The following is a 72,089-nucleotide window of genomic DNA, read 5'->3' on the forward strand; positions in this document are numbered from 1 at the left end:
ATGACAGACTTTTATGATATTTTACAGAAGATTGTTAAAACAGAGTTATACAAAATTAATATATTTAAAAGGATAAAAAATAAATCAAAGGTTTTCTCTCAGGAACACTGTTAGTAAATAAGAATAGTCAGATCTTTAATGATTAAATAATTTGTTACGCATAATGAAATTGGCTGTCTTAGTCCTTTATATAACCAGCCACAATAATTATGATTAATTGTAGGTCCAAGTGCGTTAACAAGATGCATATCTGCCGTTTTTGGCTTACTGACAAACTACATAATTATATAAAAACATTGGCAACCTAACCCGTCGTCTTATTCACTTCGTATATTCATCTTTGTTGTCCTGTTTCCAATAAACAGAAAAAATGTTTTAAATGATTTAAAAACAGAAAAACAACATACTCGTACTGAATTGAATAATTCTTGAAACATATACATCATCATTAACAACGATTTCTATCGCCTGAAAATATATGAGGCACAAATACTAAATGTAAAACACAAAACATTCAGCATTAACCCCATTTTTCTATCGTTAATAATTATTGAAATAATATGAAGCGCAAATACTAAATTGGCAACACAAACACTTATCATTAATCACTGTTTTCTATCGTCTAAAGTTATGAAAATACAAAGAAGCACACATACTAAACAGGCAAACCTAAGCATCATGTTCGGTTCATACGGTAAAATCCCTATATGCGACCACCCCGTTTTCACGACCAACCCGCTAATGAGACCGATTTTTTCAGACCCGATTTTTTACCCCAATAATTCAATGGTCGTAAACCCAAAAAAACGTCACCCAGTAATACGACCAGTTAATCCAGTCCTGTTTAATTAATCGGTTTGTTCCTACTTTCCCAACCGCTAATTTTCTCACTAACAAATTTTCACCAATTATCTCTTCGCACCTGAAACTTATCTGTATTTTCTATACTGTTCAACAGAAAAATGAAATACACAAAAATCTTATTTTCTCTGTTTGATTAGTATTTCCTATAACCCCATACTACCTAAACACCATGTTCGCTGCATTCAAGTATATGAAACACAAACAAACTGTATATTTTACATGTAATAAATTCTGTTCTATTCTGTATATTCATTTTATAACTATCTTCAACATAACTGTTATGCAGAGTGACAGCAACATTATTATAAAGGACGTTAGAAACAGAAGAACTTAGAACTCTCTAGCATTGACCTTTCCATTTAGTCCCTCATTTTTGTTTTATCTCCAGAACACAGAAATAGGGTCAATATAAATAGATATATTCATTATGCATGTATAAAGGATATAATTTGCTCGAATATGCTTTGTACATTTTTGTCAGAGCAATGTTAGTTTTTAAAATCATATATCCATGTTCATAATTTGAGCGTAATACCATGTATTTGAAGTGCTTGTAAGGATGAGGAATAAACTAATTTGTCAGCTTTCAGGTCCATGAATGTAACCAGTATTCCGTTAATTTTCACTGTTTCTTTATGATCAACACCGTAGTAGGACAATTGCCCTTTGAGTGTTTGACGCACAGAGTAGGTTACTCCTTGGCGAATGGTAATCTCCTTTACAAGATTGATGTTTTCATACGTTTCGTTGTCCTTAAACATAATAGTGACATTCTGCGTCAACACTATTTCTCGATCTTCCAGGATTTCCAGAGTGCCTGATAAGTTACCAGGTTTACAAGGACGATACAGAGCTACGCTACATAAAATCACGTCATTTGGCGTTCTGAAACTGATACCATCTGCTAAATTGCCATGGCTCCACGGTGATTTAATGTCTCCGAATCTTGCTATGAAAGAAGGCCGCTCTTTTCTTCGTTTTCTTATTCCTCTAATGCATTCGATTTTTTCCACATTGGACAAGATATCGTCCTCATCGACGTGGTCCATATATGAGTCAAAAGTCATTCGAGCAAAATCGACAAGAAGTATCATGTCTCCAAGTTGTTGTCTAAGGTCCCCACCAGTAAAATTCTCTTTACCTGCCTTTGTGAAAGATTGCTTCGCCCATTCCGTACACGTTGCATACACTTTTTCTGGTTGTAGTTTTTGTTTTTCCTTTTCCCCCTGAAGTATCAATCTAAGAGCTTCTGGAGAAATACTCATGATTTCGTTCGACCGAAAGACTTGGTCACTGTTATCTGTTACAAAGGTTAGACACTGCTGAATCAAGACTTTTTCGTCGAACATCACAGCTTGTTCAAGAATGATACAAACATTGTCAACTGCAATGATCTTTTCAAGAAATGTCCTGCAGCGGTCTGTCAATGCTTGGATGTCGTATTTCTTAGCAACGTACAACAAGGCCATTGCAGATTCGGGCATTACCTGTATTTCTCCACTGTATACAAACCTGAAATAATACAAAAATGTAGCAATCTCTTTTTACACAATTCGTTTTTAAGACATCGGCAGTATTACATTGATATTTATTTCGTCTTATTGTTGGTATTGTTATAAAAGTGGTATCTAAAAGAACCTTGTTATTTTCATATTAAAGAGTCTAGAGCATAAACAATATGACATATGCTAATTTGTAAAAAGTTAAGCATAAATCGAAAGTAAATTGAAAGTTATTTATTTATACCTTTTTGTGTTTGGGTTATTTCTGTGAGAATAACTATCTAAGTTATCTAAAACGTTGTTTAAAAATGCATGATACAGCTTTCAAAATACGCTAGATCATGTATGAATACATGTATTCATTAGTAAGTAGGAATATACAGGGACAATTTAAGAAGCTTAAATTCCAACTATGCCATTGTTTAAAGACAGAAGGCACATTGCTTTCGATATCATGGACACACGTGAGTGTCGTCTTTTATGTTTGTATTTTACCTGACGACCTGCCTAAAGACGCTTGCTTCCACATCCGGCACCTGGACGACACCGGTTTCCGGAAGTGAACCACAGAACATCGTGTAGAATACCGGGGAGCGACTGGCTAACATGAACCTGTGACACTTCACTTCCTGTTCGTCCTTCCCAGCCAGGATTGTGACGTCACAGAGCACTTCAGCATCTAGCATATACGTGTTCGTGACAGCGAACGATTCAGCGTGTTGCCAGGACTCAGACATTTGTGAACCTTTTGATCTGTAAGTATATAAATTCACACTGTGATAAATGCAAATGTCTATGATTTAAGAAGCCATACGAAGTGGCCCAAATTTGTACAAATTACAACATTGATACACACAATATCGCTACGGTCGTAAAATTAAGATTAACATGTTCTTTAACACTGTTTAGTGTATTTAATAATACAATGAAAACTACAGGGACAAGCAAATTTAAGAAGCCCAAAACTTTGATCTTGTCAAACGCACAAACAAAAGTCAAGCAGACAATCGTCAATAATAGCATACGAATCTACAAAGTAATAAGGACATTATCAGTGAACCTAACTTATACATAAATCTTAGGTTAAAAATAAAACAACTGCTGTTTTTATAGAGGGAGCTACATTCCTATTTACTAATTAATACAATCATTCATACATGATCTGGCGTATTTTGTAAGTTGTACCATGCATTTTTAACAACGTTTTAGATAAAATAAAACAATCATACTCACAGAAATAACCTAAACACAAAAAAATGTAATAAATAACCTTCAATTTACTTTTGATTTACGTTAACTTTACTAGAAATTTTCATATACGAGGGCATACTCTTTATGTTCTAGACTTTTTAACATGAAAACAATTAGGTTATATAAGATATCCCTTTTACAACGATACCAACATTCTAATATTGTACAAAGTAATGTGTTCAGAATCGTGTTCATTTACGTTGTATGTCATTTATCGGTAGATTAACTTTTGTAAGTGTGTGGTTCGTCTGTGGTGTTTGCATGTGTGTTTGTGATGTTTATACGTTTGTGCCTCTAGTTTATTGTTAATTGGGCCCTTTCCTGTTGTCTCTTAACAGGGTTTATTTTCAATAATCGACTTTGGTAACTCGGCATTGGAAAAAATCCTACTGCTCATTAGTTCAAAATCAGACAGAAAAAAGTACATTTTGCCGTACAAAGAGAGAAATAATAGTTGATACATAAATCATTTAAACAACTGGCAGTGAACTAAAGTTTTAATGAATTATATAAACTATTGACTCCATCGCTTTAAAGTGCATTACAAACTAAATGTTACCATTCCATAAGTCGATTATAACCCAACTATACTTGCTCTAAGATGATACCCTGCATATACAAAAATTAACACAACAGCATAAACAACTAACCCACCACCAACAACAGCAACTACTACTTTTACTACTACTCGATTTCAACCACTATCTGTTATACCATTATTACTAGTCTAACAGCAACAACAAGAGGGCTATGATGGCTCTAAAACGCTCATCTAAGCAACGGACCACAACTCTGTGATAAAGCATTATGAAATATGTTGCAATTTAAACATATCTTTACTGTTCACGATGCCTTGTTTTATATTTGTAATGCAATGCAGCTATCTGTTAAGTTTCATTGAATTTGGCCTCGATATCTTTTTAAAGCAAAACAGTAAGTCGGCCATTTTGTTGTTGTTGTTGTTGTTGTTGCTGTTGACCAATCTCAATGCATTGTTGTATTTTTGTAGAGGGTCATGCAATGAAGCTTCCTGTAAGATTCAGTGAATTTGGCCTGGTAGTTCCAGAGGAGTTGTTTTAAAGCAAAACAAGAATTTGGCCAGGAAGTTGGCCAGACTTTTGTTGTTGTTGATCAATCGCGACACCTTGTTGTATTTTTGTAGAAGGTTATCCAATAAAGCTTCCTGTAAAGTTTAATTGAATTTGGACTGGTAGTTTTAGAGGTGATGTTTTTTTAAAGCAAAACACGAAGTTGGCCATTTTGTTGTTGTTGTTGTTGTTGTTGATCAATCGTGATTCTTTGTTGTATTTTTGTAGAGGGTCACCCAAGTAAACTTCCTGTAAAGTTTCATATAATTTGGACTGGTAGTTTCAGAGGAGATGTTTTTAAAGCAAAACAGGAAGTCAGCGATTTTGTTGTTGTTGTTGTTGATCAATCGTGACCCTTTGTTGTATTTTTGTAGAGGGTCATCCAAGAAAACTTCCTGTAAAGTTTCATTTAATTTGGACTGGTAGTTTCAGAGGAGATGTGTTTTTTTAAAATCAAAACAGGAAGTTCGACATTTTGTCGTTGTTGATCAATCGTGACCGCTTGTTGTATTTTTGTAGATGGTCACCAAAGGAAGCTTCCTGTAAAGTTTATTTGAATTTGGAGTGGTAGTTTTAGAGGAGTTGTTGTTTAAAGCAAAACAAGAAGTCAGCCATTTTGTTGTTGCTGTTGATATTGTAATTAATCAAACGTGCCTCCTTGTATTTTTGTAGAGGGTTATCCAAGGAAGCTTCCTGTAAAGTTTCATTGACTTTGGAGTGGTAGTTTCAGAGAAGATGCTTTTTAAAGCAAAACAGGAAGCCAGCCATTTTGTTGTTCTTGTTGTTAATCAATCGTGACCCCTTATTGTATTTTTGTAGAGGGACACCCAAGGAAGCTTCCTGTAAAGTTTCATTGAATTTGGCCAAGTAGTTTCAGAGGAGGTGTTTTTTAAGCAATTGTTGACGGACGGATGGACGGACGGACGGACGGACGACGGACAAAGACCGATCACAATAGCTCACATTGAGCACGTGCTCTGGTGACCTAAAAACAACAACAACAAGAACACCAACAACTACTTGCTATTTTACTACTACTACTACTACTACTACTACTACTACTACTACTACTACTACTACTACTACTACTACTACTACTACTACTATTATTACTACTCCTACTACTACAACAACTATTACGGTTGCTACTGCTGGTAGGGTGCTGCTGCTCCTGCTGAAGCTGCTACTGCTACTGCTACTACTGCTACTACTGCTCATACTACTACTACCAATGCTGCTGCTGCTTAAATGTATCTGCCGTTAAATTATTCTTGTTTGGTTGTTATTGTATTTTACTAAACAACAACCGTAAACATTTTTTCTTCTAATTGATTAAATTTTAACAATGAATCTTTTATATTTTTACAGACCAATGCTGATGAAATTTTATCTATTTACATTTCCTTTCCTCACTGACTCCAAAGTCATTAAATCCTGGGCTTATCAGCAAATTGGTCATCAGGCAAATGAAATGTTCGCCATGTAGAAAATTTTACTTCATTATTTAGTGTTCCTATTTTTTAAAGGTAAGAATAGTTTCAAAATGTATCTTAAGATATATGGCACAGTACTAGGTTTATGAATACAGAGTAATGATAATAAGATTATCAAAATATAAGGTTTACACAGTCAATAATGCATTGTCTTTGACTGGGATGAATTGGTACGTAGAAAACACAAACTAATAATTGTATTTTCATTACATGAAATATGATAATATGTTTTCTTTATTTACTTTTTGCAAAATATAAAAAACAAACATTTTAGCTACCGTCTTCTCACTAATGGTACTTTATTAAGCTACAGTTTGATGTTCGTGATGTTTTGTATTATGCATATTATTCAATACTAAGATTGCCATAAGGTTAATTCAAACTGCACCGTAATAGTGGGAAAGCTAGAACAATGGCAGATCTTCACCCAAACAACAGTCCCTCACTCACATGGAAGTTTATGAATGGTTCTCACCAGTTTTGACTAATTTTTGTCTAAAATTGTGCATTTTGGTGTAATTTAAGTATATCTTATTGGTACTACCATATTAGCTTACTAAAGTACAATACTCAGCTATATTTAATAGTTTGAGCACTATATATTCATATTTTTTATTTTTTTTTAAAAAATCGGTATTTCATTCCCTGTCAACTAGACATAAAAAGCCTTTTTCAAATTTGTTCTCAATTTTCAAGTTTATTTATACTCCTTGCCCACATAGGCATCAGAGGAAACAAACGGATTATCCAACATATATTCAAAGAAAACAAAGTGTACCAAATAACTGCAAAAACAGATGCAAAAATAAACATCTTACTATAAAAAAGATGGTAACCACACAAACAGCTTTTAAAAACCATATTGAGATTTCGATTAAAGGAAGATGACTCAATCAACATTAACATTTGTATTATGATTTAAACAAAATAAGCAAGCTTCACATAAATACCATTATCAGTACTACACATTAGATGTTTATGTTCAAAATGTTCGGATAACAATATAAGTTTTAATTTACATTTTTACGTCTTTCATTTATAATGCGACTGCAATTAAAAAGGTAGTGATATACATACTCATCATCTAATTCTTGACTATTACACAATGTGTAATAACTACACTATTCTGTTTGTAAATTAGAATTCAGACACCTTAACTTACAACAGCCATAGATAAATGGTTTGGTAAACATGATAAATAATTTTCCAATTTCAATTTAGTCTCCAAAATTCTGTAATTCAAACATTTTAAAGATTCATACACATTGCTACTCCAAGTTTGAATATACTGATCATTCAATGATGATTTCATTTTTTTCTCAAAATAATTAAAGAAAGGTATACAGTAATACTCTGCATTAGCCGAATCTCAGAGCAACCACAGCTATTAAGGGTATTCTTTATCTTCGCAGCCCATTCGCATTGTAAAATACCTTTGTCATGTAGGATAAACATAGTTCTGTATAAAACTGTATATTTTTTTGTTTACAACTACCATTTTACCCCCCCCCCCCCCACATCCCCCTCAAAAAAATAATATAAAAAAAATACATAAATCTGGAGTAGTTTAATATGACTGGCTTCTAACTCGACTATCTCCATAATGGTTGGAGTAGACATTTTTAATTTTAACAAGTACTTGTTAAAGCATTTAGATTTACGCGCTTGATCTGTTAAATATTTCTTGATCTTGCCAAATTTACCAAAGGTACTTTAAGTCATTTAAAGCTGACAGCATCTAATATATGTCAAACTAACAAAGCCCGGTTAATTTCACAATTTACACCTTGGAATGTTACAACTTTAGTTTTATAAGTATTTACAGATAAAGGCCATAATTTGCAATACTCATGCAAACAATTAAGTGATGCATGATAATTAGTTGACTTTGTGAAAATATGACATTAGTATGTGCATGTAAAAGTAAGTAAAGTTTCAGAATTAAATCAACATCACCATCACTCGAATTAATGGTGTAATGTTCAAGCGTTCGAACTTACCCTTCAAATATGAAAACGTTAGTTTCGATTTTGAAACGAAAGTACAGGTAGTGGAATTTAAGGTTAAGTACAACTAAATCAGTTGGATGAGCCGAGGAACAGAATAGATCTTAATTCTTCAGTTGGCATTGCTTTATCAAACTGTATTGTTGAAATATATATAATTTAGTTGTTCCATTTTTTACCGTTATTGTCAAAATGTGGGAAGTGATTCAAATGTTGTTTACTGTTTGATTTGCTTTTGCTTATACATATGTGTTTCCCTGTTTAACGATTTTACATTTGTATGTGAATTGAATGGAATTGACAATAAAGACATGGCACTTGACAAACAAATATATCATTACAGGGCTGAACATAAAAGAAGTACAGCGTTTTTAAGAAGTCAAATTTTGCGCATTGAGCCGTGAATGCACTTTGTATTTATAGGTTTTGGATAAGTAATTGGTATAGTTAAATACAGCGGCGGATCCAGGAATTGACGTTCAAGGAGGCGTTACTTTGGGGAACAACCTTTTGATATTCGCCCCTCCCTCAGAACCGAAATTTAGATTGTTTCAACATGTTGGCAGGGTGTAAGGGGGGATTCCCAAAAGAAAATTCCGAAATAGGGCATTTTGAGCATATTCTTTATTTCTTCTTTCTCTCTGATATTGACATTAATGTTATATTGGATGATTTAATCCCCCCCCCCCTTGAATCCGCTAGTGAAATCACATATGCTATACAAATACTAGCGTATTTCACTTAATAATGAAATATGTTGTAACTAACAGTAAGCATAAGTGGGTAAAGGTATTATTTAAAGCTAACCATGTATATTTAAGTTTTTTACCAATTTAAGGATTGATCGCATATTTTCTTGTGTTTATGCTTTACGAACGCAGTAGGGCACCCGAGCCAACTCCATGAGGCGCGCTCGCGAATTTTAATTGATTCTTCATTACGATTAAATATTAGCAATATCTTCTGCAATTGAGCATTTGTTCTTAATGAAATCAAACCGACAGCACATGTTTGTATAAAACGCAAACTGACAAAATTGAAATTATATCCAACTAATTTTTTTTCCGAATTTTGGAATTAAAATTCGTAGCATAAGTTCAAAATGCATATAATCGTTTAAACAGAGTGGACAACATATCCCATACTGAACATTATTCCCACAACCATGATATGCTTCATTAAATGTAAGTACATATTAAATGTTTATGGGTTTTGAGTGGATTTAGTTTAGCGGTTTACATCTGTGTTATTATAATGTATGTGTGAAATAATTGCAATTATTAAATAACACGTGGATGACTCACTGTATATGTAAAAAGGAAGCTATTTTTAAGCTATCAAAAAAGACATCTATGCGACGAAACTGTATAAAGAATTACAATAATACAAAAAATCAAATCCGAAATAGGTCAAATTCCCACATGAAGATAAACTTTTCAAAATGTGTATCATTTTCGTCGCTTTAATTTGCAATTTCCTTTTAACATGTTGTATGTTGTGATGTCTTACTTTAATGTTCTAGAGTTATAATGTGTCATTTACATGTATGTTTACTGATGAAATAAAAACAATGATATTTGAAAGAGACGAGTACCATAGAAATGGTGAACTTGACAAATATAAGATATTAAGAAATAAAATTACAGCCTTAATTAAAAAAGTAGGAAGGCATTTTTTAATCACACCATGCATTGCGTCTATTATAAATAACAGTATCATGAACGGAATATTTCCAGAAACTGCACGTGTATTACCATTGTTTAAATTAGGATGTAAAGATGATCCAAGTAATTATCGTCTAATTTCGATATTACAAACAATATCAAAATATTTGAAAGGCACATTGCAAACCAAGTTCAAGATTACTTCCATTTTACAAACATTATACACACTAAACAGTCTGGATTTAGGAAAAACCATTCCTGTTGTACAGCGTTAACAAGTTTAATAGATGCATGGGTAAAAGATACTGAAAGTGGCAAAATTGTTGGTGCTGTCTTTCTAGACCTACGAAAGGCATTTGATTTGGCGGATCATGAAATTCTACTACATAAATTAAACTTGTATCATTTTTTCTGAAAATTCGATAAAGTTTTTTAAATCCTACTTATCTAATAGAAAACAATTAGTTAAAGTCGGAAACATACAGTCTGGCTTGCTTCCAATATCATCAGGAGTACCTCAGGGATCCATTCTTGGTCCACTGCTGTTTCTTATATATATCAATGACATTGCGCTTTGTAAAACGAATATGAACATCGATTTATTTGCAGATGACTTAACATTGCATGAAACCGGTAGTAATATAAAACCATTGAAAGTAAACTACAACGACATCTTAATCTCGTTGTCGTTTGGTGCCCAATTAATAACATGTCATTGCATCCATCTAAATCCAAGTCTATGGTTATCGGAACTATATATAAACCAAAACAAGTTAGTAAATTAAATCTTACAATCGATGGAACAGCATTAGAACATGTGACTGTGCAAAAACTACTTGGAATCTATATAGATAATAACCTAAAATGGCGTCCGTAAGTAGAAATTGTTTGCAAACAATTCAACTGTAAAATCTCACTTTTGAAACGTCTATTGTTCTACCTCAATGATGAGATGAAACGTTTGTTTTACAATGCATATATACTTCCAATTTTAGATTATTGTTGTCATATTTGAGGCAAAGGAAACTCAAGTTACTTACATAAAGGTAAATCCTTGCAAAATAGGGCTGCAAAAATCATTCTTAAAATTCCTAAACGACCATCTTCAAACAGATTGTTACAAGAACTTCAGTGGCTAACGTTTACAGACAGGTGTAAATATCACTGTGCAACCCTTGTCTTTAATACCCTTAATGGAAAGGCCCCGAGGTATATGTCTGAATTGCTAATCTTTGCAAATAATGAACATTATTCTCTAAGATCAACTTCAAAACAAGATTTAGTTTTGATACAAACACCGCGAACTAACTATTTCATGGATTCTTTTTCGTACTACAGTATGAAGGTTTGGAATACTATTCCGGATGAAATACGAAATGCTTAAAAGTTAAACACATTTAAGCATAATTACAAAGTGCACCTTTAAAATGTGCATATCATTAGTTTCAAAAAGGTTTATTATCTTTTCATTATCTTAAAGATTGAAATAACTGTTCTTTTATAAATGGTTGTGTTTTATTGAGTGTACATGATGTATATTAAAATAATTGTTATGTTAATTAAACATGATTTGTATAGAATAATTATATTCAAAACATCAAAAGTTCTTGTATAGGAATATATAAGTGCGATGCAGATGTTTTATGATTTACCAAATGCATTTTTTTTCATAGAAGGCCGCATTGTAATATAATGTTGTTATGGTTGAACCTGTAATTATGTCATAATGTGTTTATACCTTCTCTAAATAAAGATATTATTATTATTATTATTATTATTATTATTATTATTATTATTATTATTATTATTATTATTATTATGCTTGAGGTGCAATAATAAACTTTCATGGATTTTCACTAGTGTCTATCTTACAAATGCAAATGAGCCTAAATCCTAACCAGTACATATGATAATATGCAGCTGCATAAACGGTGTTGTCTAGAGAAATCAAACATAAAACAACTTAATGAAAGATGGCTGATTTCAACATTAAAATAAATACGCGTAAACTTTATCTTTAGTTTCTCTAAAATGATTGCATCATGAAAGTTACAATATTGCCTGTATAATGACATTCATACAGAATTTATATTTCTTCCTTCATATAGTTTATTGTCTTCATGCTTTTGTTTTTTACTACTACAACAGTCGCCAATGCCATTTTATGTCTCCTTCGATGACAAATCATGCTCCAAATATAAATCAGTCTGATATTTCCCACGGTGTTTAGAACACATCTCTGTTTTGCTGTTCCCTGAGAATTATAACCTATTATTTGCATAAACCTTCCATTCCCATATATCAAAGTAGATCAAGTTTAAAGATGTTAATGTCAAAAGAGCCAAAGTCCTCCCAAAGCATTTTGAAACCCTCCAGCTGGTGTCACTGCTGTTAGGCGAAATGTTTCCTGTCCGGAAATGTGTTTTGTTTTTGAATACAAAAAAGAAAAACCCATGTCGGTCATACTTAGCCACACTCCTGATGGGCTAACAAATAAATTTTGGCATAATAGTTGAACTAATTAGATTGCGTTATTATATTGAGCTCATTTAACAGTAACGATCAGAACAAAAAAATGTGTGCGGATAAATACCAAATAGAGATATTTTGGTACTTATTGAACTGTGGCATATGTAACTAATAAAAAACAACAAACAACGCCAATAAGTTTTGAACTGTACACAGATCATTTGCATTTCATGTTTTAAACATTGTAGTAAATTGATTTAAACATAGTATCGCATTAAAGCTGCACTCTCAAAGATTGAACATTTTGACAACTTTTTTTATCTTTTGTCTTGGAACGAGCCAATTTTTGCGAAAATCCATGGAACCAGTTATATAAAACAACTGACAAAAATCAGATGGCAGATTTTTGTATTAAAGTTCAAAAATTGATGTTTTATGCTTTTTTCTTAAACCGTTAGTAACGGTTTAAGACATTAAACATTAATTTTCGAACGAAAATATAAAAATCTACCATCTGATTTTATGTCAGTAATCTTATATCGTTGGTTTGCAGATAATTACGCAAAAATTTGCTCTTTCCAAGACAAAAAATAAAAAAGTTGTTAAAATGGTATATTCTGCAGCTTTAAAACGATATTTTTGCATCAACCTTACGCCCCTTTAAATCCCGTTTACAGTTTTTAAAATTAAAGGCTATGTTGTGGACATTTATGGATCTTTTAAAAGGTTAAAATTATTCGTTATTCCAGCGACTGTTAGCGTTTAAATTGCTTGAAAATGATTTCTTAATGTCTGTATTCTATTTTTTTAAACATTTTAACGTTTATTCATCGAGTAGATTTTATGTTTTAACATGAAATTGGTGGCATTGTTATCTTCTTTACAGAAAGCGTATGATAAACATTTAACATGTAATACCAAGCGTATGATAAACATTTAAAATGTAATACCTATCCCTTTTACTGGGCTTACCTTAGTATCATATTTTGTTATACTTGTATTTATTTGTAACCACTGAACTTTAGGTAGAATTTAAATTAGAAAAAACACACAAGTTGAAACAAAATCAGTTATCATGTTAAGAACTATGAAGTTCCTACATACATTTATTTTTAAAGTGTACGACTAAAATACCTTATTGAAACATTTCAATAATTGTCTTTAAGTCACAACCTTACGCTGCTTAAAAAGGTTAGGTACACCCGTGAAGTTATGGACATAATCTATGCAATGAATGACTATATGGACATTTTAAGCTTTATGATCTTGATTGAAACGGGGCCCCATATTTCAGCGTAAAATGTTGGAAACGGTGATGCCTATGATTTATGTCTTTGCACCTGCATAAAAAAGAAAATTCATCTTTTAAACAGCAATAAAACTATGCATTGCAGTGTGTCACATGTTATGGTCTACTTGGCCCCTGTTTCTATCTAAAGTCACTTAGAACAGGATCCTGCTATGCAGGCTTGGTTTGTTTTGGTATAAATTGCCTAATCTTATCCCTTTGAAGAGTTTTGAGACATATAAAGGAAATTGTTTGAAAAAACAAGTTTAAGTATGAAATTCGTATAGATTAAATACTTACGCTAGTAACGATTAAGATTTTTCTAAAAAACGAGGCTAAGACAGAGGATGGTTAATTTTATACATGTTAAACTGTCTGAAAACGTAATATTATATACTTTGTAACTTTCTTAAATATCCGACAATTTATGTGTGGTGTTGTTCGTTTATTTTCATGAAAATAAGAGTAAGATTTTCTTCTAGAAATGGAGAAAACCTATTAATCTTTATTTGTGTCCAAATCAACCATTGTGCGTTCTTATTAGGTAAAAATATATTAAAACTAGCTTCCTTTTATTATTGAAAAGCTGTTATATTGTAATTCGATTTCTTTTTCTGGTTAACAAATAATCAAAATACGTTCTGTTTGGGATCAAAGAATAAATTTATGTCAATTGATATTTGTGTTATTTTAGATGTATTTTTAACTATTCACCGTCTACCTTAAATGTCGCATGTAAGAACAACAATAATGTAATCACGGGATATATAATTCAACATTTTGTTACATTTAGTCGATGCTTGACTCCAATGGTACTAAAAACAACGCAAATAAACATTGTGTCAACCTTTTTTTACCTATTTGCCTAGCCTCTCTGGTAACTGGGCCATTTTGACTCGATACTGTAGCCATACTCGTTGAGCTGAACATTGCACGTTCGTATATGGTTGATAAGGCAGCTTTATCTTGTCATAAGAGATATTTCTATGTCATGATATGATCGTAATTTAAGGGACTATTTCTTTTGACTTACTAACCTGGCATTTCTGGAAACTTGCGGTTTTGACTCGATACCGTAGCATTACGTGTAGAGCTTTAAACATAATGAACAATCGTATATAGTTCTTGACGCAGCTTTTTCTGTCATTAGAGTTAGTTCTATGTCATAATATGTGACTCATATTTTAACTTTTTAAAGACATCGAAAAAATGTATTTATTGATCGACAATTGAAAATTAGAACTTAAATACCTGAAAACTTGCAAAATACCATATTATGACCTTTTACTGAAATGGGTCAAGCAAATTTAACATACTTGTTATATATAGGTAGAAGGCGCCTACTTAAAGAAATTTCTAGCTTGTTTTTCCCTAGCTATGCACCCCCTGTCTATTGCCCTGTTGTTAAAGTAGGGTGCCAAATTTCCTGTGTTTTGTTATCTGTCAGATTACCAATTAAGAATGTGTCAAAGAAAATCGGCTGCACCGGTTATGCTTTGAATCATCAATGATCTGCTCGATGCTAGAACACCTGTTGAAAATAAATATAAGAACCAATCAATAATTTTGATGTAATACCCGAGAGATTTTTGCAGGTGGTTGGTGGAAGATAAACATATACAAGGGATAAACTGGGCCTTTAGATTACTTTAAAGCATTTGTGACAGGTGCGTAGCTAAGCTAAACATTCAATTCATTTTAATCCGATCCAAAATATCAAAACGACGATACGCATGTACACAAGGTAATGAAGTGAATGTCATCATATGATTCTATTGAGATTGCTTATTATTAAAAAAATACATTTAATCAAGTTAATATAGGCATATGCATAATTCAAAAACATTATGTATATTGGAACATTTGTAAGCACAAACTACACCCAACTTATCAACAAAGAAGGTTTGGCAAGTCCGAGACCATTAATTGATACATGGAAAGTTCAACATTTGCAACGCCACTAGAACCCGCTCAAAAGGATATTCTTTTAAATTTTTCAATAGTTTTCGTAGTTTAACTAACGTCCAAATCATACAATCATACTTGTTGATCCCGCTATTTGTCCGAGCAACGCTCACATAATGCAAACAAAGTTACCAGCAGAGGACAAGGCATTGCTTTTGACGTCGACCAGTACAGACAATACTTATCCCAGGCGGACAAGCTTATTCTAAAATTGCATACTTGTAAATCACCTGTCAGACACAATCAGTGGTCAAAATATATCGAGGCTTCTCTCGTAATCCTTTCAAAATTATATTTGTCTCATCTTTACCTTAGGCTGCGTTTATGATTGTCATATTGATTGTACAACATATAAAATGAAGTACAAACTTCTGTCAAATCTGAATGTAAGATTTTCGACATCTGTCACCAGTTTGTATGATATTTGACCACACGGGTCTATGTCTTCTGGTAAGTAAATGTTCTGTTTTGATCTTTTTATTAACGCCCAAACGTATACAAACAGGACAATAAAGTCATGAACATAGAATTGCAGTGCTGATAACGGAAAATATTTCTCAATAACTACTGGTCCTTCAATGCTCCAGACGCTTTTGTAACAGAAGTGTTGATGGTAGATAGCTAAACGATGCACACTTAAAAATATATATTAGAAAAAGAATTTAATTTATTTTCATTTAAAAAAAATGGAAGACGTGTCAATCGAGGCAGAAATAAGATAAAACATAGATATTGGATTCATTGTTCAAAGGTAAGACCATGTATTTGACCTTGTTGTAAAGGTTTGCCACTAATTGATTTTCCAGCTTTTATGTCAATGAATTTTAATTGAACACCATTAAATGTAACTGTTTCTTTACGACTGGTACCATAATATGACTTTTCTCCTTTAAGACTTTGGCGTACCGAGTAGATTACTCCTTTGCGAATGTACACTGTTTTTGCCAACCTAATGTCCTCGTATTTTTCGTTGTCTTTATATGAAAGGGTGACATACTGGGACATCACTGCTTTTTGGTTCTTCAAGATTTCCAATGTGCCAGTCAAGATACCAAGCTAAAAAGGCCGATAGAGAGCTACGCTAGAAAGCATCACATGTTTTGACGTTTTGAAACTGAAACCATCTTGAGATCCGTAATGACCCCAACCTGTCTCAATCTCTTTATATCTTTCTATGAAAAAAGGCCATTTGCGTCTGTTTCTAATTTCTTTAAGAAATTGGATTTTTTTATCTTTGGACAAGATATCGTCTTGAACAACAATGTTTGTATAATCATCATAAGACATTTGAGCAAAATCAACAAGAAGTATCAACTCCCCAAGATGTTGTCTAAAGTCCTCATCAGTCACATTTTTTTTACCTGCTTTGGTCAAATAGTGTTTTGCCCATTTCTTACAAGTGTCATACACTTTTTCTGGTTGTAGACTCTTTGCTTCTTTTTCCTGCTGCAGTACTAATCTAAGTGATTCAGGGGAAATACTCAAAATGTCATCTGATTTAAACACTTGGTCACTTCGTTCTGATATTAAGGTCCTTTTCGAGAAATGACTTGCAGCGGTCTGTCAATGGTTTGATGTCGTATTTCTTTGCAGCGTTCAATAGAGCCATGACGGATTCGGGCATAACCTGTGTTTCTCCACTGTATACAAACCTAAAATGATAAGAAATGTAGAAATTAGTTTTTCCCGAAATTTATAATATTTATTACATCGGTAGTATTGTATTGATATAAATTTCAGAAGGTTACAGGTGCATTACTACCGTTATCAAAGACACATGTTCGTGTAGATCTTCTTTTATCATACCTGACGACCTGCCTTAAGACGCTTGCTTCCACATCCGGTATCTCGACGACACCAGTTTCCGGAAGTGAACCACAGAACATTGTGTAGAAGACCGGGGAACGGCTGGCCAATATGAATCAATGACACTTCATTTCCTGTTTTTCCTCCCCTACCAGGATTGTGACGTCACAAAGCACTTCGGCATCAAGCATATGCGCGTTCGTGACGGCGAACGATTCAGAGTTTTGCCATGACTCAGACATTATGCGAAGCTGTGGATCCGAAAATGTATAAAATCATACTGTAAGAAATGGAAAGGTCTGTGACTTAACAAGGAATAAAAATTGGCCCAATTTATACAAATTACAACATTGATACACAAAAAATCGCTACGGTCGCTAAAGGTAGATTATTATGTAATTTAGTACTGTTTAATGTTGTTGTTTTTTTAAAATACAATCAACACTACAAGGACAAGCCAAAAAGCAAAACCTTTTGATTTGAACTTGTTGCAGACAATCTTCAATAATAGCAAACGAATTAACAAAGTAATAAGGACTTAATAATATATTGAACATAGCTTATGCATTAATATATGACATAGTTTGAATTTTAAAATTGAATAACTGCTGTATTTTATTAAGGTAGCCACATACTTATATTCTATTTTTTAAATGCATTTATTCATACATGATCAAGCGTATTTTGAAAGTTCATGCATTTTTAAACAACATTTTAGATAAAATAAAATGTCATTAACACAGAAATTACCCAAACACGACCACGTTAAAAATAATCTTAAATTTATTTTCGATTTACACTCAATTTACTAGAAATTGAATTGTTAAAGTAACAGTATTCAACATCATATATATCATATGTTTATTGACTTTTTGATATGAAATAAACTAGGTTTTATGCGATATCACTTTTATAACAATATATATAACAACATTCGAATACTGTACAAAGTAATGTGGTGAGAATGGTTTTCATTTACTTTGTAAGTCATTTATCGGTTAATTTATTTTTGTAAGTGTGTGGTTTGTATGTGGTGTTTGTATTTGTGCATGTGGTGTTTGTATTTGTGTATGTGGTGTTTGTATTTGTGTATGTGGTGTTTGTATTTGTGTATGTGGTATTTATATGTTTGTGTCTCTAGTTCCTTGTCGTTTGGGCCCTTGCATTTTGCCTCTAAACAATGTTTCCTTTTGAAGTTTCGACCATGGTAAGTTTAAGTAGGAAACCTACTGCTCATTATTTAAAAATCAGACAGGAAAAAGTCCATTTTGCCGAACAAAGACTTAATACATAAATACTTTAAACAACTGGCAGTGAACTTAACTTTTTAATGAAGCATAACAGTTATTGACTCCATCGCCTAAAAGTGCATTACGAACTAAAATTACCATTCCATTAGTTGAATATAAAAAATCCAACTATTCTTTCTTTGCTATGATACTCCATTTGCAACGTTTAGAGCGTGTACTTTTACTACAAGTACTATTACAACTGCAACTACAAGAACTATAAGAACTGCATCAAGAACTAATAATACGACAATATCAACAACTACTACTTTACTACCACTCAACTGCTATTACTACTACTACTGATTCTGTTGCTGCTACTACTTCTACAACTTTTACTACAACTTCTACTACTACCACTACCTCTATCACTACAACTACCACTACCTCTTCCACTACCCTACTACTACTACTACTACTACTACCACCACCACCACCACCACCACCACCACCACCACCACTACTACTACTACTACTACTACTACAACATCTTCTTCTACTTCTTTTGTTGCTGCTGCTACTTCTACATTTACTACTACTTCTACCACTGCCACTGCCACTACCTCTATCACTACAACTACTACTACTACTACTACTACTACTACTACTACTACTACTACTACTACTACTACTACTACTACTACTACTACTACTACTACTACGACTACTTCCTCTTCTTTTGCTTCTAATTCTACTACATACACGAGTGTAACATCAACTAAATAAAGTCAAATAGTCCATGTCCACTACAATATACACGTAATATATCACAAAAGGGAATTATAACTCCTTTATTTCCATTGTGGGTCTTGTGTTTAAACACATTTATAATAGACGCGTAGTAGTTCATTGTTGATGTTGATTTATAATCAGATTTGTATGATGTTCAGATAAGGTCTGTTTATTACATTTAGTTTGAATTTTATTTCATTTAAGTCTGACAAATTTTCTTAGAAAATTATGTTCGAGCGTTTGTATTCAGATCGAATTAGATTAAATTAATTTCTAATATTCGTTTCTCAGAAAAATATGTACGTACATTTTATACAACATTGGAGACAACACATTGTTTGATGTCAAACTATGTCGGTGTGTTAAAATTTTGCACAGTTTTACAAAATAAATATAAAAAACTACACACTTTGAAAGGGAGGTAAATTTGCTTTTAAGCGTTTTCAGTATGGCTCAACAGGATACGTGCAAAGTTTTCATGAAACGTTGAAAAAACAGAATAGACGGAAAGCGGCAGTTTCACAAAACAAACCACTGAACAATATTTGATAATAGCATTGTTTTATTAAATTGACCCGTGACGATAATGTCATATGTAACAAGCTAGAATATTACCAAATTTGCAAGACCCAATGACCGTGGAAACGCCACCGAAGTGAAAAAGATGTACAATTAAAAGCTAAGAAAATTGTGGCAGGTTCGAACATGTTTATCAGTGTTTGGATTTAAAAATTATTTGCGATAAAGGTCATTATTGGCAAATGTTGCAACCAAGGTTGTAATTTTTAAAAAGCTGATTTTTTGAATTATGTTATACATAATTCATATCTTATATTATTTCTTGGCTGTTAAATAATTCAAATGATAATTGCTATCATAACCTGTTCTTTGAAAGTTGCTATAAGGTCCTAATTATTTCGTACTGTTTTTAACCCAACATTATATTTTTGAATATACGAGTCTTGTCTGTTATCCTTGAAAAAAACTTATCATATATATTTGCATGATGAAACACTTATTAACATGTATAAGGATGGTCGTATTTGCTACGTTTTGCAATAGAATGAGTGTTTCACCGCTTTGAACCTTAATCCGTACAGAAAACCACTGTTTTGGTTTTCTTTCAACAATATTGATTTCAACAAAACATTTCTCAATTAAACAAAGTGTATAAATAGAAAAAGGATTGTCTATTTTTATACTAGACGAGTGATTTATGTACAAAAAAATATATATAACACGATATAATAAAACAGTAAAGCTTCGCGAAGGAAAACATTCCACAAAAAGTGAGTTTTACGTAATATTTCGAGGGTTAATATGACACTCTCATTTAAAATCAATTCAAACATATGTATAACAAAACATAAATTTTGAGTGATACACCTTTAACTACTTACTAAATACTGCATTTATGGAAAATATTAAAGATGCACTATTACACCCAAAGAAGGTTTACATCAATTAAAAATTATTTTAATATTCCAAAAAGGATGAATAAATATCGAAAACAATGGTTCTTATGAAGGAGTTTAATTTGAAAGAAATGAGCATAAAACATGATATTTCTACCTTTTGAAACACAGTTACAATCTTGTTATCAGTAATTAAATTTTTCCACGAATGCATTATTTAGTAAGTATTCAAAAGTTTATCAGTAAAAAGTGATGTTTGTTATACATGTGTATGTATTGATTTTGAATAAGATTGTCACTTTAATTACAGATTACAAGATTGTAACTATGAAATTAATAGCTGAAAATGCTGAAAATGATTAGTGAGTGCTAAAGTATTTAGTGCGATCTACTATCTCTCATAAGGTGAATGAATACCGTGTTTACTGCTCTTTTCTTTTAAATTATTCTCGGTACCTTCATAAGAACTATTGTTTTCGACATTCATTCATCCAATTTGGTACATTAAAACAATTGTATTAATTGTGGTTAATCTTATTTGGGAGTAAGAGTGCATCTTTATAAGAACTCCAAATATCAAACGATGTTGTATCACCAACACAGGATCGAAAAAGCGTAGAGAAAATGTCTTTTAAAAGAGAATAAAACATTTTGTAGAATAGCGTACGTTTATGGTTACGCTTTCTTTCTGTTAAAGAATCAATTTCTGTTTCAATATACAGATTGGACATGGAAACAAGTCGTGTTGTTTGGGAGATGATTCGCGCTGCCTCTTGCTGAACTTTCTCCAGTTGCTCTTCGTCTGCTCCAAACCACATATTAGCATTCCAACAGAGGCCCAATAAACGTTGTATTTTAATGGCTAGGGATTCACGACCTAAAATTATTTGTACAACATCATCCATCATTTCTGTTGTCTAAAACCATTGTGGTAACATGAAGTAATGTACTGTATATTGCAGATATTCGCTTCAAACACTCATCTTGTTTGGCCATTTGCTACATAATTGTTTTGGAGAGCGACAGCACATTTTTACAGTCATTTTACAAAATAAAAATCTAAGATAAATATCACATCATGGATTAATATAAAAAAACGTCGTGAAGGGTAAAAGGAATACTGATAAAATTAAACACTAAAAAACACTTGAAAATCGAACACTTGAAAATTTAGTCTGAGTCGTAAACGCATTAAGGTGGTCAGTGTTTCTCCAGCCTGAAAATTTGTTTATCGGAACTCAATATTTGCGTTTTTATAAAAAAGATTACAAGACTTAACGTCATGAACGCTTGATATATACCGTCTACGAACCTGAAAAAAAAACACAAATGAAAATTTCCAGGTTGTATTTGAAAGTATTTTTGCTACCATGTAAAAACACTAAATACATATTGTTTTTCCTCAAAATGATGAAATTAAAAAAAATCTGGCAACTCTGATACATTTTGTTGTCAACGATCCAACAAGCTCCTCAAAACGTATTCTATTATCACCATGAATAATCACTAAGTCATGTTCGTCGATACCAAACGACCAAATCTTCACTTACTAAATGATAGAATATCTTTCTTTGTTTATGTAACGTTTGAATCATACTTGTGAACCCCGGAAATTGTTCGAGCGAAGCTCACAAAATGCAAACGAAGCTACTAGCTAAGGACTTGCCATTTAATTGACATCAACCAGTTCGTACCTATCCTAAACGGACAACCGTATTCTCAAATTGCATTCATGTTACGTGTAAATAACCTATCAGACAAAGTCAGTGTTTCAAATACATCAAAGATGCTTCCGTACTCGTCTAAAATATATGTTGTATTTTGTTTACTATAGAAATAGTAGGCTGCATGACTGTCGCAATATATCAATAATATATCTCAGAAAGCACAACATTCTGTCAAATCTCAATGTAACATTTTCGAAATTGTCAAAAGTTGTTTTGGACTATACTGTCTAGTTTAGACGTATAGGCATCGCATTTACAATTAAGAATTTGTTTAACATATTAGTAACCGTTTAATTAAAGTATATCTTACTTGAGGGTCTATTTTACTGACTTGATTTTGAATTTATCTTTCAACATTCCTTTTCATTTCTAAGCGTTTTAAACAGTCTACTTCTCAAATCAAGCGTTTGGGAGTGTTGTTGTTAGTCAGAGTATTACGTTCAGCAAATATGTTTGGTATTTTAACAGCGCATTTGGTAATAGGCAGATCTTTTTAACTGTAAAATATTTGGTATATACATTCTTGAATATAATATGATAATCATTTACGACGTCATATTTGCCGGACTGACAAACAGGACAGTTGTACTACACCATTCATCATGTATCATTATTTTCTAATCGTCTCCAATTATAGATGTACAATGAAGCAAAATACTAAATTGGCATCGCAAACATCCATCATATTCGTTTCATATATTCATCTTCTTTCTACTTTTAACATAACTGATTCGAAGGCAGACAGCAAAACAATATAAAATGGTGTTAATATAGAAGACCTTAGAACTCTCTAGCTTTTACTCCTTGATTTATTCCTCTCATTTTTGTTTTATATCCATATATAATGGGTCTGTTTCCTTTAATCGTAGCGAAATAGGGACAATCATGATTGCTACATTATTTGAAGTCAGTTATAAGACAAACAGGACTAATGTGAGCTGATTTTATTTATTCCACACAAACTCAAATCCGTGCGATTTGAGTCTACAAGTGACCGAATATCCGTAAAGGTATATATTGTACTAGATATATCGTGACCTTGACCTTTGACCTAATGATCACAAAATCAATAGGGGTCATCTACATGACCAACTTGCATACCAAATATGAAGTTCCTGGGTGCAAGCTTTCTTTAGTTACTGAGCGGTAACCGTTTCTTCACCTCAAGGTATCGCCGACCTTGACCGTTGACCTACTGATCTCAAAATCAATCGGGGTCGTCTACTAGTCATGACCAACAAGGATACTAAGTATAATGTTTCTGGTGTCAAGCGTTCTTTAGATATTGAGCGGAAAACGTTTCTTCATCTCAAGGTCACGGTGACCTTGACTTATGACCTACTGATCTCAAAATCAATAGGAGTCATCTACTAGTCATGAGCAATAAGCAAACCAAGTAGGAAGTTCCTGGGTACAAGCGTTCTTTAGTTTGAACAGAAACCATTTTTAAGCCTTGGTCACCGCCAACATGTCGTTTTGTTAACTGAAGGTAACCGCGACCTTGACCTTTGACCGTTTGATCTCAAAATCAATATGGGTCATCTACTAGTCATGAGCAACTAGCATACCAAGAATGTTTCTGTACCTAAAGGATCTTTAGTTATTGAGCGAAGACCGCTTTTCACCTCAAGTTTACCGCGACCTTGACATCACAAAATCAGTAGGGGTCTTTTACTAGTCATAACCAACCAGCATACCAAGTATGAAGGTCCTGGGTCTAAACGTTCCATAGTTATTGAGCGGAAACGAAGTGTGACGTACAGACTGACAGACTGACGGAAAGGGCAAAAACAATAGGTCTACCCATGAATGGGGGATACATAATAAAGACAACAAGAGGCACATCAGTGCCTGTGCTCCACTGGCCAAAAGGTTCAAGCAAAGACCACCTAACGAACATTTTCGTCAAATTTAATAGAAATACAATCATCAATTTTTAAGGAGAAGTTATTTAAAAAAATTTTTTACTTTAATAGCTCTGGCTGCCATGTTGTGCAGTTGACCGAAATGATTTGGGCAATTTGAGTAAAGGAGCACCAAACAAACATTTCTGTCAAGTTTTATCGAAAAAAGGTCATCGGTTTCGACGACAAGTCGTATAAAGTTTTTTATTATTTTTTAGCTCTGGCAGCCATGGTGTGCAGTGGACTGGAACCATTTAACAAATTTTGGTTAATGACCATCTAAGGAACATTTCTGTTAAGTTTCATCAAAATCTGATCATCGGTTTCTGAGAAGATGTTCTTTAAAGGTTTTTCTATTTTTTTGCCCTGGCAGCCATGTTGTGCAGCGGACCGGAACCATTTGAGCAATTTTGGTTAAGGACCAGCCAAGGAACAATTCTGTCAAGTTTCATCAAAATCTGCCTATCCGTTTCAGAGGAGATGTCGTTTAAAGATTTTGCTATTTTTAGCTGTGGCGGCCATATTGTGCAATGGACCAGAACCATTTGAGCAATTTTAATAAAGGACCACCCAAGGAACATTACTGTCAAGTTTCATCAAAATCTGCCGAACCGTTTCAGAGGAGATGTCGTTTAAAGATTTTGCTATTTTTAGCTCTGGCGGCCATATTGTGCAATGGACCGGAACCATTTGAGCAATTTTGGTAAAGGACCATCCAAGGAACATTTCTGTTAAGTTTCATCAAAATCTGATCATCGGTTTCTGAGAAGATGTTCTTTAAAGGTTTTTCTATTTTTTTGCCCTGGCAGCCATGTTGTGCAGCGGACCGGAACCATTTGAGCAATTTTAATAAAGGACCACCCAAGGAACATTACTGTCAAGTTTCATCAAAATCTGCCGAACCGTTTCAGAGGAGATGTCGTTTAAAGATTTTGCTATTTTTAGCTCTGGCGGCCATATTGTGCAATGGACCGGAACCATTTGAGCAATTTTGGTAAAGGACCATCCAAGGAACATTTCTGTTAAGTTTCATCAAAATCTGATCATCGGTTTCTGAGAAGATGTTCTTTAAAGGTTTTTCTATTTTTTTGCCCTGGCAGCCATGTTGTGCAGCGGACCGGAACCATTTGAGCAATTTTGGTTAAGGACCACCCAAGGAACAATTCTGTCAAGTTTCATCAAAATCTGCCTATCCGTTTCAGAGGAGATGTCGTTTAAAGATTTTGCTATTTTTAGCTGTGGCGGCCATATTGTGCAATGCACCAGAACCATTTGAGCAATTTTAATAAAGGACCACCCAAGGAACATTACTGTCAAGTTTCATCAAAATCTGCCAAACCGTTTCAGAGGAGATGTCGTTTAAAGATTTTGCTATTTTTAGCTCTGGCGGCCATATTGTGCAATGGACCGGAACCATTTGAGCAATTTTGGTAAAGGACCACCAAAGGAACATTCCTGTGAAGTTTTGTCAAAATCCGCTTATCAGTTTCAGAGGAGATGTCGTTTAAAGTAAAAGTTTACGCACGCACGCACGCACGCACGCACGTACGCACGCACGCACGCACGCACTCACGACGGACAATCTGTGACGACATAAGCTCCATGGCCTTCGGCCAGTGGAGCTAATAAAGACACGCTAGTTTCTGTTTTGATGAAATTAAATACCAAATAAATCTGAATATTTTAAAAAAAGTAAGGTTTTTAGTAAAAACGTTAATTAAATAATAATGATAAAACACAAAATCAGGAAAACAACTAAAATTACTGCCATGGCATCGGGGTTCGACCCTGTGTATTTTCGGTCTGCAATCGCAGACTTCCTCCACTAGATCATGGTGAAGAGACACCTTAAAAGGGGTTTATGACACATTTATATACACACTTTATAACTGGAGACGGAATTTGCCTACATCAATGTGGAAGTTGTTGAATGTTTGGTCAATTATTTACATATTCCTAGAGCAAAAATATCATTTCCAACCAAACAGAGAAAGTTGAATAAATATATTATGTATTAATATTTGCATTTGTATTTATCAGGAATATTCATGTACAGTTATGTGAACGACTTTATAAACTATATGGCTACAGAAATATGCTTTGTTTATTTTGTCACACCAGTTTCTATATTTAAAATCATCCGCCAATGTTTATTGTTTAAGCGTAAGACCATGTATTTGACCGCATTGTAAGAATGTGCGGTGGTCTAATTTTCCATGCTTGAGGTCTATGAATTTTACTCGTACGCCGTTCAATAGGACTGTTTCTTTACGATTTTCACCGTAATATGAATATGGTCCTTTTAGTCTTTGGCGTACTGAGTAAATTACTCCTTCGCGAATGGTAATCTCCTTTACAAGACTGACATTCTCATACTTTTCGTCGCCTTTATACGAAATAGTGACATTCTGGGTCAGTACTATTTCTTGATCCTCAAGGATTTCCAGTGTACCAGTCAAGTTACCAGCTCTAACAGGACGATAAAGAGCTACACTACAACAATTCAAACGTTCTGACGAACTGAAACTTATACCATCTAGAGATCCGTCATGGAGCCATCCAGATTGAATTCCTTCGAATCTTGCTATTAAAGAAGGCATTCTACGACAGAGCCTCATTTCTTTAATACATTGGACTTTTTCGATATTGGACAAAATGTCGTCCTCAACAACGTTATCTATATAAGAGTCGTAAGACATTCGAGCAAAATCGACAAGAAGTATCATATCGCCAAGATGTTGTCTGAGGTCTTCACTCGTCACATTATCTTTGCCTTCCTTCATGCAAGATAGCTCCGCCCATTTCATACATGTTGCGTACACCTCTCCTGGCTGAAGTTTCCGTTCTCCCTTTACCCTCTCAAGTACCAATCTAAGTGCTTCAGGTGAAATACTCATGATTCCGTCGGATTGAAACACACGGTCACTGTTTTCTGATACAAAGATAAGACATTGCTGAATCAAGTCTTTTTCATCGAATTTCACAGCTTCGTCAATGATGGTACAAACATTGTCGACTGCAATTTCCTTTTCTAAAAAGGTCTTGCAGCGATTTGTCAAGGGCTCGATGTCGTATTTCTTTGCAGCATACAAAAGAGCCATGACGGATTCGGGCATTAACTGTATTTCGTTACTGTACATGAACCTGAAACAAAATTGTAGAAATTCCGTTTTTTACGTAACGCTACATTAACACAACCACAACATTGTATGATATGCATTTTCTAATGATTTATGTAGCGAGTAATAATGCAAATATTTAGCTAAGGACTCAGTGCTTTGAAAAATACCATTGATCGAGATTTATAAAATGTCACCCGAACTTAACTGGGACAAGACATAGGACTTATGAACGACACATCTTCATTTGTAATATTTCATCATACCTGATCACTTGCCTAAAGACGCTTGCTTCCACATCCGGGATCTCGACGACACCAGCTTCCGGAAGTGAACCACAGAACATCGTGTGGAAGACCGGGGATCGACTGGCCAGCATGAACCGGTGACACTTTACTTCCTGTTTGTCCTCTCCTGCCATGATAGTGACGTCACACAGCACTTTAGCATCTAGCATGTGTGCGTTTGTGACAGCGAACGATTCAGCGTGTTGCCAGGAATCAGACATCATCAAAAGCTATGGATCTAAACGTGATACAAAATATTTGTAAATATAAAAGTATAGTACCATTTTGCAAACAGTGACAAAAACGTAAAACATTGCTCCACTTGTTGAAATGTCTGTATTTCTTCGCTGTTTTTTGAAGGTAACAACTGAAAAAATCAAAGGAAGCCCCGCCCTACCTACTATATGCAACGGAGACAGCCACCGCAATAACGATTTTCTTAATCAATAAAAATAACAAAAAGAAATCAAAGTGCTGAAAGCACTGATGGACTAGGGCCTCATTCAGGGGAATGTTGACAACCATGTTCTAAGCATTGAAAAAATCGCCTCATATCACAAGGGGTCATTGTTTAATGGGCTAGCTTAAACTTTAGACTAAAACTGCTTGCAAGCTGGAAAGGAAATTTGAAAAATATAGTTAAGTGTGTGTAGAGTGAGGGGGTGGGGGGGGGGGGCTAAAGCGTTAAATCAGATAAAGTCATAGTTCTTTTGAATTTCCCAAAGTCGTTAAATCAGACTTGTACAAATTAATTTACGTGGTTGGCACACATTCTTCTTTAATTTGATCAATTCCTTTTAATCAAAGGACTGTTATTTGCAGTTTCAGAGAAGATTTTTAATGATGTAATTATATACTATATAGAAAACCTGTCGCCTCTTTTTCAGGGAAACTTTAAACCACAGAGCCATACTTTAAACAATCTTTGTAAAAGACATCTACATTGTACACCTATGTCATACTGCATACACAATGCTATTAGGAAGAAGTTTTTATTTAAAAAGTGAATAATTATTTTCTCCCCCTTAATTTGTTCTTGGTATTCAATTCATATAACATGTTACCATGATAACTTAGTGTTGTTGATAAATATTAGGCACTGCCTTCTGTCTAATGCTATTCATATAACTGCTGCAGACTTTTGTACATAGCAAAGCAAGTTGAGTAGACTAAGATGAGATGAATATCGTTTTTAAAGTATGAAATATTGAAATGTCTTTTAAATACTTTGACCATCAAATTTCATAACATGGTATCAGCAGTTCATCACACTGCTAGTGAGAATGGAATACCAAACATAATTTTATTCTTTATTTAATACCCATCATCAATCCACATGCAATACATATCACAAAATACTTTAACCCATATTCCGTTCCAGTGCAATACGGCCATATACCACTCTTGTGACGTCGGTACGCCACTCTTCTATCTGCTGTTGTAGAACCGAGCGTTCACGACGTCCAGAGAGTCGTAAGAAGAGGTCTCCTTCTTCGGAGTCAAATTCACAAGCTCCTCTTGTATTTCCTTGTTCTCCTCCACTAGAGACTCAATGTCCTCTTGAAGTGTTCGCGAAGCCTTTGTCTTCGGTCGAGCGCCATTTTCTGATGCCGCCATTTTTTTAATTCATGTACTGGACGTCTGGACGGGACGAAATTAAACTGAACAATAACCCGATCGGATTAACACCTAAGCGACTATGGGTGACTGCGCATAAAAGTAGTTCCCATAATTATAACATTTTAGGCTTAAATGTGGTAACTGCGTTTTGATCCAGATATGGCGGAATGTCACATTTGATTCTGGTAGTTGTTTGTAGATTTTGATTTTACTCGGCTTGTGCCTTGTGGTGTCCGAATCTGCAAAAATCTACTTGAGTCGAATACAACCTACTGGATCAAAACGCAGTATTTATAACCCTATTATTTACAAAACCTGTTACCCCGTGGACAGAGCATCTTTAACCCACAGGGCCATTGTAACTTTGAACAATCATTGTAAAGACAATTACATACATGTACAAGATGCTTAAGGAAGTAGTTTGGAAAAATTTAGAATTATTTTCTCCGTCTTAATTTGTATGCATTAGATAACTCAATAAATGCAGCAGTTGGCCATTCTTATATTGTCCTCTGTCACTGTCCTGATAGCTCCCTATCTCAATTGATGCAAAAGGTTGTAGGTTCATGATTCCCTGGTCCAATATGTCATACAGAAAGAAGATTTTGAATGTAGAATCAAGAAGCTCTCTTTTCAGGAACTCCAAATTGAATAGTACTGTAACATTTGGAGTGCCAAGAATTTGTTGGATTCCTAGGCAACAGGTATCAGGTGTTGCAGTACATTTGGAAAATACTTTTCACCCGTCCTTGTAAATCTAAAAAAGCTTTCATTTCGCAAAAGAAGTTCATATAACTAAATTAAGGTTGCTTAATCAGAGTTTGAATTATTCTGAAAACTAGATGTGCCTTTAATTGCAGCAATTTGAACTCTAACTCATAATGTCAATTAAGCTGGTTATGCAATACTGCAGTTCCTTGGTGTTGGGATTGCTTTATTTACTTGAATAAACAAACAGTTCTTGTGTTGGAAAGTACAATGTATTAACATGCATTTTTCTTGCCCTGACTCCATCCAAGCCTTAAATCTTAGATCAACATGTACTTGGGGCTATGTGTAATATCAATGAGAACTATAAATTATGTTCAATTTAGTGCCACTTATGATATTTCATTCCACATACAAAAACACTAACATGTTCAAACCAATATCCTATGTTATGATAAAACCATTGCCATGTTGGTAATTTGAAAAGACAAGAAATTATATCTGGTCAGGGTTTGACATAGTCTTTCTAGACAGCTGGACTTGTTTTGCAGTTACTTTGAAAATCTTCAAAAGCTAAACTGAACAAGACTTGAGCAAAATAACTCACAATACCAAAAGGGTTTTTAAAGACTTATGAGATCATTCTCACATCACCTATACCATTAGTTTTTATCTACAAACTTAAGTCAACATAATAATTGATGTTTTACATAAATATTGCAATGAATAAAGCATATTGCAATAAGTGCCAATAACATAGCAATCAAGTATTATCACTATAGGCCTAAAGAGATTTCAACATTTTCCTGATAAACAATAAATAATTTTACTTAACAATTTTCTCATTTTTTTACACAAGCTGACAAAATGGTCTCTTTTTGAATACTTCACATATTTCATGGCTTTCATCATTCAAACTAACATTTCGCTTGTTATTTCAATATTCAATGATTGTGTAAACATTCATAAATGATGGTTAAAATTAACATTCATGCTAATTATTCCTACCAAAAGCACCTGACTGATCAATCAGTATCCAATTTTGGCAGGGCTTTTTGGTGGTTCATTGAAATCAACAATGACCTCCCACAATTTGCACTGATCAACAGTAGTTAATGAATTGTTTCAATTGTTCTTATTTTCATAAACTTAGAAAACACAACTGCAGTGAATAAAATTTATTCCTCATCACTGAGAGAAAGTTTAGAAAAATGAACGAAGCCGAGTAACATCTGGTAGGATATCAAATCCTACAAATGTATTCATCATTTTTTATAACCGTAATTAGTAAATGTTAAATTTTTGTATGTCTAAAAAGTTTCATTTTTTGGTATATCAAAGAACATTTGTGTGTATAAATTTGATGATATTTTGTGATTCATTCAATTTCATTCCTGTTTCATTTAGTGTTCAATCCCAAGCTTTCTTGTTCTCATTTAAGTGCAAGAAAAGTCACTGATCTGAATAAATTCATTATAATGTAAGGTCACATAAAATATATATTGTGCTTTTTAAAAATAACATTTTTTCATCTGTTTAAAATTATGTCAACTGAAGTGCATTGACATTTTATTATGAGTTTAAAGCTGCACTCTCATTTTGACAACTTTTTAAATTTTTGTCTTGGAACGACAATACCTAGTAATCTTTTTTAATGGAAAAACACGAAATAACTGCTATTAATAAATCATTTATAAACTATGGGGATCATCAGAAGTAAGTTTCAATGCATTAATTGTACACATCGATACCAAGTTTATCTCAATTTTCTACAATTTTCTTAAAATTTTTGCTTTTTCATCATTAACTTAGTACAGCCCCTTTAAACTGTACCTTATAATGTCTGTGACTTATCAAATATTTAATAGTAATGGTCTACAATCAAGATTTGTTTTAATTATTCAGGTTTCAAACTGCATTGTGTATGCGATTGGAAAGGTAATCTTGAAAGCTCACCTAGTATAATTTTAACAAATAACATTCACCCTGCATGGTACTCATATTTGGATGATACAAAAAGATTTGCACAGTCATTTATGTATATTTGCATCTTTGAATTAGATTACAAAGTATAAGTTATATAAATAAATATTTATTCTTAACTTTATCTGAATACACAAGCTAATGCATCAGTCAATTGTAACCATGCCCCCGCCCCCCGGTCCCGGTATAGCAGGGACTTTTACTTTCGGTCCAGCCAAACCCAGCTAAAGTCCCCGCCATGCGGAGATAATCTGATGGTAAAGTCCCCACCAAATGCCCCGCACCCAAGGGACATTAGGTTAAGCCCCATCCACACTGTATTTTCCGGGAAGACCTGGCACTGCGGGGCCACCTGAAAGGTAAAAACATGGCCCATTTCGCCGGCTATCCCCGGTATACCCCCGGATGTGAGAGCCGTGGTTACAATTGACTGGTGGATAATGATACATTGTGATCCAAGCTCATGCCAAGATGATTTCTGGTCTGACATCGCGAGGTTAGATATTCATAAGCATGAAAAAGCCTTGACAGCATTTGAGAAAGACTGTTGTGAGATTAAATCTTCATTACTTTACTATTCCACAACATAAGGGATCTTTATTGAATATTTTGATTTTGTTCCCTAAACGCCACAAGTCAACTGATTAATTAATACTAATTCAATTATATCTCCACAATTTTCGGCACTGCATTGTTAAATAAAACTCAAAAGTTACACTTGTAAACTATTTAACCAAATACCTTTCCCTCAAATACTTCACAATTTATATTGACCTATCAACAACAATGCATCACCATACTGTATCTCTGACTGATTTTTGATTTTCATTCTTGGCTAGAAAACAAAAAAGTGAGCACAAAGCGTCTTCAGAAAAAGAACTTGTAAAGTATGCACCAGACAATTGTAACCACGCCCCCCCCCCCGGATTTTCATCCAGCCAATCCCCGGTAAAATCCCTGCCCTGCGAGAACGAACTGGTGGTAAAATCCCGTGAATAACACCACACCCCGGGGATCTAAGGTAAGAGCAATTTCCTGATATATTTTGAGGGAAGATAAAACTACCGCAATCACCCAGCATTGCGAGGACACTAGTTCTGGCTTCCATAACTGTAATGTTGATATTTATTTTTTTGATGTTTACAACACGTCCAAAAAGGTAATATATAATGTGTTCGCTGAAGTTCTTTAGCTACGAGGGCAGCTAAAAGGTAAAAACACAGCCCTTTTCCCTGGTATATCCTCGAGGGGGCTGTGGTAACAATTGACTGGTGCATTATGTAAGAGAGGAAATCAAAATTGATCATGCAAGATTGTTTTATCAATGCCATGGCGATGGTTTATCACAATGTCATGTACTTACACTAAGAGTGGCTCCAAGATTTTTCTATGCACATAGGTAAACAATCATCTTATTCACAGATGCTGTGCACATATCCATATATTTGGCTTCATTTAGAATGAAACTTCATAAATAAGTATGCTCATACTTGATATTTTTTATCTCCATTTTGCAAAATTGAAATCACATGAGTTTTTCAAACAAACTTTTATTGCTTGAAAATTAACATGTCAAATTAAAAATGCTACCCTCGGTAAGATGAAAATAAATCCGTTTGATGGTGGTAAGCATTCAATGGCGGCTTTATTGATATACACTATGAAATTCACATCATCAGCATCCGGAAGTAGTGATAACATACATGTCTAATCATTCGGCCGCTCTGATCAGAGTAAATTTTGAGGTCAATAAGTAGACTGGTACCCTGATTTACTTTTCCTCAAAAATATAAAGTTATACAGGTACGCGGCATATGGTTTTTAGTTAACATTAATAGTATTTGAACAATAAATACCAAACATCATGTTGTATTTAAAAAATTGCTAAGTGCCATGCGATGATTAGTTAAAACAAACTTTGTATCGAAAAGCAAAAAATCACGGAAACATGCAAATTATGTCAAAAAAATATCAGGAATACCAACATTGTATACAAAGGATAACACTACTTTTTTAAACCAACTTTCCTGGTTGTTTTCTACTTAGACCGCACGCTTTATTCGCTTTTAATACGTATGAATTCACAAGACATTTCGAATGCGCGACGGGCACCACGGTTAGCTGATACTAATTTCTTTTCGGATAAAAGCGAAAGAGGGTACCAGAATATCAATACAGAGCATTGAACGGAAAAAACTTCGATGCGTACTTTTCCAATATGTTCATATTCTTATTGCATATAATCTGACCGTATGCAAGAACATTCATGTGGTTAACCCGATTAACTCACTCGCTACGTAAGCATTTCGTGTGCTTCATTAAAAGAACATACAGTTAGCTTGAATTGTTAGAACTATTTTTATTGGATGTTGTGATTGTAATCAGTTCTGGTACTACTTTGGTTATTCAAATTCGCTAACGGCAATCCAATCAAAATACAGCGTATGAATACATTACGTCAGTGAACCCTCAGATGCGGCTTGAAAATGCAGACATCGCGGTTATGGCTATGAACTGCACACAAATGCCCTAGTCCAAAAAACCCAAAGTCTTAGCATATGCTCTATTGTGTAGCTGATGAACGACTGTATAAGTGTGTTGTCAGTTTTGTTTTGATTTGTTATTGACTACAACTGTATCTGGAATCAATACTTAAATTTATGCTATGGAGGGCACAAACACCGAACACTTGCAAAGCGAAAATGCATGGTCATACAATTATAATTATAAAGTATACTTTATTAAAGAAAACACATTTATTGTTTCCGATGTTTTTCATAAAATTCAAATGTAAAGTGTGATTTCTATTTATAAATACCTTGACTGCAAAACCTAAAGATGCGCGTGCGCCCTCTGACGTCATTCCCCTATGTGCTACATTTTGATCTTTTAGGTATAAACATTGAATGGCGTTTTTTTTTAGAAAAATACTTAACAAAACAAGATGAAACTTTGCAAGTGTGACCAAGGCAAGCCTCTGTATTGATCAAGATCATCGAATAACCGATCATGGTAAACAAACGCGTGTTTGAGTCGGTGTTTAGTGCCCTGTTCGAAAATGTACCGTCAACCTGTATATAACTTAATTATTTGGACTATATATAAATGAGCAATGAGTACTAAAGCATAGACCCTACTACTGACATAAGACAAAGATGGCATGTCCTAAAAGTCAACAATGAATTCAAATTATAAAAAAAAACTTCCGACTTACCAGTTGCTGTTTCGATTTAAAAACGGAAGTTAAATGAATAAGGTTACGCACTACTAAATTTTGTTATCTTAAAATAAACAGTTGAGTACACGGGTATACGAAATCAGAGAATACAAAATATAAAAATATTTATAATTTTTGAGAAATATTTAAAACGAAATTCATGGCTATACACGCAATACTGACAAACTTATAAACATGTTAATTTAGTTTACTAGACTATTTGTACAGTCACCCCGCCCAAAGTATTTCAACTGCATTTGAATCAATTCTATTTTTCAAGCCTAACTTCAAATAACTTTCATAATTAACCGAACACAAAACTTTACTTACTTCTGTTTTTAAATATATTCTGTTATTAGAATGATCAGGGAAGAAATCAATCGATCATTGGTCGCATAGGTAATAGGAAGGGCATATTAGGGCGTAGCATGACGGGCATGGATTTTACAATTGCAGTTTAAAATACATTTGGTCTGGAAATAACACCACGGCCATAATTTAGATACCTTCATATTCATATGTAAAAGAACAAATATGTGCGCACGTTTAACCAGCGTTCATCATATTTTCACTACTATGATTCTTACTTTTGAATCAGACCCTAACCCCGCCCCTTAACCCAATCCCCGGAAATAGCCATGTTTGGGATTGCATGTGATTAAATCTCGTGTTTAAAATCATTAAGTATATCAATAATTTAGTAATTACCAAATTAAAAAGTCATAACAAAGCAGGGGATGTAAATCTTCTACTCAAATTGAGAATAAAGCTGAGTTGTATATATTTTGAGAAAAAAAAACAGGAACAAACAACGCACTATGAATTGTAAAATACTCATGTACGAGAATATAATGGTTTTTGTCTAAGAAACAATGTTTAAGTTCAGTTTTAAGCGTTATTTTTACTGACATTCAAAGATAGCTGCTTTTGACATGGGCAAAGAATCATATGCATAAATAGTGAAGCCTTTTGGTTGCTTCACGTTTAAAACAATTAATTGTACAACATAATTGGCCGTTTTCGTTTGTCCAAAATGATTGTAATGATACGAAGAATTATGCCGTAGTTGGCAACATAAACATTCATCATATTTGATCTACCATGAATTAATGTCTATATTTTAGGACAATTACTGGCAGAAATATATATTCCGAAGGATCATAAACCAACATAATTCATGGACTGCATTGATTTTGCATTAAAAAAACATTGCGACCAATCAACATTGATCAGTGCTAAAGGGGCAGCTCGAAACATAACATTTGAGTAACAGACTCAAATAAAGTGTTTATTAGTTAGCTTACACCCCAATCTCCCCCCACCCCTTGTAAGAACAAAAGCGAAAACATCTGAGTCGCGCCTAAAAAAGAAAACAACCTCACCCTAACGATATTGTCTATAAATTTAGATTTATTACCATATATCATCTACATTACACACTTGTTCTGTTTTCTAAAAAATATACAAATTCGATACCAAAAGAATTGGTCACTTATCCTTGTACTATTTGGTCAGTCGAGATTATAAGTATCCTCCATGGCCGAGAGTGTAAGATAGGTTCATCCCGACCCGAACGTAGAGTGTTTTGCGGAAACGAGGTTTACCGAGTTTCCGCAAGACACCCTGCGCGAGGGTTTGGATGAACCTATCTTACACGAGTGGCTATGGTAGATGTTTTTTCTCCAACTTCAGTAAAACAAAATTAAGTGAAAATGTATTTTTTGCTGGAACTATTTTGTGCGTATTTAAATAAATGCGTATGGATATGTGATAATTCGTGGTTGTCATGGATATGCGCGCAGTGATTCAGATTATGTTAATAGTCAAATCGGCCTTTAAATAGTTCTGAGGAGAGTGAATCATTATTTCTTGAAAGGTGCATGAAAACTTTTTTATGGAGATATTTGAAGCGAGAAATAATTAATTAGCAATCTAAATATTGCAACAAGACAAGGTTGTTTCTATGATGCTACAGACGACAACAAGGGAGGTAATTACAATGTGATGACCATTAAAAAGAGTTCCATACGGGCGTTTTATCTTTGCCCGTGGGCAAGATAAAAATTTCTAGCATGGTTAATTTTTTGGATTTACTTATCTGAGGTGGGAGAAAAAAGAATCTTGTTGACATGTTTATGTCCGATTTGTTTATAACTGTTTCCCGCAGTCTGTTTTAAGTTTATGTCATTTGCGGAAAGGTATTTTGTAAACGAATATCAGGAGACAAATGTTAAATAGATCAAACTTGCTGTTATACATTTACATACACATAAAATATGTATAATTAAATGGATGTGATATAGAGCGTTGTGCATAGATCTTCATGGCAAAAATGTTATAACGTTTTATGCTTAAGTTTCACAACTACCGCTATCACCGAAGTGATTAATACAACCAAACACTGCCTTGACATTGGAATGGTTTAATGTCGTGCTTTGAAATTAACATAAGCATGTGCGTTATAAAACTCAGCAACATTATACCATTGTTTTGTCAGTCTGAAATTATTTCAGATAATTATATTAAAATATTAAAGATCCATTCTACTTTTCTAAGAACGAGTGAAATGTCGCACAAACCGCAGATGCAGATACACGTAACACATTTAATTCAGACTATTATGTGCATAACGTTAATAGGTACATGCGATACAAAAACTTGATGACTATATTTACTAAGTCAAGGGCCATAACTCTTGTTAGACCAGTGACGGAAATGGCAGGTGTTCAACATCCCGTGCTGACCAACCTACATTGCAGGAGTGAAGGTGCAACGCATCTGGCTGTACATGCGACACAATATATTTTTTTACAAAGTCAAGGACTCTTATCTCTTATAAAACCAAATTAAATGCAAAACAAATGAATGGTGCTAAAATGTCTATGCTGATCAACATACAACGAAGTTCAATGTGTGTATGTGTAATACTTTTATAGGTTCATACACAAACACAATCAGGGGCGCGACGTGCCGCGACACGAAGTGACGAGGCGGACACAACTTCTATGAACCCAAACATATATTCGATCTTGGGGTATAAAGAAATACCAGAATACTATCATCCAATCAGATGCAGGTTTAACATTTATCAACACATTGCACGCTTTTTGTTAAAATGTATTCGCATGCAAAGGAGTTAACCAGTTTATGAAATGAATCCATAGATTTCTGGTTGGCAATTACAATTGAATGTTTACGACAACCCGGGTCCATCTAACATTATAAACGGATGCATCTCAATCGTGCACCAAATGTTAGCATATGTTAACAATTATCTACATTCCAATTATCTTATTTATAAGTTGATTGACATATAAATTCAAATAATCATATGGGAAAAAATCAAAATGCATGTTTTTCTGTGACATTGATAGCGTCTGGCATACACGTCTTATCTTTTAAAAATGCAAGAATACATAACAATTGGATTTCATATTTTTTCTGATATGTCACAAAGAGTCATTGTTGGACAAACGTCTTCTGGAGTTGCAATGCCAATACTTGTGTACCTTAAGGGTCTGTACATAGTCTATTGTGTTTGTCTCATTTATGTTAATGTCCTTGTCGACCCTCTCGTAAGTACAACGCGACTCTTTGCAGATGTAAGCTCGCTATTAGTTTCTTCGTCAGATACCAATCGTATTGAATCTACACTAAATAACGATCTTAAAAAGATTACAAATTGGGCAACACTATGACCTGTACAGTTCAATACCTTCAAGACGGATGTTATGTTTTTACCACCTTGCAATTAAATCTGCCAAATATTATTTTCGACAGTACTTTGTTGAACTTTCATAATCACTTAGGGTTTTGATTTACAGCGAATGGAACAAGGCACGAGCATATAAGCAAACTTATTATATCAGTCTCTAACGTGCTTCCGTCAATGAGGTTGTTAAAATATAAACTTAAAAAAGCTTGATTATATATCTCGTTTATGCAACCTTTGCTTTAATATTCATCTGTAGCATGGGATAATTGTGTTTAAAAAAATGCATAATAAAACGGCTTGAGTTGGTTGGGTTCCACTAAGTGAAGGCAGGGAAATGCAAAGTTAATTTTCATTTATCGCCCAAGAACGGTAGCTTGACGTAGTACCTTCGCGAACAAATACCACGAAAAACGGAACAAACAACCAACTATCCGCTTCAAAATAAACAGAATTATGTAACCATACATAGACGTTTAAGTATATTTTATAGATCAACAGATCAATCTTCAATAGATTTATTGAACCCACTTGATGTTCATAAATCTCGTTTAAAAGATACATGCAAAGTCTAAATTGTTCCGAAATATTATCTTGTAAGAGACAAATTTCTAATATCTACCATCCAATAATCAGAATGCTTACAACAATCTTAATGCACATCTTCATATATATATATATATATTGTGTTCGTGATAATCCTATTTAGACTGTATACAAGCAATAGGAGATGCAAAACATGATTTCTATTTATGTAGTAGATACGGCAAAGAACGCGTGTTATTGTTTAGAAATACTCGAACATGTCATCCTTTAAGTACATCAAAATTATTATTTGGAAAAGAAAATAGCACAGGAGATGAAGAAGTGCTTTTATTGAAGTTTTAAGTTTATTAAATAAATGACACGTTTCTTTTGATATTACACTCAAGCAAGATATAAATGTGTTTTCTCCTTTCGGTGGCAACAAATTCTATTTTTTGAGTTTTTGTCCTAAATTAAATTAGTAAACATATTCTACTTTTTTCTAGTACGTTTAATCATAGATTTAAACGACATTGACGTCTAGGAAGGGCTGAAATTAATGTTGTTATAATTAGTAGCCAACCCATTTGTTTCATTCGATTGTATGTGTATGTGCAAATTGTATGTACTTTATACTGTTGACAGAACAGAACAATAAACTATTTTTAAAGTAATGGTAACGTCAGTCGTCAATCTGTTTTTCCTCATAAAGAGCCTTCACTTCTCCCACATGCTACAATTCACATCCCAAATATTTATTTTACAAGGAAAAGGAAATAAGAAATATCCGGTCGGTATGATTTCTACTTTTTATTACAAAATGCATTTTATTCATAGAGAAATCCTTTTAACTGCACCATGAACATTTGCAAAAAGTTTTCACTCAATAAACATAATTTCATCGTACACGCCGTCATATTTGGTTGACACACAATTTGGGTAAGTATACATAATCTTTTACCGTTTAAAACAATTTTCCATGGCGTTAAAGTGATGTATTGAAGCTGGCAACGTAATCGATCACAATATTTCATGGTATTTGCTGCTTTCATTCATCTTCAAAATGACTGCTTTGTTGGATGACAGCGAAAATAGCTTAAGTGACATTACACTCAGACCTCTTTCGCATTTACCCTCGATGTAGTCTGTCGATAACGTTCCATGTCCATCTATCACTTAAAGTACACCCTGGTTCTGTTATTTCTTAAAGAAACAGATATGGCCAAAATGAAAGGCAGTAATATGTAACTTATGTAGCATTTATCACTCTACTATCATATCAGTCGCAAACACTAGTTAATTTGGTTTATTTGAGTTTCGGACATTCAACTATTTATAGACATACAACGACATTTATACGATCTACATACTAGTATCAAACAGTCACTGCATCAAATCTTTAAAAACGTTTGCATTAGGTGCTCTGAATTGTATTCCATCGTCTGCTGATAGAGTTAGGATCCATTATCATAGAAGTACTTAAGGTTTACTTTTTTATCATGATCTCTTTCATTCTTCAGTTTTCTCAAGGCAATGCATACTAGATTCACAAGTTACGATTTTACCTTATACGGGACTGTTGAGATAAGTGTGAGGTTGTGCACATAAACCAGTTTAAAACTCCATTAAATTTACAGTTTCAAGGCGGTACCCAAAAAACCTTGATAAGCATCCAAAGTTGTGTTTATATATTCTATATGTTGTGTGTTGTTGGTAGAATTGTGTGTTGTTGTTTCGTGTTACTGGTTTGTGGATGTTTGTGTTGTTGTTCTGTGTTTGTGACATGGGCCCTGATCAAATGTTCGGGTTTATGTTCGAGCTTGCGACTACTAGAATTGTTTCTGTGTTTTTTCACATCAATATAAGTATCCCTTCGATGTATAGAGAATCTTAAGAATGCTAGTACTACTAGCTTAGTTAAATTCAATGTAAAAGCACAGCAATCTGATTAATGTTTTATTAAGATCTTGCGTCAGAAAAATTGTCCAACCAGAAAGGTTTGATTGACTAAAAAAAGTATTTTTATTTTGTGTTGAATTTCCAATACCATATAGAAATTACAAGCTTTACCTTTTTTAATTAAAAATAAATTTATTTTAAAATACTCGTTAATAATGTCTTCATTTTATCTTTACGAGCTTGTTTAATCTTTTGTTCTTCTTTTCCTCTTTTCTTATATGAAACAGTCCGACGCAAAGAGGGGATCAAAACAAAAGGCACAACTCAAATTCATGAGATTTTCGTTTACAAGTAACCGAAGATAACAGATACACAGAAGTATCAAGTTAATTAAAGGAATGTAGAGAGAAACACCAGAAAGAATAACATTTTTTAACGTTTTGAAGCTTACACTATCTAGTGGTCCGCGGTAGCTCCACCTTTTCTTATTTTCTTTTCGAATCTTGCAACAAAGTTTTGCCTTGATCCTTGACATTTGTTTCATTGTCTATTTCTGTAATGAAATTTTGTTGTTTTCATCTTTGGACAAGATATCGTCCTTAACAACTATGTCCGTATGACAGTCGTAAGACATTTTGGCAAAATCGACCAGTTAAAGTATCAGCTCTCCAAGATGTTGACTGAGGTCCCCACAAGACACCTCCTCTTTACTTGCAGTTGTGCAAGATTGTCGGCCCAATTCTTACAAGTTGCGTATTTTTTTTCTAGCTGTAGATTTCGTTTTTCTCTTTTCTTCTCAAATATCAACCAAAGTGTTCAGGGGACACTCTCAAAATATTGTCTGAATAAAAATTTCGGTCCCACATGCACATATAATATAATATTATAATGCGCTTCACAATTATAGATAACAGTTAAAAGTAGATATTTCCACATCTTAACTATCATTGCTCATAAAACTGACTAAACCGATAGGTTTTCAATTTTAATCATAAGTGGCTTCAGATTCAATGTTTTTCAAATAACTAGGTAGATCACTCCACCATTTGGGACCAATGACGACGATTGATCTGTCAGCTTATTTGGTTCGTCGCCTTGGAATGGTAAATTGAGTGTCACTATGTGTTCTAAGTCTGTATCTTCCTAAAATAGGTACAAACATTTCCTTCAAATACAATAACCATCTTTAAGGCACCACTGTTATCAGCAATTGTTTAACGCTGAAATATTGAACCGTCAGATATAACTGTTGAAGTGAAATGTTGGAAGTTTCATACTTTTAAAGCATATATACTTAAAAATCTACCAGCCCCGTATTTGTATGAAGTTGTTGACGCTTTTGTATCTTATTTTAAGTCCCATTATACGTCAATATATATATATATATTTAATCTAAATGTATTTGTTATCACCTGCTGACTAAACATCAATTGTAATTAGGATGATTTGTTTTTATTTCAATATTGTGTAAACGCTATTTAAAAGGCAAAATGGCAGCTCCAAGAAAGATAACACTGTCACGCTTCAAATAAGTAACTATGATTGTGAAAATCTTAAGGCCATTGCAGTGATATCATATCGCGTATAGAATTCAAAATGTGTTCGCAAATATGTGGCATTCTCCTACAATCCGACTCAGGACAAGAAATGTGATATTCAGAAATAGAAAATAGAATATTCAGCTGCAAATATGATTACAATTTTAAGCTTTACGCAGACTTTGCGTTAATTGACATAAATTTCTTATAACTTGTTTTACGTGATGTAAGGGAATAGAGGGTTTATGCAAATTATTTGTTATAATTATTTGATAGCAAAACCAGATAAGCTTTCCAAAAGCCATGGGGATTATCAAGTCTGTTTTATAATTGAAGCATGATAAGTCAACGAAGGAGATTAGAAATGGTTTTGTCAACTGTTGTAGTAGACAAGAAAAAGAAGAAGAAGAAGAAGAAGAAGAAGAAGAAGAAGAAGAAGAAGAAGAAAAAAACAAAAAAACAACAGCAACAACAACAATAATAATAATAATAATAATAATAATAATAATAATAATAATAATAATAATAATAATAATAATAAATACTGTTCTTTCATAACTGAAGCAGGCTCAGGTTGTACTTATAAATAAACGTTCAGGAAAGTTTGAAGTCACCCGAGCATTTACCATGACGATATTTTGAAAGTCGTATATTGTTTCTTGTATTGAAACATTATGACTGTGCTTTTGTTTGCATTATTGGTATTGGTAATTGTTGCTTTAAACAGGATATTTGTAAAGATTTATGGTAACTGGGCTTAGTTTATACTAATTTCTTTTAGCTCGATTGTGACTGAATCTGGTATCTTAAAAAAACAATCTGGAAGCCATTTTCTGTGTAAAACCAGTAATGGTGCTCATTTTGAGAGGCCATGAGACTGAGCTCCTTGGTGGGGATCCAAACAACAAGCTCTAGGCGGCGAGGAGGACACCTAAACCACACGACCACTCGCACCCGTTACTGGGCCTGTCCATGTTCTTTCTTTTCTTTTATCATGTTAATACAGTGCAATTACATGAGCAAGTCCATCGAGTTCTTTTATTTTTGGACACAAGGACAAAGGCAAAACAGAAAATGAGATAAACACAACGTCTAAAAAACAGGAATGGCAAATCATAAACGATATAATAGCGTTATCATATGTTGAGATTACCGCGTTGGAAAGCAGGAGTAATTTGAAGTGATTTTAATCCAATATAAGCAAATTAAATCATCAGTCAGCATCAACTTGAGGACACTTAATTAAGCATATTATATTAACATAAAATTTCATGTGTTCCGTTAGTCAAAGTTTTAAAAATCTACTTAGCAGCATTACAACATTATAACGTTTTATTTCGGAATAAATGCTCTCTTTAACAAGGCATTTTGCAGATACCGACAGTGTAATACCTGCTTTTATTTTATTTGCTAGACACAGGGACATGTTACTCAATCTTCATTCCGTCTCTTTGCTTTTTTATCCAATAGAATAACGGAACTGAACCCAATACAATCGAAAATGATTATGATCAATATGGGTTTAACAGAAAGAAACGTGCAAAGTGTGTTATTAAAATAACTTTCGATAAAAATTGATATCTGAAATGAGTGGAGAAAACCTAAATCTTTATAACTCTCATCTAACCAGTGTGCGTTATAATTTGGCAAAGATAAATGTGAACTACCTTCCCTTTATTGTATAATAGCTTTTATATTGTAATTTGACTTCTTGCTTTGGTAAGCATATCATGACAAAATGTTCAGTTGCGGATCAAGAAATAATTTTATATCAACTGATATTTGACGTAAAAAATATGCAAAGTCCATGAAACAGGCACATCCTAAAAACGCCACTGCATTGCCCACATAGTTATTTTGCAGTATATTTTTCCCATTTTCCATCCACTACTTCTATCGCATTATTAACAAAAGACAAACCAATGTATTAACCGAGGGACTAGCTCATATTTTTGTGCCAAAATGTTGTTTTTTTTCACGGCAATGCATCTGAACACACTTATATTATAATTGTATAATTATTTTACTCTTCGATACCGAAATTGCCAGAACAAAATACCTTTTAAAAAGAAAAAAACAATCCCTTGTTTTAGTGGGGAGCAAACGCACGCTGGTACAGTCAAGAAATAAAATAGAAACAGACAACAAAACCGCTCGCCCACGAGAACTCTTACATAAGCAGAGGGATAGTTAATAAACGCTATCCAAAATCTTGGACTTCATCGAAAATATTTGAGCATATAACAGCATTTGTTGGAGGGTTTCAGTATCTTAGTTTAACCAATCCAAATGATTTGACACACTTTATTTCGTTATTGAATCGGAGTTGAGTCGATACTTGAGAATATGATATTCATTGAAAACACAAATAAGCATTTTATCTGCCGATCAATCATCAAGAAACATGCTTAATAATGACATTTCACTGTAAGTTTTTGTTTTATTTATATTTTCACAATGCATTGGAAAAGGTCATACACAATTACCTTATTAATTGTTTATAAAAGTTCAATAATTTAAAAGCATTCGTGTCATCAACATTCAAAAAATTATGTCCTCCATCTTTCATAGATAAAGCAAAAAAGGTTTTTGGTTCAACTATAAAACTATAATACTAATTTAGCGTACTTGATATCAATTCAAAGAAACATAAGACAATAATGTTATTCCAGCAGTATCATTCATTAACATATTTAACATATTTGAATGATGTTTTATATACCAAAAACTGACGAACCAAAATATTACAACGGCAAGCGATTTTCTATCCAACGTTATTGCGATTAATAAATTTTATGTAGCTAAATATTTTAAAACTATCATTCAATAAAACATTGAAACTTCAGTGACAAGCCTAGTAGCCTGTAATTTAAACAAGATAGTTTTCAAATGGTTAACTCAGCACCATCAACTGCCTTTAGCACCGACTTAAACGATTTCGCTATCATTATGAATCACTAAATCATATTCATTGATCCCAAATAACATGAATTACACTAAACAGAATGTTTGTCTGTTTTCGTAGTTTATGTTACGTCTGCATCATTCTGTATAGCCTGTCAGTTGTAAGATCAAACATCACTTAAATGCAAACGAAGCTACCAGCAGAGGACATGACATTACCTAGACGTCAACCAGCATAGACAATATGTATCCCAGGCGGACGAGCGTGTTCTCAAATTGCAAACTTATAAATCACCTGTCAGACACAATCAGTCGTCTTTGTATATCAATGCCTCTCTTGTAACCTTATAAAATTATTTTTGTCTTTAGTTTACTATAGAAATCGTAGGCTGTTTTCATGATTGCCATATTGCTTTACAGAACGTATATCATAAGTACAACATTCTGCTAAATCTGAATGTAAAATTTTCGAAATATCCAAAAAACTTTCCAGCAAAGATGTGAAGGGATTGGATTTAGAATTCATAATTTGTTTTACATATTTATGTTGTTTATTTATTTACGCTTTTAAAATTCCTGTCCACATATCTGTATCAGTACTGTATGCACTTTGTATTCTTCATCCAACAACACCTAGCACTTCGGAGTGCATTTTTTATATTATATACTTAAATACTGTTACAGAAAAATGGTGTTTTACAGAACATTAATAAAAATATGATTCTTGTAAATAAAACATGTTGAAAATGTGGAAATCAAATGTTTTGATAATTATGAAATGGATACTAAAGGGACAATATTTATACGAAAAACTATAGAAACAAGCTCAGTAGCCAAAAGTTTAAACATAAACCCCGTTTAATGGCACAGGGCAAACGCCAAAGACATAGAACACAAAAATAGCTTTATCAATAAAATATGAGAGTTCTGCCTTTAAACGGCCAGTAAAGCACGAGTTTACTACCACATGATCACTGGGGGATTCTTTGGACATAACCTCACACCTTTTTCAACATTTCTCAATAATTACATTTTTAAAATACAATGAAAACTACAGTTGTCTGAAGTTAAAAAACAAATCCTGTTTAGGGGCACCAGGCAAGGCCCAAAACGACAGTGAACTAGAGACACAAATTTATTCTCATCAAAATTACTTTTCCTAAAAGAAGTCATATAATTCAGGTTTTCTCTTTCCACTTATTGCCTATATTTGATAATGTGGGTATATCCGTTTCCATTTAAGCTCGTTTGGCATTCCATCTATACATACTACAAAATATACTAATAGTAACAAATGTTTATTAATACCTTAAACCAGATCTTAAATATCTTAATATGATGTTAATACGTTCATTCATACTTTATCTGTTGTTGCATCTTTGTAACAACACATACCCTTGGAAGAAGCATCCTTGAAATATATTACTATAGGGATATTTGCCGCCTTATTTTGCGGCCCGACATACAAGATAGTTCTACTACATCATTCATCATTATAGGCATTTTTTCTATTGTCTAAACTAACTCACATAACATGAAGTAACATACTAAATAAGCAACATGACCATTCATCATATTCGCTTCATATATTCATCTTTCTGTTCCTGTTTTTAAGAAAATGGTTTCAAAGGATGATAGCAGAACTGTTCTAAGGAATTTAAAAGCAAGACGAATATAGAACTCTATCGCGTTCACCGCTCGATTTAGTCTCTCCGTTTTGTTTCATCACAATCTATCATCTGGAGTACAAAATGGTTCTGTTTTTCTTAAAAGTAGACAAATATTGACAAGATGGTAGGAAATAATTGATAATTTGTCTCATGACTATTTGATCAGTAGTGACTGATAGTTTTTGGCGAAAATTTAAAAGCTGCTGCCTGTGCTCGCTGTCGATATAGCTATTTTTTTGGAATGCGCACTAACCTACTTACCTGAAATATTTGTATATATTATTTTAACTTTACAAAAATCGTATTAACTCAATAATTAAATAAACTCATCTCACCACATAAAAGTACCGCATGATTTGTAATTTATAAAACAATTATCTGATTAATAAAGCTAAAATACCCCAACACAGCGAAAGCCAACTACGAAGCGTAGTCTTCACTCTTCACCTGGAAAACGACATTGGTCAAAGTATCCATGCCCTGTTCAATTAAAATAAACGAGAATTAACCATTATTACCTGGAACACAAAATGGATTAATAATAGCTTATTGATGAATTTATGAAATGTTTGCACTAAAACACGAGTAAATAACTAACTATAACAATATACCTTCCAGAACTATATCTCCAAATGCCGGCGTAGGAACGTCAGCGATCAAAACCATTGGTTGTCCCAAGGGTATTCTAGAAAGTGGGTATTTAGAAAATTAACTTAAATTACCAATGGATCTCCGGACTTATGCATAAGCAGGAAATAGAAAAGTTGTTGATTTCATTGAAATATCGTTTTTTTATTTCACTCGTGGTCAATAAAAAACTATATTTTTTTCTGTGTAACTCGTGAAATTAAATAAGATATTTACTGAAATCAACAAATATCCTCCATTTGTTTTGCGTAATAAATGGTGTGAATTATCCTTGATACGGTTTTTGTAAAGCACAACCATAAATAATACAGATACCTCGGAGTTGGTCAAAAGTATTTATTTTCAAACTTTAGGGCCAGAACGATTAACTACCACGTAATTTTACTATTACAGGGGCTAAGCACATAATTCAAAGGGTATTTCTCTGAAATTTTCATTGAATTATTGGTTTTTGACTTACGATATTCAAAATACAATTAGTATCGACTTTATTAGTCTGAGAATGTACACGTTTATTATTAGAAATGAGACAAGATTAAGGCCATTTACATGATTGTAAAATGAGTTCAGATGCAACATTTGGCTTAATAAATAATTAAATAAATTCAATGGCATATAAAGATGTCTACAAAATAAAATGATCACATAAGTTCATTCTGTTTCTAAGTGTGACACGTTGAGAATGTTAAAGGGGGGAAACTGTTAATTAATCATTGCTTAAATGGATCAAGACATATTCAGTAACTTATGGATACGAGTGTGGTTTTCTTCAGATTTGATCTGAAAATGACCCGAAGAACACAGTTTGGTCACACGTCTTTGTCTACGATTATAGCCGTAAAAACAACGTAATTGTTCTGGGATGTTTAGTCTGTCATGTTAATTTTTATAAATTTATTTCAGTTGGTGGAAACCGACTCTCAAACTCATACTCAAAAATGTTAAATCTATAATTTAAATATTTTTCCTATTTACGCTTTCATTTTAAATGCATACGAGATTAAAGTTACAAAGACGCATGGGGAAGGCTTAAGCTTATGCTATAACTTAAAAGCCCAAGCTCTTTTAGTTTTTTGTGTGATTTGTTTGTAAGTGTATGTTTAATTGTATGGCTTCAGGTTTACAAAAAAGAACAATACCATATGATTAAAATAAGCTTACAAGCAGTATAACAATGATCAAAGACTGTTAAAATATGTGCGTGATGATAAACGTACTTACTTAGCTGTATGTCAACATATTGGTTCCCATTTTAATTCGCAAAACAGTAAAGGTTTTAAAGAAAACCGGAAATAAATCAAGCTTTTGAATGTTTATGAAATTCCATAGTAAGAATGTGTATGACATGCATTTTGCTTCGCCGATCGCGTCCTGGACCACTGGAACACTGTCAATAACTTAATGAACAGCTTTCCAAGCTAAACATGGTGATTATATGCACAACCACATTTGGTAACAATCCCTGGTGTGAAGTGTCAATGAATAATTGCTAGTGGTTGTGGAAATATAGTGCGACGGACAAACAAATGATAAAGGGAGACAAATCATAATTAAACGACGGTTAAATGAATGTGAATTTTAAGCTGTTTGAAAATTGAATTGAGTAGTGTAGGGAATTGCGAATAATTTTATTGCGCAAAAACTCTCTAATACAGCTGCCATTCAGCCATCCTGAATGCGATTAAAAAACTTTTGATATAACATAAATATACTCATAATCTTTGGTCAGTGTGCCAAAAGAAATCCACGAGATAACGTTGTTCATACAGAAAGTAGTATCACATCTATGTGGACTGTATGCAAAAATTGAAAGGGTCATTACTCTGTAAAATACCCCATCAGAAAATGCCGATGTAAAAAAGCACAACTAGACTGTGAAGTTTCATCAAAACCAATCAGGTATTTTTGAAAATTTCGCTCAGACAAACTTTGTGGCATCCATCTGTGGCTTTATTACACATATACATTTTTATTACAAGCTAAACGCTTATAGTGTCATTTAAACAATGACCCTATTTCCCTAAAGAAATCATTTTAGATAAACCTTCTACTCATTGTATTAGTGAAACGCCTCTTTAAGGCACTAGGCTAGCCAAATACAATTGTAGTGAATTATTAATCGTTTCACACTCTGATCCGTCAGATGAATGTTATCTTTCCATCAACAAGTCATTGTTCACAGAAATTCTGTCACTTTGCACAAGGTCATGTCAATTTCCTATTGTCATGAGAGATTTCAACTTTAAATCTCTTCCCGTTTAACAATTTAAAATAAGTCGGTAATTAAGTGGGGTGAAGTTCCAAGAAACAATACAAATTGTTTATAAATACAGTTTTAAACAGAACCTTCCGCAAAATATTTGCAATTACGTTTCCTAAAATTGCAAACGACTAAGACAAAATACGAATAGAAACACATCGCGTGAATGTGGATCCCTAGAGGGAGGGCACGGCCAACAGGGATTCCATTTGTCTATAATTACTATGCCAACTTTACAATATTCCGATTGTCTTGTTATTCTATAATTTTGAACAACATGACATGTTCTCGTGGGAGAAGAAATTGGTTGGCGATGAACCACGGATTCCAGTAGAAATCACGCATGCGCTAAGGGCAATGCCATTAATATGTACATCGCAAATGTTCTACGTAAGCAATGTCGTATACGCCAATTTGAAAATGTCCGATAGACCATCTTCGAAAACCACGTGATTGCTTGGCTATTTAAGGCATTGTGCCAGTCCAAAAGCGTTCAGAGAACATTTAAAATTTGGAAGCATTTATAAGATCAGAACTTTTCCAGCTAAGCAAGACATTATGGAAACTTTATGACACTTTGAATCTACTTTAACATCTCAGTGGGACAAGTTACGTTCTCCAAAAAGTTTCGCTTCCTCTTCCTGGAACTTCCGTAAGTATAGTAGATTTTAAGTTAAAATCAATTAAAAATAGGTATCGTTTGCCTTTTACTAATGTATTCTATAATTATGATAAAACTATTTTATATGTGTAATTAAGAAGTTGTTAAAACATACCTAATCCCTGGAACGGGTTTCGGCTAAAGTCGTGCGTTGTCGTTTTTAATATTATTTATAAGTAAACATTAAGCGAGTCGTATTTAAAATATCATTGTTAAAGTAATAGTTCCTTTACAATGTTGAATCGAGTAGTCATAAGGATCATTTTATTGTAATTTGTATAACAAAAAGACTACGGAAGTTTAAGTCATTTAATGCATTTCAATGCGTTAGAGGATGGCCATTGCTGCACATTTGAATTGTTGAATGCTTTGGTATTATTTTAAAGAAGAATCACCGTACATAATACACAATAATGTATTTGTTTTCAGAATATGTCAAATCATTTCTTATTTAATCAAATTAACATTACTGTATTGCAAAAGAATTTTGAACATGTATACAGATAAAACATTATATAGATAATATACATACAGGAAAATGCGAATGTTCTCATAGATTGTTTCCGGATTTAAAATATGTCTTTCTCAAAACGGTTGGGCCACAAGTTATTCCTATTACTAGACATGCCTTTAAACTTAGATCATTTTTAATAACTGAAATTCAAGGAATAAGAAGTGTTTTTATATGTGCTTAAGCTCAAAACCTTAGCGTGGTGTAGTAAGATGTTAAACACATATGAATAAAAACTAGTATCAATATGCATCACTAACTGAAATCTTAAAAGAGTACATTTTACCAGGACAAACCATATTTAATTCTTAAAGAAAAATATATCGATTCCAATTTCAACAAACCAGATACACTGCTTCCCTTTTATGGTGGTATCAAATGAGTGCTTATACGCTCTTGAAAACCTACGCGCGCGCATTTAAGAGTTCTAAGATTACTGAATAAACATCATGTATCATGAGGTTCCCTATAAATCATTTACGAACATCAGAAACAATTCACTGAGCTACAAAAGGACAGGATTAGTGAAATGGGCAGCTTAATGCGTCAATTGAACTCATTTTAGGAGGCCCTATCCTTTTCTCTTGAGGCGAACGTAGCCGGATACGTTTACATATAATTAGCACTTTCAGAAAAGGATTACTTGATCTTAAAACGTTTTGTACACATGGGATACATACGTAGAGAGTTGACCCGTATAACAGTTTGCATAATCTGTAACAAAATGTACTTTTCTGATTTTATTTCCCTTTATCTGTATAAAACGGCTTTAAAGTTCACCATATATTATATTTAAATACAATTTAAAGCTTGTTTTATCACACGATCTTGACTAATACGATGCGGTAAACTATTAGGCCATGCACAACTATAAAATTAAACAGAGTACTGATTAACAATTATATGAAGGTTAAACGAACTATGTAAAGGCATTATTTTGTTTGCAAACCATATCTTATTTAAGAAATAACTGTGCTATTGTTTTGTTTCCTTTTTTGTCGATTGACTTGGATCGTATTCATATAGCATCTTAGGGGAAAATTGTAAAACATTCCTATTTTGAAGTTATTTAAGAAAATGTTTTACAAATATGTTGATAATTCGACCAAGCTACTTTATGAATACGGCAAGTGTTCGGTCATTTGATCCCTGTGTAATTAAACAAGAGAAGTGTACGTTTTTGGATGGTGAGATACATTGCATCAGAATGCCAAAAATTCCGAACAGTACCAGACGAATGAATCAGCAGACACTATTCACAGACTCTTGATCAACAGGTTTACGATAAGACTCCCCAAAACGACATCTGCGCGTACACGTTGGTGGTTAAAACCAATCAAACCATCAGTTATAGTTCATAATCTATTTACTAAATGCTTTATACAAACCGCTATGCGACTTAGATGTCTTAGTTTTTTACATAACATCAATACAAACAGTGGTCCTGTCAGAAAAGGATACTCCGTAATCATTTTCAGGCAAATAAGCATCGACAGTGTGCGTCTTCTGTGGGACTTCTGTAAAATGTCTGTTTGTTTTTGTTTGTTTCTATAATACAAATAGGACCAAGGCACATACATCAATATACAAATACATCATTTTAGTAATTGTTTGTGATGTTAATAATGCACACAGTGTGATGATAGTAATTAAGTACCGTATATTATATTTCATAGTTTATTTACCGTATACAAGCTGGAGAAAAACTTATTTGAAAGCGCAAAATACATTCTTAACAGGAGAATTGGCTTGATTGCGATCGTGCATTTACTGCAATGTTTGACCCAACGAAGCACCGGTTTAAGAGGTATTATATTCTACAAGAATTGCTATAAAAGCTATATTCATTAATGTCATAGTCCCAAATTATTAATAACAAAAAATGAATATTAATATACCTATCTATAAATAATTTCCAACACAAGTTCTTGCTTATCGGATTTATGTTAATATAAAAACATAATTATCATTATACTCTACGCAAAACACGTGTGCAATTGATGCCGAAGAGGACTTCAACAGCCATCAACCTATAGCCACCACTCTTTCTTGCACCGGATTTTCTTTCCGTATAATGAATTTCTAAAGCCTTCCCATTTGATAATCAGGGTAAGGAACGATTTACTACGCACATTCTCATTGATCTTATGCGCATCTTGTTGATATATGTTTGAATATACAAGATCATGTAGAATTTTATGTCGACAAACATGAAGGAGTACGGAAAAAAATATTTGTGGTAACGATACTCGTAATTTTAAATGGTCTTACTGTATTTTTTAAACTCAAAAGACCAACATTTTAGGTACATTCGGGACATTTATGGGTGTAAACTGGAAAAGAAATCGCGGCGATACATAAGTAGTTTAAAATGTTAAAATTGATGGAATAATATATATGATATAAACTTAAAAAGAATGATAAATACTTTAGAATGTTTTACTAGTGCGAACATTTTGCAGCGCTTTATATATGGCGCATTTACCCTTCCTTATTTTACACTGTTTCCCACAAAATTTGTGCTATGCGTATTAAATTACATGACTTTTAAATTCGATACCTGATGGTTCATTCCTATAACACATTTCTAATTACTTAGACGACAGTAATTTATTGTCTTTGTTTCGTTCTTGATTAGGTTTGTCTCTAATTTCCATGCAGTAGTACGGCCATAATTAAATCTTGAAGGCGGAGAAACAAAAACGGGAATTACAGTTCCCAGAGCGCGAAATCGCTCATTTATCAACATATAATTGTTTTACTGGAAACATATAGACAACTGAATATGAAAATTACAAGGTGGTTTCGTCTTGGCCTGTTTTAAGACACCTCTGTTTAGTTCTTTGCTCTCCAAGGGATGGTCAAACAGATATGAACAATTGTAATAAAAGGATTACACAAAGTTTTTGTTATTGCGTGCCTCCTAAGATTTCTGATTTTTAAAAAAAAGCTTATTATCAGTACTGTCTGGTATAAACTTCCCCCTTTGAATAGAAATTCAGAACAAGATTATACAGCATCGTGGTATATCAGACATGCTTATGTTCTCAATATAGAATTAAGAGCATCTCTCAAATGTTTGTCACGATTGGTTAACTTAGTCATAGCAAGCCTTTTACAGTTTTGGTCTGGTTTGAACAGATTAGTGATACACTTGTAAGTGGCTAACATCTGTTTTATATGAACCAAAATAACGTAAAAGACTCCTGGACTAAAATTTTCTATTGAAACACAGCGGTTTTCAATCATTAATCAAATCATACATATGTTTTGTTATTAAACTAAACCGTACCTTTTCGTTTTAAGCAGATATTGGTAATTATTGTTCGAGAAAATGATAGTAAAAATATATGCCAGATAAATATTTACAAAACTTGTGTTATGTAATCGCTTATATCACTGGATGAAATAAAACTTCCAAATGAGGTACTTTCGTGCCAGTAAAGCAAATTATATTGGTCCCGAAAGTACTGTGGTATTTTTTTTGCTGCTTGTAGAGCAAATAGCCATTGAGTAGTACACGATTATCGGGTAATGATGTTTGACTTTCCCTAAATATTGTCTGGCTTCTATACATATATACCAAACATCTATTGGCATGTCCTAGTTTCAAGATCCCGGTAGGAAAAGTAAAATATATCATACATACATGTTTATAACAAATATTTTGAACATGGAAGAAAAAATTCAAAAGACAATAGGTTTGAAAAATAAACTTAAAAATTAACCATGAAAAAAAATCAATGAAAAAGGAAATAAAAGGATACAGAAAATGTTCCAACAGTATTTCGACGCACTCTTGAATACAAACCCAGCGTGTGTGCTTCTCAGTCAAAAGTATAGTTGAAAAATCTTCACAGATTCAAATTGTTTGTTATAAAGTTCATAAACACAAAGGAAAACGACAACAATTCAAATGATTTGCCCGTAACGTATGACAGCAAACATACTTTAAGTTTAGTGTTGAAAAGATAAAGGTTATTTAAGATACATCGAAATTCTCAAAAGTATAACGCGCCTTTCAGTTTCTTCAATTTGACATTTGTTCGCATTGATGGTTAATTAACTCTGACATTTCAACGCCTGAGTAAAAAATAACTTGTACACTTTAGGACCAAATAACACATAAGTGATAATTGAATATTTAGCTTTGGGAATTCACTTTTGTTAAGAAAAAACGTAATTTCTGCATCTTCTCTGCTTTGAATGAAAAACCATGAAGTCCTTTCAATTTGGCTCAATATTTTAGTTTCTAGTTTGTTTTTAAAACAATGTTCTTTTTGAGAAACGTTGGCACTAAAGCCTTGATGTTAACAATAGCCATAAATGTTAACATTTATGTTATAATAAAACTAACATGTAATTTCAAAATCCCTTTAAAAAGAATAAGTGAGATAATGGTAAAATTGGTAGCCTTCGTAGTATTTTGATAATTGTATAACTTGCAATCAACAAATATGACTCATTACAAAAATGATGTTATTCTAAGAAATCGAAATGACCTTTTTTAAACTAACCCTTGGTTTGGGTTCCCAAATTGGCAGTATATTTACTGGACCCGTGTTTTGTCTTAACAAACAATAAGCACACCTTCGTCTTGGGTGGAAAACTTTATGTAATGGGTATGGGGTTGTATTCAATATACAACTTCAGTTAATATTACGGTCATACATCATTAACTTCATTCAAACTATTGGTCAGTTATAACAAACAAGCCAATAGATTAGCTTCATCGTTCTTAGATCCAAATAATACCAATATTAAATATCAGTCCAGATTCAATTAAAGATAGGAACCTAAATTTTGTGACAAGAACAGCGTCAATGTGATGAGAAAGGATTAAAATATAAATCATGACCAAAGAATCAGTAAAGACACCCGCCAATAATTTCATATTGTACGCAGACATCATTTAATTTGCCTGTGAAGACAGAAGGAAACGATTAAAGAAGAATAGGAAAGATGCAGAAGATGACAACTCGAATGATAAAGGCATATCAATAGCATTTTCCCGGACAATTTGGCGCGATATATTGTTTGCTTTTCTTTATAGGCCGATTATTGCGGTTCATATCAGGCTTTAGTTATAACTGTCCGGAAGAATTGCAACAGATGCTGGCACAGAGGTCAATGAGATCGAATAAAACGGGGAACTTCCCCTCTTAACCAGCAGACTTTCCAGAGTTTATAGCCTTCTGGGAATAAATATGAAGTCAATTAGCGGTGATTACATCACGATATTATTGACTGTGTCGGTTGCTGTATACACATGTCTGTAAGCGGTTACTCTATACACATGACTGTGGAGATAACCTTGTACACATCTAATGCACCAGTCAATTGTAACCACGACCTCCCCCCACCAAGGTCCGGGGGATTTACCGGGGATGGCCGGGAAAATGGGCTGTGTTTTACCATCCAGGTGGCCCCGCAGCGCTGGGTGAATACGGTGGTTTTGTCTTCGCGCTGAAAATAGCGCGGAATGGGCAATACATAGGGCTCTTGGGCTAGGGGCATTTGGCGGGGATTTTACCAGCAGTTCGTCCCGCAGTGATAGTATCCGGTCTATGCTGGACAGAAAGTCAAAGTCCCCGTTTTTTTTCCGGACCTGGGTACAATTGACTGGTGCATAAAGCGCAATTTGGGGAAGCCACTTTTTCTAGGTCAGAAATGTTAACATTCGAAACAAATTGTTAAAAAAAAAAAAAAAAAATGATGTTTTTTCTCCACCATAAAAATAAATAAATACAAACAAAAGTTAAAAAACAATAATATAAACGCATTTTAAATTCAAAAGGTGTTTTACTTATATAAAAGCGCCTAGCTACTAAACTGTGACCCGAGGCCTATTAAATACTCTCTTCGGAAGACAATTATCAATTAAATAAGTAGAAGAGCCGAAACGATTGTCCTTTATTTAGCATTACACAACACCTTACTGTGTTTGGTTAAAAAATGTGAAATTATTAGAAACAAATTTTCAAATGGTGAATAAAGTAATAAAAGAATGATGCCAAATCTGGACATCTTTTTCGGTTATCAGATGAGCTGTCCAACTAGCTATTGAACTTTTTTCCTACGTCTGACCTCGTTAAAGGAGATCACTGCGTAGATGATCGAGAGTGTCCCATTAGTTTACAGTATGTTCAAAGCGATTACCTATGATGGCCCATTTGTTTAGTAATGAACCGTTCCATCTGTGTTAATTTCACAATACACTTTCATCAGTATTTTCATGCATGCAAAATAAAAGCTCATCATATGACTCAATATCTCCATAACGCAAAACGAAAGTAATATGATTATTTAAACGAAAGAAATGGCAGATGCCTGTTAAAAACTATGTATATCCTAAAGTAAGCTGACAGTTAGATCTCATTCACGCCCCAGGAGATATTGCTGGTGGAGCCGCGAAGTTGGACATGGAAAATGAACCCATTTGTTTCACTTCTCTGGAGATTGTCTTGTTTGTAGAAAAAAATAGTGTTTTTGGTGCTAAAATAATGAACAATCCATACTATAGATAAGATTTTGAAAAGTTACTAAATTCTTTTGGCCAGAATGATATTTTTTCATGGAAGGATTAAAGTTCATGTCATAATATGTATTCCTCTCTTGTTGTTAAAAAAATCAATAATATATTTAAATATAATAATGATTCGTGTACATACGAATGTATATTTTGAATGGGAAACGCATATGCGTTAATCTGCTTGTGAACGATTCAGTGAAAATATGTCATTGTTCATTTTAAATGCTTGGAAACGATTGAAATATCGAACAAAAATATAGTAAGTGTTGTGTTTTTGGAGTAAAACCGTAATTTAAATTTATTTTAATAAAAAAAGATACACAATTAAATGCGATACTTTATTGTAAAAGGTCATCATTAAAGCTGTTAGACAACCAGTCAGTTCGGTAATATGAACATACCACTCCCGTACTTTGTCTTTTCTTTGGATTTCGAAATAGACATTTAATGATTTATTATATCCTTACAGTCAGTAGCTTAAAAACATTATGGACTAGCAAGGCCAGATATCATCATGCAAATCAAATTTCAACACTAAAATACCTTCAAAAACATTGGTCCTCGGAATTTGAAACAAAACACGTCTTATGTTTACATTTCACAATAATTGAAACTGCCTATGTTTAATTATCATAAATATTCATGTTTATCTCCCTTATTTTGTTTTTATATTTATAGAAAATGTGTATATTCTGAACAAAAACAACAAACATTTTATTTCTATAGATGCGTGGCATTTAGAAAAAAAACACTATGGATTATCGTCTAATTAATGTGTTGTGCACATTACCACCACCACCAACAACAACAACAACAAACAAGTCAATTAACGAAGCCTGGTCATATATAAATCAAATTGTACAAAACATACACTAATAACACACACAAAATTAAATACATAATATGTTAAAAAAGTGCACATAAAGTTGAATATTAACAAATTTTGAATTCTGCAAATGTAAATGCAAATTTAAATTATGTATTCCGTGCTCCGGTAAATTAGCAATATAATTTGTTTGATATTGTGCAGATCTTGGAAATTGGAATAATTGTAAAATTTTGATAAACACAAATTGTCATCGCTGACACTTTATGAATCTCTTTTGCCTAAGACAATAATTTTCTGTCATTATTGACAAAAAACTAATTGTTATAAATGCCACTTTAAATGTTCAGAAAGCTTCCTTCATATTTTATATGGCAGAGAACATTTTTTTCACAATATAATATTATGTTTCCTTCAAGTACATTGCATGTAGAAAACATCTAAAACTAAAGAGAATGCGTCTTCTCCGATTTCATGGTTTCTGGATACTTGGTAGACATAGCAATGTAAATGTAACGATTACGCATTAAAAGGCATATTTGATTGTCATTTTAAATTGTTGTAACAGTGCTTGGTTGTTTTCACTAAATTTCTTGCACGTATTTCTTTTAACGTTTTGGTTTCTTTGAATAATATCCGACTTTGGAAATGTAGTCATAAATAACTTTCAAATCGACGGATGAACAGGAGACGGAAATTAACTGTACCATTCCAAAAACGATACTAAGCTACGACTAATGACTGCATATTTTTTTACAGAAAAAAGACACCGATTATCACACAGTTAGGACCATACACACGGACGAACAGTAAAGATGCGGGCGTGGTCGTGTACGGGCCTGTTTCTGGCGGTTTTCGCAAAATGGCTTACAGGAAGAGTGTTCGCTAATGACGACCTCATACGGTGGTGTGGCGAAAACTTGGCCGAATGCGGAATTATAGAAGGTAAAATGTATTTAAAACCGCACCAGCTACAATAAATTATTACCAAATAGTATACCTTTCATTGATGTGTCCCTTCTTTGTATATATAACGTCAATCGGTCCGTATATCACTGTAGTTTAATGAAGATCCAGTTTTTATGACGTCAGCGGTCCATATTATATTTTGGCTGGTCCGGACCTCGAAAAAAAATGTCATATGAACCGCTGAAGTCACACAACTGGTAAGTGCGGCTTGCTATTTTCACAACGGCGAAAATTTGCCCCAAGAAAATATTATTAGCTTTGGTCAATAAAACAAGCGCTATATAATATTGAATGGTAATATAAAATGTTCGGGATAAAACAAATATTTTCACATCACTTCGGGCCATATGACAATATAAGGACCGGCCAGTCAGTTCCCGAAGGTAATAGGACCTCGGCTAACGGCTCGATCAATATACACTTTCGGTGGCTGACTGGCCGGTCCTTATAATGTCATATGACCCTCAGTGGTGTGTCATATTTCTTATGATACGTAGGTAGAGTTTAATAAAATAATGTTTCATAATAGATCAAGTTACTTATCAGTGGGCGTCTTTCTGTTTGCGTGTCATATATGAAACTTACTATAGATGGATATTTTCTTTGACTTAAAAAATATGATAATGATGGTATTTGCAATATGCAATGTGCTATATTTGAATTTCAATTGGAACTACTAGGCCAAGCGAAGTAGCATAAACAAAAGTATAGTCAATACTTAGTTGACTACTGCTGCAAATAAACTGCCAAATTGGTCGGTTACATTTAAATAAACAAAATTTCCAAATCTCCGTAATCTACAGCATGTTATTATAAAACACACAAATGTTATACGCGTTCCATTGTGGCAAAATAAGGGCTTGTGATAGCAGGACATATACAACAGGTATACTTAAATGAAATAGTTTAATAAAATATGGAGCTATTTTTAAGTTATCCCATGAAATACATTATTTGAACATTGGAATTGACATTGGACCATTTATTCTCTTCAATATTGTATTGCTCAAAATTTCGGATAAAAAATGAGTTCGATGGTAATATCTAAATGCAGAAAAAAATCTTGACATTTCAAAACAAAACTGTGTACTTTTCTGATGAAAATGTTAAAAATATTTAAAAATTAACTTATACTTAGAAAATCTCTCATTCTTCAAGACAGCCATCGATGAAGCAAAATCTATATAATATTCGCTGGTTTTTTTTTCATAATCTTGATCTAAATATAGAATGTCATTCTATAAACAATATCAATGTATTTCCGGTTTTGTTCTCAGTTTTACCTTCATTTTCGGAACCTGAAATATAAATGGCCACACAATAAAAAAACTTAGGTAGGACTAATGTAGTATTTCCTAAATACATTTCCTCTTATCCAGTAACAACCGCCGTCTACATAAACGTATATTTACTGTTGACAAAGTCTCACCAAATCAGACAGAACTGTCAATTGTGTAGTTTTAAAGGATACTTTCAATTGTATAGGGGTCTTAAATGGTAAATAACAATGTCTTTTGTAATGTATTACTGCTTGAAACAATTGAAAAACACCATCAGATGTTAAGTAGATATTTAAAATCTGACAGAAAGTGCTTTATTTGGCCGAAAACAGTTAGTATCATCTATGCTATCTGTGTAATGCTTAACTGAGTGTCTCTCGTTCAGTGTTTCTTGGGCCCTAGCCTCGGGCTTCTAAACACGTTTGGAACACAGCTTTGATACCCTTAAGGTTTCATTGTGTAATTGAATTCACAAATATCTGATCGAATGAGTATCTTAAAGTCGCTGTTTTGTGTGCGTATGTATTTTTAAGATCAGTAAAATAACACCTTTTAAATCGTGCTTAAAGATGCACTCTTATTTCCAAATACTCTTAGTAAGATTTACCACAATTAATAATATTGTTTTTATACACCAAAAAGGATGAATAAATGTCGAAAAAAAAGGTTCTTATGAAGGATACCAAGTAGTTGAATTTGAAAGAAATAAGCATAGAACACGGTATTTCTACCTTATGAGACTGTAGTAGACCACAGTAAATCTTTAAACATTCACCAATCATTTAATATTTTTACACTTTCTGCTATTAAATACACGGTAACAATCTTGTTAGCAGTGATTAATTTTTTCCATAAATGCATTATTTAGTAAATAATAAAAGTTTTATCACTCGAAATTTAAGTTTGTTATACATGTGTATGCTTTGATTTTGAATAAGAGTGACACTTTAAAAAAATGCCGCTTATATGATTTTAGCGAGAGAATCCTTTTAACCAAGACATCAACCGAAGCAATCGAAAAAGCCAAAATTCTAGAACAAACATGGCAAATGGCGTAAATCGTCTGAAATTTGACATACAGGATTAGTCAGACCATTTCATGACAAGAATCTCTATTTACGAATTATAGATCATCATCTCTTTGTACAACTGCCAGCGCTCCTTTAAAAACTGATGGCGAATCAATAGCAACTGCCATACTGTTTAAGTATTGACCACTTGAAACAAAAACCGCACAGTGTATAATTGCGTTTTTATAGATACATGTAGTTTTCGGAGTTATCTACGAAGTTCTAAGCGATATTTGTTCTCAATTAAATAATAATAATAATAATAATAATAATAATAATAATAATAATAATAACGATAATTGTTGAGCGCTTTTATTATAAATATTATGACTGCATATTCAAAAGGAGACAACTGAAAACACTCACTAAATTTGAACATAATCGGATGAAAACTACGTATAATTTTTTAACGGAAAATGGGCATAACTCTAGAATCACTAAGCCGTTCTACCCAATGATCGAACATTGCCGAGATATTGTAGCCAAAAGCACTGACGTAAAGTTAGACCACGATTAGATACTAAATACTTAAATTATTGTATGGACAGGCTTTTGCTTACGCCGTTCACACTGACGCCGCAACCGATTCCAAAAGCAATACCTTAATATCGCCTTTAAAGGCAAAAACAACGTAATAAGATTATTATTTTGAATTCGCCAATGCTAAATACAATAAACATAACCTCGCTGTGCTTTTCAAACCAACATAAGCTTATATTCATATTAGGAAAGGAACAGACTCTTCCTTGGAACGGTCAAGAATGGCATACGGATTAAATGTTAAAGTACTTATCCACAATAATTGTCAAGGTATCCGTACGTGAAGCTTATTATGTAGCACTTAGGTGTTCACGCACTGTGAAAGTAGCACAAGGCTTCCCATCAAATGATGAAACATATCATTATTTGTGATTATCCCACATCAAAACTACAAACATTCAATTATAGAAATGGGACAGGACGATTGGAAAAGTGTTAACCTTCTGATGTTTCAATTTCCAACTCCAACAACGGAACGGTTATGGTGTGTCGAGTTATGACAACTCCATATTGATTTGGAGGACCAAGTTAACATTTCGATTATTCTTCATCAAATGTATCAATGATTTACGGACATATTTTGGAAGTTCAGCATGTTTCTTAGGGACTGAAAGTAATTATGACCAACAGCCTCATCAGCTGAAGCGTTTTCCGTAGCTCAAGTTTTGACAATTGGTTAGGGAGAGAAAGACGGAACAATGACAAATGGAACGGCATGTGAATTCATTGATCTAAGACACATGTAAATACTCTAAAATACATCGGCATGCGATGAAATGTGATGAAATATAATTTAATTCACCATTCTTATCGGCTCAATTTCAGGCACAAGATATCTCCAGCCTTTTAACCCACGCGTGTTCTGTTCGAAGTAAACTGGATTTTCTGGTCTCTGTTTTGGGTCTGAATACGATAAATTAATTATGGGTCTTAAGGTTTGCATGGACACTTGTGGCCTTAGTATTATATCTGACAACGGAGAAGATGTTTCTCCAAAGTTTGACAGCATATGCAAATGTTGGCAAAAATGCTATGAAAAGGTCAACAAAAATGGTGGGAAATCAGAAAGAGTAATCAAAGTCGTGGTAAAACAAAACACATCGTTAATTGCACGTGACACTTGTATACTTTAATTGAATAAACAAACATTCAGCATATTGCTTGCGGGACCATTCTTCTTGAGTTTCCGGGCTACCGAACTTTGATTGCTGTTGCCTGGCAGGCTACAATTAAAAAAAGTAGCCAAACATATTATACTTTGGTAGCCGACATGTTTTTGGTGTACAAAATAAGTTTTTGAAAAAAGGTAAAATTTCAAATATTTTTAAAATAACTGAATGTATTGTGTTGAATTTTGCTAATTTAGACTTTGGAGAGGTTAGTAATCTTTTTGAAATATTGAATTTAGGCATGAAGTTCTTGGTATGCCATTTTCCCAGCAAATCCTAACAGTTGACAGATGCTAATAACAATGCAATAAAAGGACGTCAAACGGTCGAAATAAGATACCCTGAAATTATCAAGACAATCAGTATCTCCAATTTGATGACATTAGACATCTGTATTTTCCTGGTCAAACTGAAGGCATGATTAACAAAAACACACAAGAATGGCATTCTTAACTGTTTTTGCAAATTAAAGCGAGATCAGTTCATCTATTTTTGTAACATCTAATTGAAAATAAAACAACAAACAAAATTAAGGTCTGCACTATGTGAAAAAAACACACTAGTTAGCTCATTTCCTACCAAAGGTTTTCTCAACTATTGCAATTGATGTTACAGGAAATATTGGTCTTTCGGTGTCAGAAACTGAGCAAGTATTTTCGTATTTGTCTGTTCGAAACCTGGACAAATATTTATTTAAACATGCTGTAAATATACAAGTATCTAAGACATCAACTTATTTTTTACTATCAAGTTCTTATTTTGTGAATATATCATTTATAGCATTGAGCAGCGATGGTAGAACGTGCACGTACTTCACAGATATCTGTGTGCCTCTTAATAACGATTATATCATAACGAATTCTAGACCCTCTTCCTTCAAGCAGTAAATACTAAAAGAAAGTTTAAACAGATACAAGTGCAAATGTATGACATCATTACACCCTATTTGGCAGTGGACGCAGGTGTGTGTCCAGGAACGTCAGGGCACATAATTTGATCATCATAAGAACGCTCATGAATATTAATAAGATAATCAGATTATTGCCAACCCTCGCGAGAAATGTTCGTGTATACCGAGCCGTAATGGCGGAATTATTCGGCGTTCTATAGCATGTTTTAAATATTGCGACGCGCACATTATTTAAATAAGGGATTCTATTGACGATCATTTATCTTAGTTTTGATCATGGAGAAATATCAATAGCTTAATACGTACAGGAGAAATTGAGCACAATTTGCACAAATTGTTGTCAAATAAATACCCACAAGGGAAATAGTATTGACATATTACTGCGGTCATACTCAGGTGCGGATCCAGGATTTGACGTCTGTGGGGGCGCACTTTGTTGGAGCACCTCCGTTGTAATTCCCTATATTCACAATCATAAAAGAGAATGGGTTTGCTATTAAAAACTACTGTTAAAGTTATAATACTTGTGTAAAGGCAACATTATGCTCTTAAAGCTGCACTCTCACAGATTGAACTATTTGACAACTTTTTTTTCTTGCAACGACTCAATTTTTGCGGAAATTTATGTAAACCAGTTATATAAGACTGCTGACAAAAAAGATCCCAGATTTTTATATTTAAGTTAAAAAAATATATGATGTTTTATGCATTTTTCTTAAACCGTTAATAACTGTAAGTAACCATTAATTTTCGAACGGAAATATGAAAATCTACAATCTATTTTTTTGTCAGCAATCTTAAATCATTTGCTCTTTCCAAAACAAAAAATAAAAAAGTTGTAAAAAAGTTATATCTGTGAGAGTACAGCTTTAAATGAGCTATACGGGGCGTTGCTTTGTTTAAAATATGCCTTTAAAATAGCTTTAAGAGGGTGTTGCTGTTTCCATGTTTAAAATCTACTACGGTTTTCGCATTTTGTCGTTATAATCACAATTTTAAAGTGCATTCAAAAGGTGGGAAAATTACGAGGAGGGGGTCTCCACCACAAAAAAAATAAAAATAAACTTAGTTTTAGTCTTTAACTGTGCATTGCGGTGAAAAATGTATATATACATAATTGACAGTTTAAGAAGGTAAGGGTGGGAAGGGGTCGCGCGCTCCCTCCCTCCGCCTGACACCGATAGTGATCCATAATACAGCAAATAAACTGGAAAGGAGCATTTATCAGCAATTGGAATACAATGAGAGAACACCAATAAGTAAAGTTACAAATGGAATGGAGGAAAGAGAGTTTCAATACAGTATTGAATACTAATGATAATAACTGGCGACTTGCACAGGCTCGCTCTTGTTAGTGTTTATTTATTCATGTTGTTGTCAATTATCACTACTAAAATCTCATTTCAACTTTTAACTTTTGTTAGTTTATTTTATAAGTGCTAAATCCCGCTTTCACACAGGAAACAAAAGCAGTCACTATATGCATACAAATAAACCATTTGTTTATTCGTTCACATTTTCAATGCAAAAAAAAATTGTGTTGTAAATGACTGATTGGACTGTAGCTTGAAAGTTGTAAGCAGCGTGATTGGAAGTATCATTTTAGTCTATGTAACGATCTTAAGATAAATACATTTAATTTATTTTATATGAAAATATAACTGCTAGTTATAAATTCCATTGTTTAGATATTATACATAATGATATTCTCTTTGTTGTCTTTTAAGAAAATGCCTTCAGCCATCATGGCATCTCAAGTCGGCACTGTTTCAATTGACTAATATGCGTCGGTTTGGCCTCGTCATGTTATCGCTGCAAAAATTAACGAATCAAGAAAACAATACAACTGATCTATAAATCAGCATTTTTCAAATAAAATTTGGAATACTGTGATGTTTTAAGAAGGAGGAAAAAATTGGAGGCCTTTTCAAAAAAGCTGGAAAAATAGGAAAAGAAGAAACAACAGAAAGCATGCGTGTAGATAAGAAAATGTTTTGAGCGAATTATTGAAAAATATAAGTGCAGAACAAATTGTTTTGAATCATCTGAAGTCCCTTGAAAGCTGAAGTAAAAAGACATTGGGCGTTCGAGTTCCGAAATCCTTTAGACGCTTAGCGAAAGTGTCTCGTGTTAGCAAAAACTGTTTCTAAATTTATTTCCGCGTTCCGTGCTAGTCCTTTGATGACACAAGTCTCGTCATAGATCATTTAGTAACAGTATACTCATATGCAGTCCAGAGGTATATAAAAGAAGCGAGTGTCACAAATGATTTCTCGTACCATCGCGTGGTGAATAATGATATCTCCCTAGAGAAGTTTTCTCGTGCAATCGGGACTGACAGGTCGGAGGATACGCCGTCAGTTTTGTAAATAAGCAATTAAGGGAATAATCAGTCACCAAAGGAAATCATTAATTTTGATGACTAAATTATCTGTTGCACGCAATGCTGACTTCTGATTTTGTAAATAAGTGGTCATATGTCACAATGTTTTGCGCCATTTTCAGAATTTATTGCACGCTCAGAGAAGGCGGATTTCATGCGAAGAGTAAATTTTCATCACCAGAACTTAGTTTATTTTGTTTTCAACATGAAATCTCTTAAACACTAGGGACGGGGTCTTTCAGCCAGATAAAAACCGGAAACAATAGAAGAATATTTGTAATATTATCAAGGGTTGTCTACGAAATCCAGTTGAACTTAAACCTGAAAGTAATTTCTGAAGTAAAATGATTCTCCATGTTTGTGATGTATTGATAGAATACACGTGAACAGGCGTGATGCTTCACAAGGGGGCATTCACAGCGCACACTGCGGTTCAAGATTCCGTGACCAAAACCCATAATTTTAGTTAAACACAGGTCGTATAATTTGAAAAACCGATTCAAGATTTATTGCTTATCATAAGGTCAAAACAAATTCTTAGAATTGGTCATCGGGCTACGATTTGTCGAAACCTCTTATGCTTAAAGGGCTTAAGTAGCTTATTATTAGCCAAAGTACATCCTTAAATTGTTTATTGATAAATGAAAAATCGTTTATTGTGATTATCATATGAAAAAAATCTATTTAAAATCTAAAAGCTCTTAAAGAAGTAAATATGACGCAAATTGTAGACAAACAAAATTAGTGAGCTTAGCTTAATCCTGGTATAACGCACTTAAGAACTTTGAAGAATTTGAGGCCTTTTTTGTTTTGTTTTGTTTTGTACACAGAACAATATCTCAACTGCTCATGGAAAACGATTTTGTTCAAACTAATTGCTGAAACATGCTATCGTACATGTTTTCTCGTTTTAAATCGCTTTAAAATCAACTTATTATACACACTAATATACTAAAAAAATCTTACATTTTAAAAATAGAATACAAATCACGTTACATCTTACAAACTTAAACACACAGGTTTATGCTACATAGTGACTTGCAAATCTTGGTAAACGAAGACGATTGGATGTCTGTATATTAGTATTCAACATTTTTATGTTTTTGTCTTTTGTTTTCGGCTCAAAGACACATCTGTCATTATAAAGCTCACTAATAGTACTGTTGGAACGTTAATGTACGAAGTATCACAAAAATACAAAAACCAACTTCGAAATCGGCCAAATTCCACCCCTAAAACAAGTAAAGAAAAAAGGGTTTTCAATTTTAGAAAAAAAGGAAATGATATTTTTAGATGTTTGTGATACTAATGAATACAATTTTTCGTAGTATTTCTATCATACAAAAAGAACTGGGCATCACTTTAATATTTTCATTTTTTGTCGCTTTATTTTGCAATTTCCCTTCCAACGTTAGCATTGATTAGGTTGGCAAATATACAGTACAAGAAGTGTGTTTATAGATTCATTTCAGATTGACTGACTTAATGTTAAACTTTAAGAGTAAAACGTATTGTGCTGATCACAAATATATCAATACCATATAACATGTATTTTTACGTGTTTAAATACAAAATATATAGCTTTTTATAATTCATGTTACAGTCTACTTCTAAACATACTTGATAATAGTAAATGAAATTGAAACATTTCTATTTGCAGAAGATGAGGGTATACCCGACAAAAGGTTTCTTCGATTTGGACGAGCGCTTAGCGATGACAGCTTCTTTAGATTTGGCAAAACCAGCTCACCAAACAATTTTCTACGAATAGCTCGTGGAAATGAACTTTACCCAGTTGAAGACAAACGTTTCCTTCGCTTTGGGAGGGGCAACGCAAATAGTGTAGATGAATTATTAGCATCCCTTACATCAAGAATAAGAAACTTTGAACTCACACACAATGTAAATTTAAAAAGAAAAAGACGTTCAGTCGACGCACAAGCACCACCACAAGAACATTCTGAGTCTAGTATAGCAGAAAATACTCCAACAAATACAAATAATGTTGAAAAACGTGACGCTTCGGAAGAAGAAGGCAATGCTGACAAAAGATTTATGCGATTTGGAAGAGACCCAGAGGATGTGAAAGAGGATGACGCGAAACGTTTCATGCGATTTGGTCGAGACCCTGCTGATGAAATGGCAGAAGCGGACAAGCGTTTTATGCGATTTGGTCGAGACCCTGCTGGTGATATGGCCGAAGCGGACAAACGTTTTATGCGATTCGGAAGAGAGCCAGAAGACATGAAAGAAGACTTGAAGAGGTTCATGCGATTTGGAAAACGTTTCATGCGTTTCGGTCGCGGATCAGAGAGTGCCGAAGATGAGAACGAAGAAAACGTTGACAAGCGCTTTATGCGCTTTGGGAAACGGTTTATGCGCTTCGGACGGGATTTGGATGCAGCAAAGAGGTTCATGAGATTCGGTAGATCTGGTGCGGACGAGCTGGTGAAAGAGGACAAGAGGTTTATGCGGTTCGGTCGAGGAGGAGAAACAGATGACGAAAATGCATTGGACAAGCGCTTCATGAGATTCGGCAGAGGTAAATTGCTATATTTTGGATGCTTTATTTGATATATTTGTTAGAAATAGAGTCGTTTTAATACATTGTATTACCTACAAATTAGCATTCTTTAAACTACTAATTGTATATCAAAACGATCAGGTCGTATGCATGAGCAATATCCATAAAGCCAGACACCTTGAGAAGTATATATATATATACGGCAATGGTTTTTCAGGTGGTGAAGATGACGGCCTGATCGAAGACGACAAACGATTTATGCGATTCGGCCGAAACCCCGAGGCAGACAAACGATTTATGCGATTTGGCAAACGGTTTATGCGATTCGGACGAGGAGACGAAGATGAAGAAGAAAATTCTGCTGACAAGCGTTTCATGCGATTTGGACGGAATCCCGAAGACGCTTCGGCCGATAAACGTTTTATGCGGTTTGGTCGTGACCCGGAAGACACATCCGCCGACAAACGGTTTATGAGATTTGGCAGGACCTTATTAAACAGTGAAGATAAACGATTCATGCGCTTTGGCAGGGACTCAAATGACAACACCGCGGACAAAAGATTTATGCGATTTGGGAGGGACCCAGACACAGCCGACAAAAGATTCATGCGTTTTGGGAAATAATCAGTGAATATAAACTGTTTTGATATGATTTAAATTGTATGTTAGACACCAAAGACATTCATTAGATGGCACTTAAATATCATAAATGTAAAGCAATCAAACGTTCATAATATTTGTTGTGTGGGTGTTTTTTCTTGACACTCTATATGATATTGCTCGGTTATTGTTATTCGATTTCGATATACATGTATTTGAATAAATACTGCTGGACGATAAACTAGACTTCTTAACAATGTAGCTGAAACATTTTGCATAGTTTTTTTGAGTCGATGATATAAGAAAACGAACTTTCTATACCTTGAACATCTTGGATGATTTCCATTAAGTGAATCAGTCCTTCGAAAATATTAAACTTATGGGCTTTAATACAAACATAGGTGACCGTGAAGATCTTTGGCTGCTCTGCAATAGTCTTACTCTTCTTGGACATAAACATTCTGAGCTCCTCGGCCATTTTTATCGAAAACAACCTCGGATGGATGCCGGCAAATCAGTCAAAGTAGTTCGTAAATGTTTGAGTTAAATCATTAATTAAATGTAGTGTTTTATCTTGTATTTAGTGATCTAAGTTTAAATTGTTTGCCATTGAAGTGTATTATTGCAAACATGATAAAGATTCCTACGAGTTAAGTCTCCTTAAGTTTAACTGCTAAATTAAATTACTAAGCGATCTACTTGCAGCGGACTTAAACATACCGATTTCTGAGTATGTAAACCGTCCACATATATCCGAGGTTGTTTTCGATAAAAATGGCCTAGTAGTTCCGAATGATGGGAAATAATAAGGTATCCTTTTGCTGTAATGTGTATACTGTAGATCGGCCTCATCAACAAGAGGGAACACATTGTTACGTTCAACCATGACCAAACTGCTTTTACCCTAAGTCCATATAAGTAAAGAGTTATCAGCGTATACATTTAACAAAATTGTGATATTGTATAAGGTCCTTTTCAGAAATTCAATAAAAATGTTCAGAAATTATAAATGTTATCGTTGAATAAAACGTCTATTTTCGCATAATATTCGCATAAACCAAACATTGTTGTAAAGTATCATCATATGTTAATAAAACGACAAGAACTATGCAGTGTATTTTTCTTAAATCAGGCAAATGCTGCCTTTAGAAAGAAAACAGCATAAAATATAAAGGAAAGTTTGAACTCCCGTTTGCCGAGTCTGAGGGCGTTTTGGTTGGTAATAAACTGGTTTCGGTTTTATATTGGTTTCACGAACTGTATATTTGTTGTAACAGTTTCAAATAAAACCAAAACGAGTTTCAATCGTTTTTTAACGAAAACCGAAACCGGTTTTTGAAACTATCGAAACCCCTGCCGGAGGCGGTTTCATCGGTTCGTTCCATCCGAAAACTAGTTTACTTCGAAAACAACATGGCGGATAGTGATCAACTTCGTTTGTTGAAACTCAATCTTTTTTTAAAACAATGCCTTACAATGGGCAAATGAGCTAAATGAAAAAGGTTACATTAGTAATTGTGTAGCTCAGTAGCTACAGTAGCTCCACCATATTGTTGAAAAT

General features: G+C 33.6%; 3 protein-coding genes and 1 pseudogene across 5 annotated transcripts; 1 reads left to right on the forward strand and 3 right to left on the reverse strand.

Annotated features, from left to right (window-relative positions):
- Positions 1 to 407: 407 nt before the first annotated feature.
- Positions 408 to 8,246, reverse strand: LOC128230283 (BTB/POZ domain-containing protein 2-like). 2 transcript variants are annotated; one of them, XM_052942422.1, is made up of 3 exons: positions 8,199 to 8,246; positions 2,862 to 3,119; positions 408 to 2,376 (listed from the first exon to the last, which is right to left on the reverse strand). In XM_052942422.1, the coding sequence occupies exons 2-3, from the start codon at positions 3,101 to 3,103 to the stop codon at positions 1,380 to 1,382; spliced, it is 1,239 nt and encodes a 412-aa protein (XP_052798382.1). In that variant the 5' UTR covers positions 3,104 to 3,119; positions 8,199 to 8,246; the 3' UTR covers positions 408 to 1,379. The 2 variants fall into 2 exon arrangements, with proteins under 2 accessions (XP_052798382.1, XP_052798383.1); XM_052942423.1 differs by lacking the exon at positions 8,199 to 8,246 and adding an exon at positions 8,155 to 8,190.
- Positions 8,247 to 13,663: 5,417 nt separating this feature from the next.
- Positions 13,664 to 17,638, reverse strand: LOC128230727 (BTB/POZ domain-containing protein 2-like; annotated as a pseudogene).
- An 8,824-nt stretch (positions 17,639 to 26,462) lies between these two features.
- LOC128232262 (BTB/POZ domain-containing protein 2-like) lies at positions 26,463 to 35,410 on the reverse strand. 2 transcript variants are annotated; one of them, XM_052945730.1, is made up of 3 exons: positions 35,395 to 35,410; positions 27,849 to 28,107; positions 26,463 to 27,607 (listed from the first exon to the last, which is right to left on the reverse strand). In XM_052945730.1, the coding sequence occupies exons 2-3, from the start codon at positions 28,091 to 28,093 to the stop codon at positions 26,614 to 26,616; spliced, it is 1,239 nt and encodes a 412-aa protein (XP_052801690.1). In that variant the 5' UTR covers positions 28,094 to 28,107; positions 35,395 to 35,410; the 3' UTR covers positions 26,463 to 26,613. The 2 variants fall into 2 exon arrangements, with proteins under 2 accessions (XP_052801690.1, XP_052801689.1); XM_052945729.1 differs by lacking the exon at positions 35,395 to 35,410 and having other exon boundaries at positions 27,849 to 28,627.
- A 15,659-nt stretch (positions 35,411 to 51,069) lies between these two features.
- On the forward strand, positions 51,070 to 71,618 carry LOC128231998 (FMRF-amide neuropeptides-like). Its single transcript, XM_052945320.1, has 4 exons — positions 51,070 to 51,205; positions 59,843 to 60,028; positions 69,065 to 69,946; positions 70,146 to 71,618. Exons 2-4 carry the CDS (start codon positions 59,899 to 59,901, stop codon positions 70,550 to 70,552), a joined length of 1,419 nt encoding a protein of 472 aa, XP_052801280.1. The 5' UTR covers positions 51,070 to 51,205; positions 59,843 to 59,898; the 3' UTR covers positions 70,553 to 71,618.
- Positions 71,619 to 72,089: the final 471 nt, after the last annotated feature.

This window comes from Mya arenaria, chromosome 4 (assembly GCF_026914265.1).
Source record: "Mya arenaria isolate MELC-2E11 chromosome 4, ASM2691426v1".
NCBI lineage: Eukaryota > Metazoa > Mollusca > Bivalvia > Myida > Myidae > Mya > Mya arenaria.

Coding starts and splice junctions, on each gene's coding strand:
- LOC128230283 (XM_052942422.1), bottom strand. CDS start 3,103: ATGTCTGAGTCCTGGCAACACGCTGAATCGTTCGCTGTCACGAACACG. Junction 2,377..2,861: donor GTCTTTAGGCAGGTCGTCAG/GTAAAATACAAA, acceptor GTATTATTTCAG/GTTTGTATACAGTGGAGAAA.
- LOC128232262 (XM_052945730.1), bottom strand. CDS start 28,093: ATGATGTCTGATTCCTGGCAACACGCTGAATCGTTCGCTGTCACAAAC. Junction 27,608..27,848: donor GTCTTTAGGCAAGTGATCAG/GTATGATGAAAT, acceptor ATTTTGTTTCAG/GTTCATGTACAGTAACGAAA.
- LOC128231998 (XM_052945320.1), top strand. CDS start 59,899: ATGCGGGCGTGGTCGTGTACGGGCCTGTTTCTGGCGGTTTTCGCAAAA. Junction 60,029..69,064: donor CGAATGCGGAATTATAGAAG/GTAAAATGTATT, acceptor TTCTATTTGCAG/AAGATGAGGGTATACCCGAC. Junction 69,947..70,145: donor CTTCATGAGATTCGGCAGAG/GTAAATTGCTAT, acceptor ATGGTTTTTCAG/GTGGTGAAGATGACGGCCTG.